Source organism: Vulpes lagopus, chromosome X, assembly GCF_018345385.1.
Source record: "Vulpes lagopus strain Blue_001 chromosome X, ASM1834538v1, whole genome shotgun sequence".
Classification (NCBI taxonomy): domain Eukaryota; kingdom Metazoa; phylum Chordata; class Mammalia; order Carnivora; family Canidae; genus Vulpes; species Vulpes lagopus.
Window position 1 is genome coordinate 33,986,301 of NC_054848.1, and position 71,367 is coordinate 34,057,667.

General features: G+C 49.0%; 2 long non-coding RNA genes and 1 pseudogene across 2 annotated transcripts; 2 read left to right on the forward strand and 1 right to left on the reverse strand.

Moving 5' to 3' along the window:
* LOC121482478 overlaps positions 1 to 953 on the forward strand; it is a 4,459-nt pseudogene extending 3,506 nt beyond the window's left edge.
* Positions 954 to 11,013: 10,060 nt separating this feature from the next.
* On the reverse strand, positions 11,014 to 31,337 carry LOC121482225. The gene is made up of 3 exons (XR_005985571.1): positions 30,738 to 31,337; positions 29,053 to 29,207; positions 11,014 to 11,232 (listed from the first exon to the last, which is right to left on the reverse strand). It is a non-coding gene; the product is annotated as an uncharacterized LOC121482225 (long non-coding RNA).
* On the forward strand, positions 30,590 to 41,858 carry LOC121482226. Its single transcript, XR_005985572.1, has 3 exons — positions 30,590 to 30,724; positions 31,231 to 31,344; positions 39,039 to 41,858. It is a non-coding gene; the product is annotated as an uncharacterized LOC121482226 (long non-coding RNA).
* The last annotated feature ends 29,509 nt before the right edge of the window (positions 41,859 to 71,367 follow it).

The following is a 71,367-nucleotide window of genomic DNA, read 5'->3' on the forward strand; positions in this document are numbered from 1 at the left end:
CCGTCGCTGCTGAGGGCTTCACAGACCTCGACCTGGACACACTGGTGGCATGCTCGGGTCGGACAGACACCCTGAGTATTCCGAGGTACGCTTGTTCAGTTGTTCCGCACCCTGGGCCACTGGGCCGAGGCTGAGCGTCAGCAACAGCAGCCACAGGTGATGCAAGAGAACAAGTGTGAGGTCCTGGGCAAGGCGCTCGCCCTCATCTGCTTCCCACTGATGACCATCTGGGAGTCTGCTGTGGAGCCGGTGCAGGAGGGCCTCCTTGTGGACCGCCAGGTGGGCAGCCTCTTCCTGCACTTGACCGCCTCCTTTAAGTCACGTGTGGACTTCATCCACCAGCGGTGCTCCTGCCTCCACAGGAACAGCTTCCAGCAGGGGTACGGAGGCACCAGCAACTGCCTCAAGGTCTCCATCAACACAAGCATTTTCATGGTTGGCTTTGGGCTCTATGGCTCCAGCCACGGGCCCACTGATGACCATGTGAACATCCAGATCATCCACTTCGGCAGGAACACAGGGCCAGAATGATAGGGGCTTCAGCTGTGACGACTCCACCAACACCTTCCTGGGTCATGTTCAAAGAGCCCATGGATGCGCTGCCCAATATTATCTACACAGCGTATGCTGTGCTGAAGGGCCTGGACTTTCATTAGGCACCAAAGGTCTGCCCAAGGTGACCCATGAGTCAGCCACGACAGAAGGCCTAAACGTGTTTTATCTTCTGCTATGTGGCCAGGAACAACCGCGGGTGGGTGGAGGACAGCCACATCTCTACACCTAGGCCCCCCAGGCCCCCAGCATGTCCACGGAGGATGGCCAGGACCCTGAAGTCACCTGATGCAAGAAGGCCACCACGCATTTCATGCCAAGGCCTGGTGGCCCCTGATGCTGTCTGTCTGCCCCCTGCCACATTTCTGGGCATCAGGAGAGGGTCTTCACATTCCTGGTAAGGAGCCAAGAGGTGGCTGGTGGGGGCAAGGGCTATGTGAGGTAATTCCTTGGGACTTGGGGTATAGGGCTGGCCTGGTCCCTCCCTGAACTGAGGGTCCATAGGGTCCCTGGGTGTGGTTTCCTGCCCACCGTCTCCGAATCTTGGGATTCCTGACCAGCTGCCTGACCATTGGATTTGAATAGGTTTCCGTCTCATGTTTGCTTTGTTTAACAGCATGTGGCACTGCATCTTGGATTTCCATTTGTTGTAGGAGTATGGAGGGGGTACTTCTAGTGCATTTGGTTGAGGTCTTGTGTTCTTTTTTTCCAATGAGTACACTGGGGATGTTTAGGCCATCCTTAGCCTGGCCACCAGCACACTGGTCTGACCTCTGGAGAGTAGGACTCATGGAGGGGACTCCAGTCCCCTCGAAGTCCCGAAGGCTGGCTTCCTGCCATGCCCAGGCCCACCCAGTGGGCCTAGGGAAGGGCCATACTTGTCTAGCCTCTCTGAATGGGCCCTCTCCAACCCCTGCAGCTGAGTGCATGGACCTCAAACCCTATGTTCCTGGGAGGCACAATGTTGTGAGCCAGCCTTGGTGGCCATGTCTCTGGCTAGCCCTCCTGTACACACTGTGGCCCTGCCCCACCTGGCCTCTGAGTGAATGCCTTGCTAGGAGGTGCTGGAGGGCACCACCCTTTCCCCAACTTCCAAGTATGTCCCCACTCCCAAACTCTGTGTACTTTTCCCCCAGTGATTCCTTCTGGAACCTGTGTCCTCCCCAAAGCCATGAAAGGTGCGCCTTCCTCACACCCTACCCCCAAATAGTCTTTTAAAATAAAGAAAAGAAATGTACCTGCAAACAAACAAACAACAAAGACAACCCAATGAACAGCTTAGGCTTTATAGAGATAAGTATCATCCTCATTTACACAAAACAATTAACAAAGATCTGCTTTGACATTGAATAAAGGCAGACAGTAATGGGGGAAAAGTGGGTAGTATAGTAGCAAATGTTTTGCTCTAAGAGTCCAGAGGCCTCTATCAAGTGGGGCCAGGCGATCATAACCTGTGTCATTTTGAGGGAGTCATTCACTCCCTCTACATCCCGGCTTCCTTCTCTGCCAAATGAGGGGATTGTGCACAATTTCTTCTCTGTGTTTACTTCCAGCTTTTGCATTCTGTGACCTTACTGTTCGATAATCACTATAAATATCGATAGTCTCAAAGTGGTGCAACTTTTTCTGAGTCACTGAATTCTTTTGATCTGGCTATGCATCTGCAAGAGCTCATCCATTGCCTGCAGACAGCTACCAGCAGAAAGCTTCTCACTTGGTTACAACCAGTAAGATAAACCTGTCCCCCAGAAAGTACACTAAGACCCTACACGTTCACAGTTTTTTTTTTAAAGATTTATTTATTTATTCATGAGAGACACAGAGAGAGGCAGATACATAGAGGGAGAAGCAGGCTCCTCACAGGGAGCCTGATGCGGGACTCAATCCCGGATCCCAGCCTCACGACCTGAGCCGAAGGCAGGCAGCCAACCGGTGAGCCACCCAGGCGCCCCACATTCATGGTTTTGATAGAGAACCCACTTCATGGGCCAGCTAGAAGGGAGGGGAAAGAATCTGAGGGCATCTTTGGGCTCATCCGGGCTTTGCAGAAAGACCAGAGCAAAAGGTGGGTGGGGAGGTGGGATGGGGGGTGAAATTACGATTGCGGTGCAAGCTGGGCAGGAGTCAGACTCTGCGGTGGGGTGATTTTTCCTGGCTGCCCCAACCCCTGTGAAGTGAAGGGAGCGTTGGCCGGATCACTGGTCCTCACCCCTGTTCTTTCTACAGATAAGAAACTGACCTGTGCTTCTGTCTTTACAGCCTCTGATATCACAGCGTCCCAGATTCGGCAAATTGTGAAGTGTCACTGCCGGTCTTTGTTGCATCCATTATGTATTATCTTTGAACATTACTCCGAGTGTGTAGACCTTCCTGTGACTATGCTCCGCATTTTCTTCTGGGCAGAGTTGGCAGAGGCGCTGTGCGGTCGCAGACACAGACGCACGGGCACGCTCACACGGCGCAGCCGGAGCGAGGGGCAGCGGTTCAGTGGGCCCAGGTAAGCAAGGAGCTGCCAGGTGCTCCCGGGAGCGTGGCTCCCTGCTAATGGGCAGGGTCCGAAGCCCGGGCTGCTTGCCGCCAGTCCCCTTGTAGCTTCGCGTCGTTCTCTGCCCATTAAGTGAAACTAGAGCAAGCCATTTGAGTGGTTGCGGCCACATCTGGCTGAAGTGCCCAGCTGTTGCTCTTTCCTCTCCTCGCTTTTCAGTCCCGGTGATGTGGACTCATTACAGCTGTGATCGTTGCTGATGACATTAATGCAGTGTGCCGCTTCTGCATCGCACGTGCCATCTGCTCCCATCAGCCCTGTGGGGTAAGTGGGAGGTAATTGTTTCCCATCGGTAGTCCATTTTCTCAGATAAAGGATGCGAGATTCAAAAATAAACATCCACTCTGAGTCATGGTGACGAGGCCAGTGTGGATCCGGGGGCAGCCATCCCATCTACCTCGAGTAGTGGGTGAGCCTGCTTTCCCGGTAATTCAAGTCGAAGGGCAATTTGATTCATTAACAGTGGCTCCAGGAGAGGAGGAGGTGCAGGGAGAGAGAGTGGAGAGGCAAAAAAAAAAAAAAAAATCCCCGAGAGTTCTTATAAACCAGCAGGGTCAGTGCAGAGAGGAGAGGAGGGCTGGCGGGAGAAATTGGTGATTTATCAGCTAGGGCTCGCTAGTGGATGAGAATGGGAGATAAGAGCCCTGGAGCTGCAGCGCGGGCTCTGGATGCCGGGCCTCCGCTTCAGCTTTGGCTTCTCCACCGGGGACTGCGGGTTCCAGACCAGAGTGGGGGACACAGAGGGCCCAGAGTGCCGGGCAGGGCTCAGAGGGGTGGGCAAGCAGAGAGGCGGGACGTGGCAAGGCCAATAGAGGATCCAAAGGCCACCTCGCAGGAATTACGATGGGGAACAAATGTGGCTTAGCTACAGCTTTCCAGACTCCCAGGGTAGGGCTAGGTTCGTTCGTTCTTTCTTTTTCTTTCTTTCTTTCTTTCTTTCTTTCTTTCTTTCTTTCTTCCTTTCTTTCTTTCCTTCCTTCCTTCCTTCAAGGAAATTGCATCCTGCAGTTCACTCTTAACATGTTAAGAACTGTCACATGACATCCTCGACTTGACTTTAGCCTCCCTACATATTTATTTATTCAGTTATTTATTCCTCCCTCAGTTATTTATTCAGAAAATCTGTACTGAGCTCCCGGGACATCTCTACAATGGGGTGATTGTACCAGTGTCCCCTGACCGGCAATGACACTCAAGTGAGAGCATGTGTGGCCCTGGGCCAGAGGCAGTAAAGGCCCTCAGGAAGCATGGCAGCTGGAATGAAGAGCATCCCTCCTTTTGCACACACCGGACTGAGGTGTGTGCACACCCTCACATACCTTGAGGCCTCCTTGTGCCTCTTCCCTCTCCCCCCACCTGCCTGCCTCTCCGGCATCTCCTGGCTCGGGTGCTGACTCCATAGCTCTTATGTCCCAGCTCTGGCCCCCACTTTCTTGTGGGAGCTGCCCCATCCCGTGGCAGATGGGGTGGGGGCATGCCTTCCCTCCCAGGGCCCCCGGGAGCAGCCAAGCCCATGGAGGGGTCGCACTGGGGCTCCTTCCGGCCAACTGTGCGCTCCGAGGGAACGGGAGATTCCTTTACACCAGGCTTGCTCCAATCGCAGCCAGTCCCGCTAATTGATTCATGTTATTTTATTTTCTGTACCGGTGGTTAGGGCCTCCAGCAATTTTATGCAAATTTATGAACCTTATGCAAATGAGGGCATCCCTAGACTAATTGCACACAGAATGGAAGCTTTGTGGGTACCTCCCCCATTCAAGTATGCCCTGACTCCTTCTCATCCCTTAAATTACTCCCAAACTCCCCCATGCCCCCAAGCCCCCAAGATCAGCAGCCTCCTCCCCCCCCCACAGCTACCAGCCTTTCCACCTGAGGGCTTCTCAGTGGCCATTTTGCAATGTCTGAGGGACCCCATCAGCTCTGCGTGCTGGGGCTGGTGGCTGCTGGGGTCCCAGCAGACCCTAGCCCTGGGGGACACTCTTTTCAGCTTGTTTTTATTTTATGCCATTTGAATCCCACTCAGCTTTCTTCCAATCCTCCCAGGACAGGTAAGACCAGCCTACTGCCGCCTAAAATCTGCCAAAGGCTCATGGAACTGGCTGGATTGGCTCCTTTGGGTGACAGCAGGGCTGGGTGTGGCCCTCCTATTTCCAGGGGCCCCTGTCCCCAGTCTTAGGCTCGTCCTTGGTCCGAGCATGCTGACAACTAATCCTCAGGGAGGTGCCATCTTAGGTGGGGTTCCCTAGGAGCAACACCTGAGATGGGAATTCAGAAGCAAGTGATTTGTCGAGGGAGGCAGGGCTCCCGGGAGAAGCCCACGAGGGAAGCAGGAAAGCAGGATAGGGTAAGGGAAAAGCTGAGCAGGTATGGGTTCCGCTGGAGTCTTGACTCAGCAGGGAACTGTGGAGTTACCCACTCTGAGGCAAGAGGGTGGGTTTGTGTATCCGCCCCCACTTTGCGCCCCTAGACAGGCACTGCCTGCCAATAGCCCTAGGAGACAGGGCTGGTCATCCGCCCAGCATTGGGAGTGAGAAGGCTCCCTTCCCAGTGGGTGTCAGCCAACACCTAGCAGCTGGGGGATGGGTGGCCAGCCCAGGTAGGGGACCAACAGCATTTCCTACTGGCACTAAGTGAAACGCCGGATCACAACCACTGAGACCAAGGCCTTTACATTTCTTTTATTTGTTTGTTTAACCTAATTTAATTTTAACATCCCTGTAAAGCAAACATTGAAATCATACCCACTTTATAAATACGCTAGTGCTCAGGGCAGGTTGCCACCTGCTCTGACATCATATCACCAGTGAAACCTCCTGGACAGAGGAGAGATTTAAATTTGGACTGACTTCCTTGGGAGCCTGTCCCGCCTGGCAATGGGCCAGGACTTTTGTCTCCAGCCACTTAGATGTCCAAGGTCAGGATGCGCCACTTCAGGACTCTAATTTACCTAGCTTTTCTCAAGAGCCTTCTTTCCCTTATTCTCTGTTTTGTATGGCTTCTTTTGACAAATGCTTTCAGAGAACGTGTGTGCATGTGCATGTGTGTGCGTGTGTCTGTGCACGTGCACACGTGCCGGGATGCAGGCACTGGAGTCATAGAGGACAGGAAGCAGAGCCAAAGCTTTCCTGTCTTCTTAACCCTTTGTTCCTGCAGCTTCCTCTCCCTGCCTCCATCCTGTTCCCCGCTTTAGTCCCATTTTGGCCTCCTCTCCCCACCTTCACCTCCGCTTCCCTTCCCCTCCCTTCCCTTCTCTCTCACCTGCACCTCGGTTTTCTTCCCTTGCCTCTGTCTCTGCCCCATCACCGGCCCTCTCCCTTATCTCCTCCCCCTTCCTACTCCCTTCCTTCCTTGCCACCCGCCCTTGCCCTCAACCTGAGCCCCCAGACAAGCCGAGGTCTGTCCTTGGCTGGGGCAGTGCCTCCTCCCTGGCCGTCTGGCGTGGGGGAAGCAGGAAGGCTGCGGGAAGGACTCCGGGTTGCAGAAGCCCCAGCCGACCTGCAGGTGGTACCTGGATCCACCTCCAGCAGTGTGTTGGTCTCACTCAGGGGAAGGTGCAGAGGAGGAGCTGGGTGGAAGAGAAGGGGGGCTGGACGGGATCAATTTATCTTGACTCAGGGAGCAGCCCGGTAGCCGGGCAGCCCTGGCCAGAGAACGGCTAAACAAGGAACGCACTGAGCGGATCCTCCTCGGAATCGTGTGGCTGCAAGAAGATAAAAGTAAACTATGATGACAGTCGTCATGCATCAGCCCCATACTCGCTGCCCTTTGGCTCTTTGTATGGACCAAAAGGTCATGGTTGACCTGCTTTTCCCCTGAGAGGTGCTCTCCATGCAGACCAACTGGCCAAGGAGCATAAACATTATCAGAGCCAACATTTGCAGGAGCTCTTACCGTGTGTGGTGTCGTGCTAAATTGCCCCATTTGACAGACGAGGAAACAGAGGCACAGTGCAGTTAAGTCACACAGCTGGTAAGCTGCAGAGCCAGGGTTCAAACGCGGGAAGTCTGGCTCCAGGGTCTGGGCTGTTAACCACTATACCGACAGCTTTGTAAACCTCACTAGTGTTTTTGCTATTCAGGATGCCCCGGAGGCTCAGAGAATGGAAGAGAGAACAATCCAGAACTCCTTTCTCCAGACAGCAGCCAGGAAGGCAGTCCCATTTCTCTGGGGCAGGTGGCCACAAAGCTGGAAGTTTCTTTCTACCCTTACCCAGCACCCATGGGCGGTATGTCTGCAGGTTCCTGTGTCTCTGGTCCTGTCTGGTGATTCTGACCCAAACTCAAACCATGGGAAATCTATCTCCTCAAGAGCAGGAAAAAAAAATCTGCATTTCTTCTCCTCTGGGGGTTTGCCCTGGGAGCCACCCCGGGCCAATGCATGTGCCTTATACACTGCCCTCGCCAGCTATTCCATCCCAGCAGGTGGTACTCGCCACTTGTTGCACTAGTGCCTAGGGGACTGGACAACCGGAATGAGTCACAAAGGGCACAGCTTTGCTAAAAAAGGAAAAAAGCATATCACCAGGTGCCCTAAGTAGTCCACTATGAATGGGGCTAAGAATTGACACCTTCCAAAATCCCTTATAATTTAGGTATCTATGCTGAGGGCGGTCATTTGTTGAGGCCCTTCCTCCATTCCAGGCTCTTTACAAATGTCTTTGCACGTCTACAAACCAAGCATCGTTACCCCCTACTTCAGAGATAAGAAAACTGAGATTTGCAGAGGGTGAGTACCCTCCTGGCCCCGGGGTCCTGCAGCAGGTCCTGCACCTGATCCCCACTCCTGTGCCTTCCCCACGTGGTGCCCCCCTGCTGGGGTCGGACAGAGGAGGGCTGTGAGGTCTGCCTGCCAATGCTCCCCACTCCACTTTGCCCTCAGCCCTCCTCCCCACCCTCCCCCCTCCTTCTCCTGTTCCTTCTCTTTCCTTTCTTTTTCCCATTTCCCACTTGCAGGCCTACCAGCCTCCCCATCTCAAGTCCGAAAGGAGAGCAACTGGGGCGGCAGAAGGCATGGCTCCCTTCCTTTCCCTGCACGGTCATCTCTGGTCCCGACTCCCGACTCAATTACAGTTACTCCGGTTGTAAAATAATTAATATCTAAAGCTAAAATCTATCACTAGGCTGAGGACAGGGCCAGACGTGCCTGTGAGCGTGTGTGTGAGTGCGTGCGCATGCCTGTGCCAGGGAGGTGCTTGTGGGAGTGTGAAGGAGAGTGCATCTGGGGGTGGGAGTGGGGGTGGGGGTGGTGCCCCCACATTCAGCAGTGTCTGTAATGGGGAGCCGAGTTGCTTTTAGCAGAGCAGGAAAGGAGGTTTCGAGCGAGTTCAGTGGGCCCTCGGTTGTCCCGGCAGCTGGAGCCAGACAGCTGGGCAGCCGAGGGCTGGGTGCACCCCAGCTTCACAGGCCCCACCCTGCAGCTGCCTGCAGACCTGAGAAGCAAGAATCTGGGTGGCCTTCCCGGTGGAGGTGTATCGTGTCCACCTGGAGTGTCAGGAGGGGTCTGGCTGACAAAGAAGCCTGGGACTGGGGAACCTCATGGCCCTTCTGGGTAGCAGGAGGGAGAGGGAAGCCATTGTGACCAAGGAATCGTGAGGGAGGGCAGACTTCCCCACCGCTCTCCAGGGCAGCCGCCTCCGATTGGTGAGACCTCAGGAAAGAAGGAGGGCAGGGCCCGGGAGGGGTGTTAGGGAGACAAGAAGGGCCAGTTACATCGGAAATGAAGGCTTTGGCTAGGACCTCCCAGCCGGTCGCCTCAGCACAAAGCTGAGGGAGAAAGGAGGGCCGGCTGTCATGTCCTGGGAAGACCCAGATTGCATAAGTGCTTAGTGCCGAAGGCCTGGGGAGCCCTCTCTGTGTGGTCCAGTGCCCCACCCCCACACCCCTGTCCCTGCCAAACAGGCCGGACCTCACGGCCTTCTCATTATGAGGGCTGCCATTGACTGTGAAGGCAAGGGGGAGGGGTTCTCCTCTCTCTCTCTCTCTCTCTCTCTCTCTCTCTCTCTGTCTCACTGGGGTGCTGAGAAACCAGGGCCAGGGGCACATCAGGCTCTTTGAGAGCCCAGGTCAGTGCTAAGAACAAATGGCTTCTGATGGGTAACTGGCCAGCAAGCAGCAGCAAACCGACTCTCTCAGATGCAGTCTTGGGGATTGCAGGCACTTGCTGGCAGGGAGGCGTAGACTGAGGCCTAATTCCAGCGGCCGTGTCCCTCAATGTCCTCATCTGTGCTCTACTGTGGCCCAAGCACTGGAGTTATTAGGGCAAGTATAATAATAAGGTGACTAGGCAGCCTCCGCACGTCCTGTTGCCAGGAAAACAAAAGTCCCATCTGTGTGTGAGATTTCCAATCATTCCCTGGGAATTGGAGCCGCTCTGGAGCTCCTCACATAGGGGTAGGGTGGGAGGGGGGGAGTCCTGGCGGAAGTTCCAGCCGAGACTTCGTTCTGCTCACTTCTGACCTGTGTAGGCATGCTTTGCTAGAAGGAAAACTTTTGCTGCCCTGTTCAGAATGTTCTTTCAGGTAGATCCTCCCCAATCCCCATTTACAGGAACAATTAGGGGTGAGTCTTAGAGTCCAATGGTTCCTGCATCTTACCCCCCTCAGCTGGCACAGTGTCCCTCCTACAAGGCCAGAGTCAGCCTCACCAGGGCCCGCCTCCTGGAGGGCCCTTCGGACTCCAGCTTCTGAGCAGATTTATAATGAGATTCAAACGAGATTGAGGTTATCCAGGGTGAATGAGCCTGCTCCTTGCCCCTCGTTTCTCTGGAGAGAGCTGCGGACTGTAGATCTCAAGCTTCTTCCAGAATTGTCTCTGAAAGTGGAGTTTGGTAGGATGGAGTGGATATAGGCCAGGGTAGGGGGGCAGTGGGATTTACCCTTGCTGTCCACGTAAGCCCCAGGTTTGCTGTTGCTCAGAGAGATGAGAATAAGGACAATGAGCTTCAGAAGCTGATCTGAGCACCTATGTGCCCTTTCGATCTTCAGGAGGCTTCTGGAGAGGGATCACCACTGCTGTGCACAGGAGCATACCCGGGGTACAAACCCCAGGCCCGTTCCAGCCACGTTTGGGGAACTGAACTCAGCACAGTGGAAGGATAAGCTTCATTGCCTCTTCTGGCTTGAGAATCTGGGTTAGTTTTCAGCTACCTCTTTTCTTTTGCCACCCGGAGCATTAGCACATCTCCAGGCACTCCTAAGCAATAGAATGCAGTCCAGTGGGTGGGGGGCAGCCACTCAGAACTGCCCTAGCCAGGACTAAAAGCCTCGTGGCTTCTGCCCTGTGGCTGGCCACACTTCCTGCGTAGCCGGGCAGGCCAGGCCAGGCAGCCAGACTCAGACTTGGGCTGACCTGCTTGCAGCACTCCAGAACTCTGGCCCCCAGTCTGCGGGATTCCGGCGAGGTGCCATTTCCATATTCTCTGGCAATAACTAATTAGCGATTATAAAGCTCTTTGAAATATGAAGTGCTGCATGATAATATCTGTAATGAGCCTGATTCTTTCCCTCTTCCGTGGGGGGGGGGGTGGAGTGGGGGGAGTAGGTTTTACACCCATTAAGGGGGAGTTGTGCTGCAAAGCAGCTTCCCCGAGGGGCATCAGAGTCCGGGGCTGAGGGAGGGGTACGAGGAAGGGGCATGAGAAAGCAGCCCACTTTGACGCCTGCCCTTCTCGAATATTCTACCCCTGCCCCCATCAGCTGCTTACCAGCTTCTCACTTACCCTCCCCTGGGTGGGAGCAGGAGGGGGTACCGAGGATGATGGATGGAAAGGGGAGAAGAGAAAGGTGGAGTTAGGGTGAGCAGAAAGAGCGGGGCTCGTGGTCTCCTTAATGTGATTTAGAATTTCATATTAATATATCACCTCAGAAAAAAATTAATGAGAAACGTGAAGAAAATAGGATAATGAATATGATAATATATGGGGAGTGCTTTGGGCTTCTTGGAACAAAGGTGCAAGGAATTATTGCTGTGATTTTCTCACGGTGCATATATATTTTTATTAAACTCTAAAAAAAATGCCAGTAGATTCACTTCTTTGCAAGGTATTAACGCCCCGCAGAGGAGTCGTTCTTCAATTAGTTTCCTGAGCCTCGGCCCACCTCTTGGCTGTTTTTTCGTCACTCTTCTGGAGACTTCCAGCTTAAGGGACAGAGGGAGTAGATTAGAACGCTCCTCGGCTTGGCCCAGAGTGTCTAGCGCACACGTGCCCGGGGAGAGGGCCTTCTGAGCAACCCGGGGCTCAGGAGGGACGGCAGGGAGTTGCATGCAGACCAGGACTAGAAGTCAGGGCCTGGCCAGATGACCACTCGAGGTGGCCAGCAGGAAAGGACAGCGTACTCAGGTTCATTCTTCTGGCCTGTCTCCCCAGCCAAGGGTCTACTCAGGCCAGACTCTTGCTGATGATTTAAACATAATTGAATGTAAATTCCCAGTTGGAAGGGAACTTTGTGGGGCTGTCTTGCCAAGGGGCCGCAGAGGCCAGAAGGAAGCCGAGAACCACATTTCTTTCTATTTCTCACTCCCTGGTACCAGTAGTCCTCAGACCATGATCTCTGGACAACAGCATAGTGTCACTGGGATTGTGTTGGACATGCACATCCCCATGGCCCCATCCCAAACCCACTGAATCAGAAACTGTGGGGATGGGGCCAAGCAATCTGTTTTAACAGGTCCTCTTACCCGCTCAAGTTGGAGGACCCTTGTGCTGGAATGAGTATTCCACAGGAAGCTACGGATTAACCTGTCCCGGGGACACAAAGGTGGGGTGGGGGTGGGGCTACCCTTGGCAGAAACACAGGGACTAAAGTACAAAAGCTAAGTAGGTGATGGGAAGGTCTGGGATACTGGGTGTCACCGGCTGGGTGTTCCAGAAAGCAGGCTTTGGGATGGAGTTTAGCATGTGGAAGGTTTACTAGGCCCGGCTCTCAGCAGCTGAGCTGTCTCTGAAGGGCCTGAGAGCTGAGAGCAGAAGGAGGAGGGACAGTCTAGGGATAGCACTCTCTGCAGCTGGGCTGTGGGTCCCTCCCCAAAAAGGGATCTGCAAGCACTACCACCTTGGACTATACCATTTTAGTTGCCATAGTTAAACAGGGAATGAGAGTGAACCCCCATCCTCACTCCCACCCCACATGAGGGCACAGATCTCTCTCTCTCGCTTCTGTCTGCCCACTTCACATACCTTGTACCAGGCCAGTGTCCAACAGAGAAGCTGCTGAGGAATGTGAGGGCTTGGGTCCCGCTCCTACTTCTGCCCCTCATCAGCTGGCTGACCTTGGCCAAATTTCTCTCTGCCTCCCTGAGCCCATTTCTCAGTAGGAATTGCTATCAGCCTTCGATGTAGCTGTTCATAAAGGACCTGGGAACCTGAAGATGCTTTCATTCATTCAGTAAATATCTGTTGAGAGCCAGCTATATGTTAGGCTAGGAACACCCTTCCTGCCTTCATGACCATGAGAGGCTAATGATGGGGGAGGTCAGAAGTCCAGTAAACACACAAAGAATTAACTAAGAATTGTGATGTTACAAAGGAACAAAAGAGGAGATCAAAGAAGATACAAAGGGACAAAATTTGGATGGGAGTGGTCTCCCTCCAGGTGTGACATTAAGCTGAGGAATGAAGGATGCAGAATCTTCCTGAGGTGGAGTTGGGGGAACGGGGAGGGCATTCTGAGCAAAAGAAACAGCAGATGCAAAAGGCCTGAGGCAAGAAAGGGCTTGGCTCCTTAAGGATCCATGGTGAGGTTGGTGGGAGTTGGGTGCAGCGCCCTGAGGGACGTGCTAAGCAGTTTGGATTCTGTGCACAGTGAAGTCAGAAGCCACTGGAAAGTTTTAAGTAGGACAGTGACAGAGATTACTCTGGCTGTGGGTCGTTGGGGGCAACAGTGAGTAGTACTAGGGACTGTGGCTCTGTCCTGGTGAGAGATGATGGTGGCTGGGATCAACCGGGGGTATCACGAGGGGGACAGCTGAGGACAGATTCCAGACTTTGCAGCAGAGCTGATAGGACTTGATAGCTGGTTGGAAGTAAGCAGCTTTGGTTCCTTGTTACTGGCTTGAACAACTCAGTAGAGGGAGGTGCAGTTCAGGAAAGTGGCCGCGGGATGCTAGCGGAAGAACAGAGAGGAGCAGTGCTGGGTAAAGCTCAGTTCCCCGACCTGTTGGCTAAATGCCTATTAAAGTGAACCAGGGAGGTCCTGACCCATCTTAGGGTCCATTGTGAAGAATCCAGGAAGCAAAGAATTGGAATTGGAGGGATCTCCCTAAGGCACAGGGAGAAGAAAAAGGATAAGGAGGAGGAGGAGGAAAAGAAGAATGAAGCAAGGCAGATGGTGTAGCAAATCAACAAGAGCTGATATCCATCTAGTACTTGACATGGGCCACATGCTATTCTAAGCATTTTATGCGTATTATCTTATTTATTCCCGCAGGTGTTCTACAGAGCACCGAAAATTGTTACCCTTCTTTCACATACAAGCAAGAGCTGGACCAGAGAGGTTACATAACTTGTGCTGGGTCACACGTCCGGGAAGGGGTGCGGCAGCCTGGCTTTGACTCAGGCAGCACAGATCTGGAGCCCAAGCCCCCACACATGATGCCTCCATGCCTGTCATAACGGCAGCTGATGGTAAACAGCCATCTACCAGGAGAGCGGTATCACGCACCCTTCTCGTAAGCCTCATTTCACCAGCGTGGAACCTGATGCCTCAGAGGTTCAACAACTTGCCCAAGGTCACTCAACTAGAAAACAGCTGAACCGGAGTTCAAACACAAGTCTGTCTGGCTGCAGGGGCCCTGCTGTAACCACCACACTGCACCTTTCCCCCAGAGACATTCAGTCTGTCTTCAAGAATGCAGAGATAAAATCAGGTTGCTCTGTTTTATCCCAGTGGCCAGATTTTATGCCTATGTTAGTGACAGCGACGTACCAAATATCTCCCCTGTCATCATATTCCTCGCTAGGGTCTCAGATTCTCCTTGGAGCTCCAGTGTTCATTCCTTGTATATCTCTCCATTCCTCGGTGTGGCCAGCCCTGAGCCAGCATTTCTTTGAGACTCAGCCATGTGCATAGTTCTGCTCTAGGTTCTTTGGTTCAAAGTGAATGTAACACTGTGTCCCCGACCTTGGGAGTTTTGCAGTCTAGCTGGGAGAAAATTAAGGATGATGTACATTGCTCTTTCTGGTAGCCCAAGCACATTCCCATGTTTTTACCAGGGACCCTTCCCAGGCTTAGTGTGGTCCTTTCACAGATGAAGGCAATTCTACCAACAGCCACGTGAGCTTGGAAGAGGATCCTAAGGCCCAGAAAGGATCACAGTCTGGCTGACACCTTAACTGTAGCCTTACAGAATTCAACAGAGGCCCCACTTGAGCTGTCCTCAGACTTCCGCCCCACAGAAATGGTGGGGACTGGCATGGTGGCAAACCACTATGAGTGTGGTCATTTGTTATGCGGCACAGGAAACCCATTCTGATGCCCACCTCACACTCTTCCTCCATAGCGTGACCTTGGTATTCATCCCTTCAAGAGGTGGAGTTTAATTCTCCTGAGCTGGAGTCCAGATGGGCTCATGACTTCTTTGACCATAGAAGACAGTGGAAGTGACACAGATTTCCAAGGCTGTGTCGTGAAAGGCCACACAGCTTTCACCATGCCCCTGGATCACTTGCACTTGCAGCCCTGACCTGCTATGTAATTGGCCTGATGACTCCGAGGCTGCCATGCTGGGGGACTCTGTATGGGCTGTCCCACCGGCTGTCCAAATCTTCAGGTGAGCCCAGCCCAGACTCTAGACGTGTGACAGAGCAAACCTGCAGATGATCCCACCCTCCAGCCACTGAGTCACTCCCAGACTGCTAGCTCTTTCCAGTGGATTTTCTAAATATCATGGGAGAGAGACAAGCCATCCCCACTGTGTCCTAAACAAATTCCTGGCACACAGAATACATGAACATAATAAAATGGTTTCTGTTTTACATTACTAAATTTGGGAAAGTTTGTTATGTAGCAATAGTAATCAGAAAACATGGCCAAACTCCAAATCCAGGGGGTGAGGAAATAAACTCTGCCTACTGCAATGTGAAATCCTGCAGATTCACACAGTGAAGGGCACAAATGTATGATTTTAGTCGAGCAAGGACCAGAAGATTGGGAACAATACCACAGTCTACCATAAAGCTTTCGATCTGGTTATGTTAAGGATATAACATAAGGCCCAGATAGGGCTGTTGTTTTACCCATAATCACACAGCCTCAGCGTCAACACTTGAGACTCAGCCCTGGCGGGCACCCAGGATTGTCCCTCTCTGTGCATTTGCAGCACCCCGAGCCGGAACTTGTTGAACAAACTTGACCTGAGAATGACCTTCCCAGTGAAAGAGGAACCCAATGAATGCAGACCCTGAACTATTTCCTTAGCTTTTAAAGGCCCCGGGCTGGTACCTGTTGTAAATGGCTGCACAGTATCGATGTTTATTGGACTTGGTATCCTATGAGTCTGTTTTGTGGCTGCGCCCCCATGATGGGTCACCAATTTTTTTTTAAAGATTATAAATGTAACATGCAAAAATCATATTTGTTACATTTATACATATTTATATCATGCATTTGCAGTATAGAGAGGCACTCAGAGGATATATTATTTATAAGCATTGCTGCGCGGCTCAGGTTGGTTAGAGAGGCTCAGAGTGAGAGTGTGTTTGTAAAGTGCTCCGGGGTCCTCTGGGATGAGGGCAGCTATGTAAGCGCGAGTCATTATCATTAAACTAAACTGCCTTCCTCCGATTACTGACAGCACCGAAGAGCTTCTCCCGCCTCCCCTGCCCCTGCGCACGGCCTGGTAATGCTGGGATAATATAAAGATAATATTACCGTAATAAGTGCTTTGCAGCATTTATGCCTTTATTAGCAGAAGCCATATTGTAAGGAAGGGAGAGGCCCGCAGAAGTGCCAAGGGGTTGGTGCCCAGGGTGGAACACTCAGGGGGGACGAGCAGAAGTCTGGGTCCAAGCTAAATGTGGGGGCAATGTAGCATGAGGCCAAATTCTCCCTCCCCAGCCCCTCCTGCAGTGCTTATTTCCAATTTCAGTTGGTTTCCGAAAATGCTATTGAGTCCAGCTGGGTCTGGGGTTGGGTGGGGTGTAATTGATAATGGGCACAGGGTGGGGGGTAGCAGCTCCTGGAGCCGTAGATCCAGGGGTGCCCCACCGCATTTTAGGTGGCCTCCAAACCCAGGGGAGGCCCCAGATTGACTGCAGAGGCCTTCACTTTGATTGGCATGTAACAGAGACGGCCGCAAAAGCCATGGGCTTCCCTGAATGGCTTCGTTGGTTGCCCCCATGAAACTATGAGAGAACGTACAAAGAAGAAGGAGCTTCAAAATAGTTCTTATATTTTACAGAGGGTCCCTTTCCCCTCAGTGTGCCAGGTGCGTCAGACTCAGTTTAGGTTGTGTTGCATGTATCCTTCTGCATACACTTGCCGCGGGGAGGTACGAGTCATTTGTGGAAACTTATATCTCAAGGCCTTTAGACGTCCCATTGTTACGTCCACAGCCTCAATTGACCCTTCTCAAACAGCTCCGTGAAGCTCTTCTTATCTGTCAGCTCCATTTTATTAGACATGGACACTGAGGTCCAGGAGCATAGTGGACCCCCAGAGAGTGGACCAAGGTGGTATGTCGGGAAGAATCAGAACCGAAATTCAGGCCCTTAGGCCCCAGGTCAGGGACCCATTCCTGCACTATGCCTGTCCCGCCCGGGATGGATTCGTACAATGGAAAGGACCCCACCTTCCAGCCTTGCTTGGGAGGAGACAAAATCAGAAGGGAGAAAGCCAATGCGCTGGACATCTATTGCTGTGTAACAAAACATCCCGAACCTAGCGGTGTAACCCAGCTTCGATCGATCGTTGTGGGGTGATGGGGCTCAGCAAGGCAGCTCCTCACTGGGACTGCTCCTGTGGTTTCAGTCACATGGCCGGAGGTGGGGACATCTCAAAGCCTTCTTCTCTCTGGTGCGTGGGCTGGGAGGACTCCCAACAACTCGGGGCAGCACAGCTGGGCTCCGGGTCTCTCTGTGTGGGCTGCCCATGTCGTCTGTCCAGCGTGGCAGCCTCGGAACAGCCGGATTGCTTCCATGGCAGCTTGGAGCTCCCGAGTGGCCGTCCTGTGAGCGAGGGCCAGATGGAAGGTGTATCGGCTTTTATCATCTTGCCTCGGAAATCACACAGCATCACTTTTTGTTATTCTTGTAATTATTTGCTCGAAGTGAGTCCCGAAAGCCAGCCCACATTTGCAGGGTGGAGGGCTGGGCTCCTACCTTGTCATGGGGGACCATCACAGAACACGATGGCATGTTTTGAAGGCACCATGGCTTTGCTCAGACCACTTCTCCTGGACAGCCCTTGCGGGAGCCCAAGTAGGCTCAGGCAGGGGCTAACCACCACTCCTGACCTTTCGTCCCCCCTGCCCCTTTAACCGGCTGAACTGCCCTCGAGCCTGCCGGCCTGGTGAGGTGCCTCAGGCACCGACTGATGGCACCATGCTCAGGTGCTAATGAGGCCAGAAGGCCGCAGGCAGACCAGGTGCCCAGGGGTGACCCATGTCCTGGGGAGGGAGTCACAGGTCCCCACCCCCCACCCCGCCCCAGTCAAAAGCCCCAGTAATAGGGCCTCCGCTGGAACTGCTGGCAAGGGTGGCAGCCCAAGTGACAGCCCCTGGGCCCGAGCTGCTGAGAAGGTGTGTTTGCCTTTTGGCTGAGACGCTTTAAAACCCCAGCGGCTTGGTTTCATTTTGAACCTGACAGATAAAAGACCGACTTTGACTGAGAATATTAACTTTCTGGCTCCCGCCCAAGAAAGCTGAACAGATGAGGAAATAATATAAAATAAAAGGCGTCTGCAAACACTGATTGTCGGCTGCTTTCCATAAAATACGCCCACTGTTATGTGTAACACTCTCGGAGCCTTTCATTGCTCGGCTCCCTCCCTCTCTTTCGCTCCTGGTGCCGAAGGAACTGCCTTCTCTTATTTAGAAAAAAAAGACAGACAGGAAGAGACGAAAGGGTGCGAGTGCTGAAAACCGCCCCCAGCTCCCCTCCAGGAGGGCTAAGCAGGTGCACCCACAGACTAAAGCTTCTTCTAGCTCCCCAGTGAGGATGGTGGGGGAGGCTCCCGGGGCCACCCCAGGGGAACCTGGCTCCGGAGTCCTGGGGAGAAGGCTGGCCCTCTGGGCCAGCTCCTCCCCTGTCCCCTGCTCGCAGCTGCCTTCAGATGCCAGAGGAACAATGGTGACGTCTCCTCCAGGCAGTGCAGAAGGGCCTGGAAAGGTCTCCCGCAGCCCCTGGCGACTGGCTCAGTGAGGCAGTGGGCGAGATAGGAGGGATGCTGGGAGCAGGGGCTGTTGGAAGTGCTCAGCTTGGGCCTCTCTACTCCCCACGGCCTCTGCTCTTCCTGGGGCTGCCCCTAAACGGGGGCAGGACTGAGGGGGTGGGGTACCACACTTGTCACGCCTTGGCTTGCACCCTAAGAAACACAAGGTGGCTCATCTATTAGTTGGCTCTGGCTGCTGTAACGATGGACCACAGAAGGTGGCCTCCACAACAGGAATGTCCCGCCTCGTGGTTCTGGAGGCTGGAAGTCGGAGATCAAAATGTCCCCAGGGTTGGTTCCTTCTGAGGGTGGGAGGGCCATGAGAGAGGGATCTGTTCCAGGCCTTTCCCCTTGGCCCTTAGATGGACGTCTTCTCCCTGTGTCCTCACACGATCTTCCCTCTGTGGATCTGTTGCCCAACTTCCTCTTCTTATAAGGACACCAGTCCTACAGGACTAGAACCCACCCAGACGACCTCACGTTAAGTTCATCACCTCAGTAAAGACTCTGTCTCCAAATGTCACATTCTGGGGTGCTGGGAATCAGGGCTCCAATGTATGAATTTGGAGGGGACACAGCTGAGCTCTTTAGCTTAAGAATTGAAATAACAGTAGGTGAATACCCCCAGCTATGTTTCCGAGCAGCAGCCTTGGGTGCTCCTGCTGTTGCGTCCTCCTTCCTTGCCTGGGCCACAGGAAGTCCTGAGCTTACGAGGAGGCAGTCAAGGGGCCTCCTTGAGAAGCAGAACACTTGAGGGCATGGACTCCCTGCCCCGCCACTCTGGCCACTGCACAGCTGGCCTGGTTCGTGACAGAAAGCCTCTGGGCTGTCTAGATAGACAAGATCAGTAAGGGACACTGGAGAAGCAGAAGGTGGCCACTGACCCCAAACACCTTCCATGCCTGGTCTGAGCAGGAGATAGAAACCGAAACTCTGCCACCAACATCATCTGGGATACTGGGCATGCTGCCATAGTGCTCTGTGCCTAATTTTCTTATCGAGAAAATGAAGAAAAAGAAATGTAACCATTTGCCATTGAGTGGGTCCAGTCTACCAAAGTCTGACTGAGCCCGTGATGTCAAGCCATCCAGCAGGCCGGCTGAGGAGGGCCACTTCTTGCACAGACCCCAGGAGAAAAGGTCAGAGGCTCCCAGGAAGTCAAAGCAGTGGCCCTCTGCTCACCTCACCCACAGTGGGCACGTCCTCTCAATTCTCTGGCACTGAGAGGTCTGAGGCAGTTACAAGACCTCTGAGTTGGCCTTCAAGCAAACAGAATACAGGGGAAATATAATTGTTCCTGGGGAAGTGTTTCTCAAACTCTTTTTTATTGCAACACTAAGAAATTCTTATAACCCCTAACACACACACACACACACACACACACACACACACACACACACACGGACATGCACATGCGCACATACCCTATACCTTCAAATTATGTTCAGAACTGTCCCAGCAGCCTCCCAGCTGGTCTTCCTGCTCTTTCCCATCCCCCCTGCTCAATAATTTCTCAACCCAGCAGGGAGACCGAGCCCTTAAAAGGCTAAGTCACATTACTCCCTTGGCTTAACACCCTCTCATGGTACATATCAGGGCAAAAACTCAAGTCTTCCCAGGGACCAACAAAGCCCTCTGTGTCTGGCCCCCATGACCTCTGTCCTCACCTCCTGTCCTTCCCCCCTGCTCCCTGTGTTCCAGCCACACAGCTCCTCCTTCCTCATCAGACAGGCCAGGGCCCTCTTGTCTCTACCTTAGTGCCAGCTTCTGAAAAGGCTGTGGGCGGTGGGAGGGGCTCCATACCTCTCTTTTCAGGAGCCCAGGGGAGAGTGAGAGTCCCTTCAGTACAAGGCTCCCTGTGCCCACCTCTACGCTGACCACAAGATGCCAAAAGGGGCCAGCACCCACTCCTTGCAACTTGATCAAAAATCAATTGGCCATGCTACCATGAGTTTATTTCCAGATGCTCTATTCTGTTTCACTGATCTATGTCTGTCCCTCTGCCAATACCACTGCATCATGATTATTGGAGCTATGGAGCAAGTCTGAGAATCGAGAACTATGATTTCTCTATTCTTCATTTTTTTTTCAAATTTGTTTTAGCTCTTCTAGTTCCTTTGTCTTTTTATATAAATTTTAGAGCCAGCTTGTTTATATGTATACAAATCCTCCTGGGGTTTTGATTGGTGCTGTATTAAATCTATAAATCATTTTAGTGAGGAATTGACATATTTATTATGGTGAACTTTAACAATGCATGACCATGGTACATCACTCCATTTCTCCAACTCCTTTAGATCTCTTTGATTTCCTTCATCACTACTTGGTATTTTTCAGCAAATAGGTCCTGTACATGTCTTGTAATATTTATGCCTAAATAGCTCATTCTTTTGGAGTGATTATAAATTGTATTCCTTTTTAAAATTGTGGTTTACAGTGGAACCACAGACTTATAGTTTCATTTCGTATGTCGAACTGATATCTGCAACCTTTCTAAACTTATAGTTCCAGGAGATTTTGCTTTATTTTGTAGATTCCTTGGGATTTTCTGTGTAGACAATCACATTGCCTGCAAATAGAGAGGATTGTATTTTTTCCTTTCCAATATATATGCTTTTATTTCTTCTTCTTGCCTTATTGCACTGCCTAATCCACTGGTGTTGAACTGGTGGAGTAATTATGGACATCCTTGCCTTGTTTCTGATCACAGGGAGAAAGAATTCTGTTTTGCATCGTTAAGTATGATATTAACTGCAGGGTTTTTGTAGATGCCCCTCTGTCAGGTCAAGGAAAAGTCCTTCTAATTCTAGTTTGCTGAGAGTTTTTATTACAAATGGATATTGAATTTTATCAAGTGCTTTTTCTGCATCAGTTGATAGGATCTTTGGATTTTTCTTCTTTGGACTTGTCAACATTGTGAATTATATTTATCCATGTTTGAATATTGCGTTTCTGAGGAAAATCCCATTTGGTTGTGTTATGGTTTTATGTATTGATGGATTCAATTTGCTAATATTTCCTTAAGGATTTGTATGTCCATGTTCATGAGAGATATTAGGGTCTAGTTCTTTATTCTTGTGCTCTCTTTGTCTGGCTTTAGAATCAGAGGATCATGTAAAGTGAGTTGGGGAGCATGCCATGCTCTGCTATTCTTAGGAAGATGTTTTATAGAATTGATGTTATTTCTTCTTTAAATGTTTGGTAGAATTTACCACCTGGGCCTAGAGATTTATTTTTTGGAAGGTTTTTAACTACATCTTTAATTTCTTTAATGGCTAAAGGATGATTGAGGTTCTCTATTTCATCTTGGGTGAGTTTTGCTAGTTTATGATTTGCAAGAAATTGGTCCATTCCTTCTCATATGCATAGAGTTGTTCATATTATTCTCTTATCCTTTTAATGTTTCCAGGGTCTGTAATTATATTCTCTCCCTCCTTCCTCATATTGGTAATTGATGTTTTCTCTCTCTTTTTGTCAGCCTTGCTAGAGATTTACCAATTGTATCAATCTTTTCAAAGAACTAGTTCTTGGTTTCATTGATTTTGCCTATTGCTTATTTGTTTTCTGTTTCATTGATCTCTGTTCTTTATTATTTCCTTCCTTATGCTTGATTTGGATTGATGCTGTTCTACTTTTTCTAATTTCTTAAAATGAAAGCCACTGGTTATTGTTTGAGAGTTTTCTTTTTCTAATGTAAGCATTGAATGCTATAAATTTCCCTCTGGGCACAGCTATGGATACATCACACAAATTTTAATATGTTGCATTTTTATTTTTGTGCAGTTCAAAATATATTTGTTACTCTGGATATTTCCTCTTTGATTCAAGGATTATTTAGAAGTATGTGACTAACTTTCCCAGTATTTGGAGCTTTCCCTGTTACTTTTGTATTATTGATTTTTATTTTAATCCCATTATGGTCTGAGAACATACTTTGTATAATTTCAATTCTTTTAAATTTGTTCGGGTTTGTAAAATATTGTCTATCTTACTGAATGTTGCACGTTCACTTGGAAAAACTGTGCTCTCCTGTTGTTGGGTAGAGTATTCTATAACTGTCAATTAGATCCAGTTGGTTGGCATCATTGTTCAGTTTTATATGCTTGCTGATTTTCTGCCTACGAGTTCTGTCTAATACTGTGAGGCAGGTGTTGAAAAGTTTCTGCCTATAATTGTGGATTTGTCTCTTTCTCTTTTCAGTTCTGTCAGTTTTTGCTTCGTGTGGTAGAAAGTCTTTTGTTAGGTGCATGCATTTTTAGCACTGTTATGTCTTATTGGTGAATTGATCCTTTCATCGTTATGTAATGTCCCTTTTGATCCTTGGTAATTTTCTTAGCTCTGAGATTTCTTTGTCTGCTATTAATAGAGCCACTCTAGTTTTCTTTTGATAGGTATTTGCATGGTGCATCTTTTTTTTGTCCTTTCACTTTTAACCTACCTGTATCATTACATTTGATATGAGTTTCTTGTAGATAGCACATATTTGGGTCATGTTTTTCTTTTATCAATCCATTCAGATCATTTTTCATTTAACTGATGTGTTTAGGCCATTTATATTAATGTAATTATTGATGTTTGGATTAATTCTATCATTTTATTATTCAGTTTCTCTTTCTTCTGGTTTTTGTTCTTCTATTTCCCTTTTCTTGCCCAATTTTGGGTTATTTGAACATTTTTTCTAAGTACAGCTTATATTTTGAGAAATTTACAGAAACGTTGCAGTGATAATACAGAGTTCTCATATAGCCCTCACCTAGTTTTCTCTAATGTTAACAGTTTACATTACTATGATATGTTTGTCAAAATTATGAACCCAGTAATTGCTACATAATTATTAATTGAACTCCAGACTTTATTTGTATTTCATTTTATTTATATTTCTACTCATCTCATTTTCCTGTTCTGAGATTTAGTCCAAGGTACCATAGTATATTCACTCATAGTGTTATTTGAACATATTCGACTTTAGTTTATCTAGTGTGATTTATACTATGTCTCATATGGTTATTTTAGTGGTTGCTCTAGGTATTAGAAAATATATACTTAACGTTCCATCATCAACTTAGAATCAATATTTTGCGACTTCAATTGGAACATACACAATCTACCATTATTTATGGTCCTGTAACCTTCCCCTTTTGTATTATATTTTTCTTATGTATTGCATCTACATGTACTAAGCCCTCTAGAAGATGCTGTTATTTTTGCTTTCAATGGCCAAATGTATTTTAAATATCTCAAAATTGAAGAATGATCTATTACATTTACTCAGATGTTTACCATTTCTGTTGCTCTCCCCATATTTCTGATATTCCAAGTTTCCTTCTGTTATTATTTTCCTCCTGTTTGAATAACTTTAGCAGTTCTTTCCAAGCTGATCTGCTGGTGAAAAATTCTCTTAATTTGCCATCATCTGAGTATACCTTTATTTCACTTTCATTTATTCATGAAATTTATTTTTTACTCAATTTAAAATTTTGTGGACAGTTCTATTTTAACATTTTAAAAATACTGTGCTGGGGGCTTCTGGGTGGCTCAGTTGGTTAAATGTCTCAGGTCATAATCTCAGGCTGGTGAGATGGAGCCCTGCATTAAGCACTATGCTCAGCACAGAGTCTGCTTGAGATTCTCTCTCTCCATCTCCCCCTGCCCCTCCCCCTGCTCTCTCTCTCTCTCTCTCTCTCTCTCTCAAATAAGTAAATAGATCTTTAAAAATGCAGTACCACTTCCTTTTGGACTCCATGATTTCTGTCAACTGTTTGCAGTCACTGAAATTGTTGTTTCCCTGTAGGTAATGCATTGTTTTTCCTCTGGCAGCTTTCAAGAATTTTTATTCTTTTGTAGTTTTCACCAATTTGTGATGTGTCTGGTCATGGCTTTCTTTGAGTTTATCCTATTTGGTGTTCACTAAGCTTCTTGAAGACATAGGTTTATGTCCTATGGCCAAACTTGGGAAGCTTTTGGCTATGATTTCTTCAAATATTTTTTTGGCATTGTACTCTTTTTCCTCTCCTCTTGGTCTCATAAACATAAATGTTAGACCACACTGGTCCCTGAGGCTCTATTCATTTTTTTTTCAGTATTTTTTCTGTCTGTTACTCAGACTGGATAGTTTCTATTGATCTATCTTCATATTCAGACTCTTCCCCCACTCTACCTCTACTCTAGCCTATTCTTAGTAGAACAGCCCAAATGATCCACCGAAAACCCAAGTTGGAGCAAGTCCCTCCTCTGCTCAGAACCCTCTGTCTCACTCAGGATCAAGGTCTGAGTCTTACCATGGCCCACAGGGACATAGACCATCTGGCCTTACTACCTCACCAGTACCATCTTGCTCTAGTGCCCCTTGCTCATTTGGTTTTAGCCACATTGGCCTCTTTGCTGTTCCTCTAATACTTCAGTCTGTTCCTGCTTTACAGCTGTTGTACTGGCTGGTCTTGCTTCCTGAGGCTGTCTTCCTACCTCTTCATAGAGCTGACTTCCTCACCTCTGTAAGTCTTCACTCAACTGTCTTCTTTTCAGTGAGGCCTTCCATGACCACCCTATCTAAAATGGCAGCCCCACTTTTGCCTTTCCTTGCTTTAGTTTTTCCCTATCACATTATTTAACACAATATGTAATTTATTTATTCATTAATCGTCCAGAATGTGAACTCCAAGAGGGCAGGGTCTTTTGGTCTTGTTTCCTCCCATGTGCCCACGGCCTGACACACATATTAGATATTTGATAAATAAATGTTGAAAGAATGAACAAAAGTACTAGCTGGGTCTGCTTCCACTGTAGCCTATAGAAGGCAGAGAAGTTTTTGCTTCTTACTGAGTATTTCCAAGTATGGACATTGAAAAGTTCCTGAATATTTGCACGAGCAGATTCAGTGTCATTGATGGCGTAGGATCTTTTAAAAGAAATCAATGGTTTAGGCACCTGCTGTTACCACATCCTCCTAGAACTGAGTATCAGAAATGCCAAGAGCGTGAGGTTCTGCACAGATTGACTCGTCGCAAGGTGTTGGAAACAGGTACCGAATTAGAAACTGAGAGCTTTGTACTTGGATTGATTCACAGGTTTCATCTTTTCAACTTCCCAAGTGCCGTTGCTGCTGCTAGTTTCTGAAATATCTTGTGAACCGTCGGCCTAGCTTCTGCTGGTGTGCACACGTGCGCCCACGGGCATGCTACCATGGGCCCCTACACCGGGTGCTGTTCCGGCACGACCCATTCCCCATCCCAGCCGAAGTCTGGAGTGCTCAGATGATTGTCCAAAGAGGCTTTTTGCTGGGACAGAGTTTCTCAAGCTCCCTGGTTCCCAAGGAAATGAGGTGTGTCTGATGGTGTCCCCAGTCCCCTCCCACATCTATCAGCACAAGGGTATATGGCAGATAATAGGATTTCACTGTATTGTGGTGGCTTAAACAGGCATGAGAAGATGGTGATTTCAAACCTGTGTAAGTTGTAGATACCCAAGTGACTGTGACTTCTCCTCCGTGTGATTGTCAAGGGAGGTGAAAGTTCCAAGGGACCCTTAGGCTTACACCTGGCCCTCCCCCGCTTCCTTCCCTTCCACAGCATGAGATCGGGCTTATACCCCTTTTAGAACTTCCCCCCTTTCCATCATGTCCTGCATCCCTTGGAATCCAGCTCCTCATGGGCTTTCAAGTTCTATGAAGGAAACCACCTGCTGGACTTTTTGCACAGAATGGTTATTTGAGGTGCTTTGTTTCTTGTGTGTCTATGTTAGGTGAACTGCAGATATTCTTTTAAAAAAAGATTTATTTATTTGTTTGTTTGTTTATTCACTTACTTACTTCTTTATTTTAGAGAGAGGGAGCATGAGTGGGAGAAACAGAGGGAGAGATAATCTCAAGCAGACTGCATGCTGAGCACAGAGCCCGACATAGGGCTCGGTCTCACGACCCTAGGATCATGACCTGAGCTGAAACCAGGAGTCAGATGCTTAGCCAACCGAGCCACCCAGGCTCCCCTGAGCTACACATTCTTGTAGGAGTAGAACCTAGGACAAATGAGAGCCTTCTCCTGTAAAATATACCTAGGCTCACAGATATGTGTCGTTTTATGGATGCCAGACACTCCAGAGAGCCCAGGGCAAGAATACCACACTTACCATGTCAGCGACTTATTGATTTTTGTCAGCTTTGCAGATGTATAATTAACATACCAAATGCACCTATTCTAACTTTATGTTCTGAAGAGTTTTGACAAATGCATACAGCTATGTAACCACTACTCCAACATGATAAAGAAAATTTCCATCTCGCTAGAAAATTCCCTGTGCTTCTTTCCAGTCAAAACATCTTCCCATCAAGATAACCACTATTACAACCTCTATCACCATAGAGTTTTGCCTCTTCTAGGACTTTGTGTAAATAGAATTCTAAAATACGCGCTCTTCTATATCTGGCTTCTTTCGCTCATCAGGTTTTTGAGATTCATCCATGTTGTTGCCCATATCTATAGCTTGTTCCTTTTAATTGCGGAAAGATATAAATATACCACAATTGGTTTATTGATTCACCTGTTGATGGACATTTGGGTTATTTCTGTTCAGCTGCTCTGAACATTCAAATACCAGTCTTTGGACTCTTTCCTCTTGGGTAAATAAATACCCAGGCATGGAATTATAGGCATATGTTTAACTTTTTAAGAAATTACCCAACTTGGCCAAAGGTTGCTTTTTTTAAAAAAACCATTTTATATCCCCATTAGCAGTGTAGAAGAGTTCCAGCTGCTTTTTGTATGTCAAAAGAAGGTTCTAGGGAAAAGGCAATGATTAGTCTCTTGGGGCCAAATGCAGTGGTGGAATTTTAGGTATTAGAGGGGAGCATTTCAAGTTTGGGGAATGTCTCAGAGCCCCACCGCTCACATTATTGTCTTCCAGTTGGTATCTTGCTTCCTGCAGGAATGTACGGCCTGGTACACTTGTGCACAACAAGAAGGGAGCCAGGGAAAAAGGAAGTGGCTGGGAGATCAAGTAGGGCAGGGCAGGATGGAAAGAGCTCTGGACTGGTCATAATGGAAAGACCTAAGTTCAAATCCAGTTCTGCCATGGACCTGCTGGTGATTTGACCCTTACCCTATGTTTTTTAGTGTTCTCTTCTGGGGAATGGCAATCATAGGAACCACCCTACCTCGTTCACAGGGTTACATGGAGGCTGAACCGGGACAGAGGGGCTATGTGTGCAAGGACTTTACTAAACGGCAGGGATTGTGGTAGCGTTGACGGCAGCAGGACAACAGCCGGGAATCTCAGAATTCTGGAGCCCTGGAGTTCGGGCAGAGAGAAAGAGATGCAGGACGTGGCTGTATGCAGCACCACTGCCTGGGCAGGGCCAAAGTCTTATGTAGAAGAATGTCCTGCCCTGCTCCCCACCTAAAGCCTTGGAAGGGGACAAGGCATTAACACAGGCAGTAGAAACTGGGAGACCTGGGTCCGAGCCTCTGCTGTGTTAACAGCTAGCAGGGGGATCCCTGGGTGGCGCAGCGGTTTGGCGCCTGCCTTTGGCCCAGGGCGCGATCCTGGAGACCCAGGATTGAATCCCACATCAGGCTCCCGGTGCCTGGAGCCTGCTTCCCCCTCTGCCTGTGTCTCTGCCTCTCTCTCTCTCTCTCTGTGACTATCATAAATAAATAAAAATTAAAAAAAAAACAGCTAGCAGGGTAAATCCTTTTAACCTAGCTGCACTTGAATTTCCTCACTGGCAAAATGGAGGTGATAATGCCTTCCCTGTGACACCTCTCCAGAAGCTGAAAGAACCCTGGGAGGTAGAAGTTGTCATGTGGACAGGGGATGGCTGGGGCCAGGGCTGGAGCTGTCAAAGGAGCAGAGAGAGAGACCCACAGTCAAATCCTGCTGAAGCCCCCATCCCTTTGCTTAGCACCTCAAGTCTCAGGCCCCTATGTTAGGACAGCGCTAGGATTCCATGAGTCAAAAGCTGTGGATCAAGTGCCAGGCCTGGGCTTGAGCCGAGTGAAGTTTCCCAGTAAATGAGGCAGTAGCAGCAGAGTAAGGTAAAAACTACATCTGCCACCACCACTCGCTAGCCACGGGAGCTGGAGATTGCCTACCTCAGGCGAGATCCCGGGGAAACACTCTGAGATGGAGATGGAGATGTGAGTGCAAGAGGTTTGTTGAGGGGTGCCCTCGGGGAGGTAAAGGAGGCAGAACTGGGCCAAGGGAGACCTCAGGGCATGCCCCCACTCCAGGGTGGGGGTGGGGGGTTGGAAGAGCCGGGGTGGCCCTGCAGAGTTGTCCTGAAGAATTGAGGCAAGAGGGGCTCTATCCTCCCGTATAACCCTGCCCTTGAATGTGGGCTGCATGCTAGGAAGAGAACATGACCTTGGGTCAGTTTCTGGAAGGGAAGGGTGTTAAATAACGTACGCCTTCAATATATGCAATTTCTATTTTTAAAAAAACTTTACTATGAACTCTGCTTTGCACACTCCCAGCAGCAGGGGAAATGAGAGCCCCCATCCTGAAGGGACAGCTGGGCAGTACACCACAGCATCCACAATGCCTCTCGGTGCCTCAGTTTCCTTATCTGTAAAATGGGGATAATACTAGTAATAGTGCCTACCTCGCAGGGTTAACATGTGGATTAAAGGAGTCAATATGTGCGAAGTCCTTAAAATGGTGGCCGGTACAGGTTATTCGTAGTCCCAGCATCGTAGACAACATTCCATAAATCCTTCTTTATCAAGTGAATGCATAGATGGATAAGCTCTTCCAACCCTGTCCATAATAAAAGACAAACGTCATGTCTGCCCTTTTGGGAGGAAGCAAGCCAGTAGCCAGGTGACAGTGCATTTGGCTGGAAAATCGAGGGTTCGGTATATTTTAAACCACGGGACCCGTGCTCACAGGAAATGTGAAATCTCCCTTTCGAAACCTTTGCCGCCCCTGAGGGTCTGGCATCTCCTGTGTGGGCACTGCCAGAGACCTTTACCCTCAGTGTGCTGAGCTGCGGTATGGGGATTTGACAGCTGAAGACAGCTCAGCAGGGTGCAGGAAAGCAGACAGTTAATGTGCTTTGACAATACAAAGGGTTATATAAACGACCCAGTTTCTGTAATTTTGCTGTAACTGTCATGGGAATTGCTATAGACAGATACGGAGAAGGCCCTGTTTATGCACTTAAACTTTAAAAGGTTTAACCACTAAACACACAGTTTCTTTCTCTTCCCCTCCCCTCCTGACAATCCTGCATTTAAATGGTACCGAGCCGGGGTGCGGGGAGCAGGGGCGGGGGGATGACGGTTGAAATACTGGGCTGCCTTTATCTGCCCAGGTCCTGGACCAGAGCCCCGCTTTCTGACTCCTGGGCCAACCGCCTGCCCCAGCCAGCCTCCTGGGGGAGATTTCCTTACCTGCTCCCGGCAACCAGATGCAGAGAGGGGGAGGGATGGCAGGAACTGAATTGCACCCGCTCTGAGCTCCCGGCTTTTGCCCAATTTAAATCTGGTTCCCGTCCCAGTGTTCAAAGCACGTCTCTGTTTGATTCTTGCCATCTCATCTTAGAAGACTTTTCCCGAGGTGGGGGTGGGGATAGTTCTAAAGCCAGAGAGGCAGGAGGCGGGAGGGTTTATACAGGCAGATACCACAGGCTTCCAAGCTAAGTGCCTTAGCAGGGAGAGCTCCTGGCTGCTGCTGACATTTCTCAGACAGGAGATCAATAAGTGGGTAGAGCTTGAAAAGCAAATCATGCTTCTACCTGCCCTGGGGAACCCTCAGCAACTGTCATGGCAGAGGAGGCATCCCAGAGGAGGCCAGGAAAGACAGGGGGACGCACACAGCCTTGATACAGCCGAGATGGGGGGCAGGGACATTGGGACTGCCCAAGGAGATGAAAGGGGCAAATGCTACGACCACCCCCCTACCTTCCCACGCACCCCCTCTTGCTTCACAGATCTTGCTGAGTGTGTGAAGATTCCTGACTTCTGCCTCCCAGGGACAACCAGACCCTCGGAGGTGGGTTGTGCAGCTGATGTGGCTTTTCCAGGCCCAATGAGCCTGGCCTGAGCACGGACGGCTGTACCGGGCGGGAGACCCCGTATGCGCAGTTGGGTCCCTCGGAGAGACCGAAGCCTAATTCCCTGCCCCGTCGGCACCCGCGAGGACTTTAAAGATTGCTCCACGCAACGTGCAAAGAAACTTTCTATAGCACATTTGAGCTTTCTCAAGAGCCCGGCGTGCCTTTGTAGGTGTGTACGTGTCCGCGGGAGCATGCGTGCACACGGGAAGCCCTGGCAGTAAGTATCAAACCTGGTTCTGATCCGGTCAGCCTGGTCCACTCCAATGCTTTCAACAATCCGTTTGGACAATTGAGTCTTTTTTCTCTTTAGATAGTTACTCTTTCCATTCCGCTCTTCCTCCCTTGATCCTCTCCAGCATGGCCTCTGGGTAAGCGGTGGGAGTGCCTCATCCTTCAGGCCAGTGTGGCTGGGCGTCCCTCTGGTGTCACCGGTCCCCTCTCTGGGCCCTTCTTGTCTCCACAGCAGTAGATACTCCTAGCGGTGGCCAGTGCCGAAGTCAGTAGTTAAGGGATCTTGCAGTGCCCTCTCCCAGGGTTCTGTGATCCTCCCTGCTGACTCGGGCTGCTGCTGAAGACTGCCCCCCCCCCCCCCACCGAGGCATGGCCATGAACCCTGTTTGGTCTCCCATTCAGGTGGCTCAATCATTGTCTCGACTCTCAGATCATTTACACTCCAGGGTGAGCTCTTCGGCTAGTGTCTTGCTAACATCTGTGTTCACCCAGGGCCTGTAGCTGTCTCTGGGATCTCTCATGTGCCAAAGAGGGCTGAGGAAATGTCGGGAATGCTAACTCAGGCTTGCTCTCTACTGACACAGTGGCTGCCCTATGTTACTGCAGGTGAGTTGTGCTGGGGAAGGGGGTGTCTTCCTGGAGTCCTGGTAGGAGAGTGGACAGACGCACTTCTGCTATTGGCCTTGGCCTCTGCCCCCATCAGACAACTCCCTACTTGGAAACTCTGGTCTAGATAGAGTCAGAAGGAGGCTTTTCTCGCCTGGTTGGGACTTCACCTGTGTCATATTCTGTGCCTTTCTGACCTCACTCTAGCTTCCCCCATGGTTTAGCCTTAGTGGCAGAGGATGAGCAGAAAGAGAAATGGCTTCTTCTCTTACACTGGGTTTTCTCCAATGCAGGGCATGACATGAGGCTTGGGTGAAGGTAGTTTGCCTGAGAGGTGATCATAGCAACTAGGAGCAAAGGAAAAGAGAGAGCGAGACAGGGAAGAAAGAAATGTGGATCTAAGGAAGGATAGCAGGGGCAGATCTTCTAGGAAGTGTAGAGAATGCCTTGCAGAATTGTCCACAGGAAGGATAGGAGCCTGGGGCCTTTATCCACCAGCTGCCATCTGACCTTGCTTGAGGATTGCCCCTTCGGGGTGCTAACTCCAACCCACTTCTGGGCTATACACACACACACATATGTAAACTAGGCACGTTCCCACATGGGTGGAGAAGGCCAGGGGCAGAAAGAAGATAGAGACTCTCAGTTTGATGTGAGTCTGCCCACCGAAGCTGCTACTGAAATTCGAGGTGGACCCAGGGCATGATGGCAGTCACTGAAACGCTCTCGTATGCTTCCCCCATGGCAGTTCCATCTCAGAGGATTTATTTTTAAAGATTTTATTTATTTATTCATGAGAGACACAGAGAGAGAGTGGCAGAGACACAGGCAGAGGGAGAAGAAGGCTCCATGCAGAGAGCCTGACGTGGGACTTGATCCCGGGTCTCCAGGATCACGCCCTGGGCTGAAGGCGGTGCTAAACCACTGAGCCACCAGGGCTGCCCTCGGAGGAATTTTTAAAACATATTACAGTAGGCTTAAAGATCTTCCAGTCTAATCTCCGTGTTTCAGAGGGGCCCCTAAGATATTGTGATTTAGGGGCACCTGGTTGGTTCAGTCGGGAGAGCGTCCTCTTGATCTTGGGGTCATGAGTTCGAGCCCCATGTTGGGGATAGAAATCGTTTTAAAATAAATTAAAAAAAAAAAAAAAAAGGAACTTACCGAAGGTCAAAACGGTCTACCACTGAGCCAGAACTAGAATTTGGGTGCCAGAAATTCATGTCAGAGCTCTTCTACTGTATCACACAGATCCATTCAACTGATGATTATATGTTTATTGACTGCATATGGTGCTCATAGCATTGCAAAGTATGAGATACAATTCCTGCTTTCAAGGAATTTGCAGTCTTGGTGATGAGAGAATTTGGATGTTTAGTCATCACATGTGCTTGCTAGAAAAAGGACGGGCTTAAGTACCCTATTCAATCAGACAGTACTCCAGAAACATAAGGAAGAGACAAAAAGGGCCCAGCAGATAGAGTGCCCATGGCAAATATTCACTCAGCAAACTTTGAGTATCCCTCCCAGCTAAGATATGGAAGGAAGACATTAAGACAGCCCCGCCTGTTCCTCATCTCCTGGCATTCATGCCCTTGTGAAATCCTTTCCCTCCTGAGTGTGGGCTAGACCTAATAACTCACTTCTAGCAGACAGAATGTGGCAGAAATGAAGGGATGTCACTTCCAAGATTAGGTTATGAAAAGACTGGCTCCTGTTCTGGGTGCTTTCTCTCACTCACTCTCGTATTGCTGGCTCTAGGGGGGGTAGTTAGCTGCCATGTCACGAGGCAACCCTCAAATGAGACGCATGGCCATGAGCTTGGAAGCAGATCTTCTGAGGCCTGCCTGAAGCCATGGCAATGGGCTTTGGAGCAGATTGTCCCTCAGTTGAGCCTCGAGATGGGACTGCAACCTTGGTAATGTCTTGATTGCAGCCTTACGAGAGACGTTGAGCTGGAGAACCCAGCTAAACCATGCCCAGATTCCTGACCCTTGGAGATCGATAATATTATTTTCTTGGCTTTTTAGTTTATAAGGTTTGAGTAACTAGTTACATGGCAATAGCTAACTGATACAGAATGCATTCCATCAGAAGTTGTCAGTGAGGGGCACCTGGGGGGCTCAGTGGTTGAGTCTGCCTTTGACTCAGGTCATGATCCCAGGGTCCTGGGATCAAGTTCCGCATTAGGCTCCCCACAGGGATCCTGGTTCTCCTTCTTCCCCTGCCTATGTCTCTGCCTCTCTCTGTGTCGGTCATGAATAATAATTTTTAAAAAATAGAAAACCGACTTCACCCTGCCAAGATAGCACCCTGCTGTGCTGTCTTCTTGCAGAAGACTGTTGGGAGGACTGAAGTCACTCTTCCAGTGGTGGGCAAGGGCACACTCATGTGCACTGCTGAGGTCCCGCACCTGTCCTCCCACTTCCCCATCCTTTGCACATACATGTATGCGTGCTTGCATGTGTGCCCATGTGTGCGTGCACACGTTCCCTGGAGTGTTGAGCAGAATCACTCCTAGGTCTGCTTTCTCGGGCCAACGAGAGCTCAGCCTGCTAAGAAGTCACCGTAGCCAGGGAGCAGCACCAATCAGCTAGTTCCTTGCTTTGTGTCATTTGCATGGCACTGCCTCATTACAGTATTGGTGAAGGTGTGGGTTTTTACTTTATTAATCTCAGTGTGTAAACATTTTCCTGTGCTTTGCATTTCCATTAGCCCAGAGGAGAAATGGGTAGAAATAACAACCTCTGTGCAGTTCAAGCCTCAAACAGAAGATGTGACTCAGGTCTGGGATCTGAGAAGGAGGCACCGCTCTTGGCAACAGGATTTGCATGTGGAATGCCAATCTGACGTGGCAGGCCCATTTTTTCCTTTGCTTTCTTTTCCTTTCCATTTCTGCCCCCTTCACAAAGTGAAGCACAGTGGGTGCAAAGGGGCTGAGACCCCGGTACCTTTGTGATAGTGGGAAGCCTATCATTCCAGTGAGGATGGATTAGCTAATGGCTATTAAATGCTTTGAAATGAATTGTCTCCTGTACCCAAATACTCAATCTGATTATAGCCCTGGGTCTGATATAACAGGAGGGAAATGCAGTTCCTGGCTGACCTCAAAGTGGGCCTTTGTGTGGGGGGGGTCAGGGGGAGAAATCTGTGATTGTTGCTTCCATGCTAATCAAAGGATGACACATGGACAAGGGGAAATGATGCTAGGGCCCTGGCCAATGGCAAGGGATGGGCAGGGAGAGGGGCATAGAGAGAAGGAGACACGGGGCAAGTCTCACAAGAAGAAGGAGGCACGGGGTAGGGGTGGGGAACAGAGGGAGAGGCAGAGAATTCTATTTCTTACCAGGATCAAAGAGAGTTCTAGCCTACCCTTATATTTCTGTGAAACGTGCTGAAAACGAATGACATCTTAGGAAAGATAAGGTTTACTCTCCCCACTGCCACACACCCACCCACCAAAAGCTTCTGTTCCAAGTTAAGGTGTCAGAAATTATTTTACCTGCCTCTGCTTTCCCTGTTTGCTTATTTGGTCAGTGAGTTGCTTGATTGGCTGCATTTTGTTATTTTAGTTTAAAGTTCAACCAAATACGACTCTTGTATTTTGCCAAGGTGGCTTTTTTTTCTTTGCCTGACATGTGGCCCGATCACCTGTCCCAGCTGTGGGGAGATGCAAGCTGCTTGGACCCTCTTGGATTCTGTTCCTGTCTTTGCCTTGGAAAGACCTGCGCTCGGGCCATCATTCCAGCTGCCCTTGGTTGGAGGCAGCCGGGGCTTGCTAGTACCCATTGGTCATGCTGAGCCTGCAGAGTTGGATTCCCTTCTTTATCTTTGGGGAAGAGGATATGAGGCAGTTCAGAGATGGCAAAGATAAGAGAGGGTTCCTGTCAGGGAAAATCTGACAAAGAGAAGGTGCGAGTACTCCTGAGTTTGTGAGTTATCACCTGGGGTGGGGGTGGGGGGGTAGGCGGCTGTCAATGCCCAGGCCAGCAGATGCTCACCCAGAATGAGCTGTAGGATTGATCATCCATCCAACCATCCATTCATTCACTCATCCATTCACCCTGCATTCATGAATTATAATCTCTATTCATTCTGCGTTTATTATATGTCCATTCTTTCAACAAAAATGTACTATCTTCTATGTATCAGGTTGCTATTCTAGTTCCTGAGCCTACAGTGATAAGACAGAGATGCTCCTTAAGGAATCCGGCACCCACCCAAATAACCGTCTTACGAATTAAACACAATACTTGTCTTCCAAGAGGTACCAGTGAGGTTTGCTGGGTACCCCGGGAAGAGGGGTGACATCAAGCTGGAGTGGGTTGAGAAACTTTTGCCAAGGAGACAGCACTTGAGTTAGGCCCAGAGGGATGGAAGAGCTTTTCCCACGTGGCCAGCCACGGGGGATAGGCAAGAGATAGGACTGTCGGCAGGCCTGGCCTAAGGAAGGGGGCCAGACATTGGATGAGTGCCAGGGAGGGCAGGCCACTCAGGATGACTAGAGCACAGGCCAAGCGAGGAGGGGCGGAGGGGGGGGCAGAAGTGTCCCCAAAGTCCATGGTCAAGACATGGCCGTTGGAGGGAAGCAGGAGGTTAGGCTGAGTGGATGGTGGGCAGGTGGCCTAGAGTCTTTCCCCACCAGCAATTCAGCCCAGATGAGTTTGTCACGTTCCCTAATTTTTATCAAAGAATCATGTATCCTAGTCCAAGCTTGTGGAGCGAAATGATTAAGAGTGTTGGGCCTGGGTTTTGGATTTCATGGACCAATACGATGTTTTAAAAATCAAAGGGACTGCCATAATGATGTCAACTTTTGATTTTGGCAAGGAAAAAATGTCCTCAAAATTTGCCAATTTACTATCACCATCTGTGGCGAAGGCTGCTAATTGCCTACTGAGTATCCATTCCCCCCTTCCTCCTGATAAACAGAATGCTGTTTTATTTGGGGTGGCAATATGGCCAAATCAAAACCACATTTTCCAGCCGCTGTTGGTCACTGGGCAGAGCATCTGGGACAGCTCTTAAAGGGGGCCGACTAGTCTGCATGTCTTTCCCCCTCCCTGCTTAAAATTACCCTGGGACCACAGGGCACCAGCATCATGCTGCATATGGGGCTCACTCTGCAGCCTTGCGTCTCCCCGAAGAAGCAAGGAGGAACATTATCTGCCTGGTGCTTAGAACCCTCTGAATCTCTCTCGGCGATTCTTGTTCCCTCCATGATTGTCCTCACCCTGTTTGACCCTCGTAGGTATGTGAAGGGTGTGAGCATGCTGGCAGCCGACCTCTGGCCCTCTTGTCTTTTTTCTCTGAGACTCCTCTTTCCATCATGAGGGCTTTCATCTGCCCCTCCTTTCTGGTAGTAACTGCTCTTGAACCATGCATGACCTTCTCATTTCATAGATGGCACTATCCCCACTGTAATGTGCGGCCAAGACAGCATAAAGTGTTCTAGGTATTTCGAAACAGGGGATCCCTAATACGAAGAATTGGTTACAAAAACGTTGGATGGGCAGAGCGGCCACGTGGTGGGCACCAGGACCCTTCACCCAGAACCCCTTCCAGGAAGGACTGGCCCTAGCTGCTGGGAGTGCTGTGGGTGCTGGGCGCAAATAAGCTGTAGCTGTCAGCTCTCTTCAGGGTTGGCCTCAGTGGCAGAAAGCACTTGCCCAAGGCCATGCACCTCCCACCCTGGGCAGATGACTCTGATGGGCCCTGTCTACTCCAGATCTCCCTGTGGAGCTGGCCAAGGCTTCGTCAGATGAGCCTCACAGTTTTGACTTCTCCCTCTACCCAATCCTGCTGCCTCCTGCTCCATCCCACAGATGGCAATCCTTAATAAATATCCTGAGTGCCAGACTCTGTGTCAGCATCAGCTTCCAGAAAACCTGACCTGTGACCTGAGACTGGATCACAGAGATGAATAACTAACTGCAGAAAGTCACAGACACCCCTAGACTAAGCAACAGAGGCCAGGAGGCCTGGCATCAGAATCCAAGGGCCTGCTCACCGCTGTGAAGGCTGGAGCTTTTGCTGGAACAGAGCCATGGTGGAAATTCCAGAGCCCCCCCATGAGCCCCCCAGCCCGAAATCGCTACAGCCTCTGGAGCCCTGAGCCCCCTACTGCTGATAGAGACCCGAGCTGCCCACTGCTGATAGAGACGCCACTTTAAAGAGAAAAAAGAGAAATGCCTCCTGTCCCCTCTACGCCTTCCCAGTCACCAACCATTTCTTTCCATTAGAAGAGCCAGCCTGGCAGCCAGCTGGCAAAGGCATCTGGGACATTGTGTCTTGCAGGCTTTCAGCCCCGAGTGACACAGAGCTGAGCACAGAAGGGCAGGAAGGGAGCTGAGAGAAAAGAGGCCCATGACTGGCAGTAAACCCCCATCTTAAGAGGGACTAAAGGGGAAGGGAGAGGGAGGAGCTTTCAAATGAGACCCCAGGCCTGGCTGACACCCTGAATGCAGCCGCCACCAAACACTCTGAAGCAGGGGATGCAGGCTCCTGACCTCCAGACGGTGGGAGATAACACATGCGTGTTGCTTTAAGCTGTTCATTTGTTTGATAATTTGTTACACAGCTATAGATGACAGATACAGGGCAGGGTGCTGACAGTGTGGGGCAAGAGGAAAGCTTCTTAGAGAACATTTGGAGTAAACAGTAATGTGTCATTTTCTTTTCTGTTAAGATGGCCTTACTAGTCGTTCCCATCTTATGGTGCGATTATGTAGATAAAAATGAGATAATAGCTGTTCAGATTTCTCCTGAAATTCAAAAGAACTCTTCAAATATGATACATGATCACGTAATTATGAAAATCATCATCATGCTAATAGCATTATGCTAATCATCGAAAACCTTGCAAAGCCCGGGATCTACCACCGTGAAGTCACCAAATCAGGGCTCTCGGAAGGATTTGGGGAAGGTAGTGAAGTTTGAATTGTGTAGGCGGCAACTAACTTAAATCTTGGTTTTTCACTTCCTACTTCCTTCCTCTGGAGTTGGAGAAACTTCCGCTGTACCTCGAGGAGAAGAAATGCATTTGGTCTTGTGATAAGATTTCAGCTTAGCTTGCCTACTTGCATTTGAGTTCAAAGTTTCTTCAGATATATTATCATTTAAACTGGAGGGAAACAATATTCCTAAACTGGAGCACAGGCCATGACCTTGCCTACATGATGGGCAGCTAATCCACTTAGAACCAGTGACTCACTTTGTTTAATTTATAAGACCCCACGAAAAGACAGGCCTCCATAGATTAATATTTCAGCTGTCTCCCCCTTGCATTTCATCCTCTGGATGTGGCAGCAACAATCACATGAATCATTCCTGAACTGAGTCGATATCAAACATCCAGAGCTTCGTCTGCATTCAATGAAGGTTCAGCTCATTCAAGGGAAGTTCCTATAGGATTTCAAATACATGGATGATTTACCTTGGACACCTTTTACCCCAACCTGGCTGTGGTGGATAGAAAAAAAAAAGACAAAGCTTGAAATTCTTTAATGCTCCTTTTATTCAGACATGGGAGTCTGGGTCCCCTCCCCTGGAATCTGGGCAGGCTTGGGACCACCTTGACCAATAGAGTACAGTGGAAGTATGTTGTGTATGTGACTCCTGACTTCTTGATCAAAAAAATGCTGTGCAGCTTTCTCTATGTCTCTTGTAATGCTTATTCTCTGAATATTCTCCCTTAGGATGCTTCTTTTCAGAACCTGGTTATCATGCTGAGAGACGTCCAAGCCATAAGAAATACCCTATGTACATTTGCTTATTTATTTATTTGATCAACCATCCCAAGAGACACCTAGCCTTTGAATCACCTCAGCCTAGGCATGGAGCATATAAATGAAGAAGCCACTAGATGATTCTAGACCCCAGCCATGGATTCACCTAGCCATTCAAGTCTTCTTGGGGCGCGTGGTGGAACAGAGACATTGAAGAGAGCACAAACAAGCCATCGCTGCTGTGCCCTATTTGAAACCCTGACCCACAGAAGTCATGAGCACAAGAAAATGGTGGTTGCTTATGTCACCAAGTTTGCGGTGGTTTAATATGCAGCAGTTAATGATTGGAACACTGGCAGATGAGGGTAATGTTTGTTTCTTTTCCCAGGTCCATGAGAAATTATTTGGTTCAAGAAGATAAATTTCTTCAAAACCAGCAAACTATTCTGTATTTCTGGCTAAAGTAACGAAACAAACCCCTCTGTGGGAGCTCTAGATTGTTCTTCCCTGTGTGTTGACTTTTTGATGCAAAGACCGTTCTCAGTGTCAAATTTCCTTTCTCCCTCCTGTTTTTGGAGGTTTTTGATGATTCGTGCACAAGTTCATTTTTTTATCCAATAAATATTTATGCAGTCCCTTCTACGTATCAGGTCCTCTTCTAGATGCTCAGGATATGATTATGAGAAAAGCCTACATGATCTCAGCCTTTGTGGAGATGGAGTCTAGTGTGTGGGTCTTAATCTTTTTCATGTCACAGGCCCCTTTGACACCTAGTGAGGTCTTTGGACCATTTTTCAGATGGTGCTTTTACACACACAAAATAATATGCTCATAAAAGAAATGAGTTATATTGCAGTAGTTACCAAAATATTTTTAAAACACATTTGTGCCATTATATATGTGTTTCATTAAATAACAAGATCCAGTGGTGAGTCCAATAAATTTTGAGGTAGTGCTGAGTCAATATAATATATTGAGATACTTGCAAAGATTGTATTTGTGATTTCCATTGGTGACAAAGTCACAGGTACAGTCAATACTGCTATGGTTTATTGCCTACATACCAAACAGAAGGAAAAGCTAAATTTTAATAAGATTTAGTGAAAAGAAATATGTGATTTCTTTCTTTCCCAAATTAATGGATCTTCTGGATTCTGTAATCCATGGATCCCGGGTTAAGAACACTTGGTTTGGGGCACCAACAGGCATCAACCAAATAACAGCACCTACTCTGAAGCCTCCTACATGAATATATTAGTTTCCTGAGACTGTTGTAATGAATCGCCACACACTTGGTGGCTGAAAAAAGGAAATTTATTCTCTCTCAGCTCTGGAGTCCAAAAGGCCAAATTTAATATCACCGGACCATGTTCCCTTGGAAAGTCTACAGGAAAATCCATTCCTTGTCTCTTCCAGCTTCTGATGGCTATTGGCATTCCTTGACCTGTAGCTGCATCATTCCATCCATCCTGCTCTGTCTTCACGTGGTCTTCTTCTCTGTATGTGTATAGGATTTCCCTCTGGACCTTTCTTATAAAGATAATACTCATGACTGCATTTAGGGTCCCCTTGGAAAACCCAAGATGATCCCCCCATCTCAAGAGCCTTCATTAATCACATCTGCAAAATCTTTGCCATGTAAGGTAACATTTATAGGCTTCAGAGATTGGGATGTTTATATATTTGGAGGGGCCATTTTTCACTACCACAGTTGAGCAGGTGTCTTGATTCAAGCTAGGACTGGTGATGTGCCAGGGATGGCTTTCCAGCTGGGGGTGGTGATGTGCCAGGGATGGTTTCCTCAAGGAAGAGACTTTGGACTGGTAAGTGATGGAAGAGTAAGAGTAACTAGATGGGAGGGGTGGGCAAGGCAGGTTAAGATTGATTTAGATTGGGGATGCCTGGGTGGCTCAGCGGTTTAGCACCTGCCTTCGGCCCAGGGCATGATCCTGGAGTCCTGGGATCGAGTCCCACGTCAGGCTCCTTGCATGGAGCCTGCTTCTCCCTCCGCCTGTGTCTCTGCCTCTCTCTCTCTGTGTGTGTCTCTCATGAATGAATAAAGAAAATCTTAAAAAAAAAAAAAAAGATTGATTTAGATAGGGAAGACTAAATCAGGCAGAAATCCAGAAGCTTGGAAGGTCTTTGCCACAGTATGGGCATGAAAGATGGATGATGTGTCAAGGGCCCAGAGGGACCCCAGGTGGAGAGCTCAGAGATTCCCAGGAGGGGTCAGTGGGGGCCAAATTACGAAGTGTCCAATCAGATTTAGTTATAAGGATCTCCCTTGTGGCAGTGAGAAGACATTGGAGGGTGCTATAGGCTGAATGTTATGTTCTCCCCAAACTCATATGGAATTCTTAGCCCCACAGTGATGGCATTAGGAAGTGAGGCCTTTGGCAGGTGACTGGGTCATGAGGGTGAGCCCTCATGAATGGGATTAGTGCCCTTGTAGAAGAGGCCTGAGAGAGTTCCCTCGCCCCTTCTACCATGTGAGGACACAACAGAAAGGCAGCTGTCTATGAACCAGGCCCCAGCAGACACCAGATCTGCCAGTGACCTGACCTTGGACTTCCCAGCCTCCAGAACTGTGAGAAATAAATGTCTGCTGTCCATAAGCCCCCTAGTCTACTGGTCTGTGGTATTTCATTATAGCAGCCCAAATGGATGAAACCAGGGGCTGTCATATGCTCACAGCTGGGAATCTGAAAGATCACTCTGGGTTAAGTGAGAAGAATGGATTGTGGAGTGGAGGGTTGCAGGGATGAGTGGTCATGGGAACAGGTTGGAGGGTGTGGCAAGGTCCCAGCTAGAGACGACAGACACTTCATCTAGGGTGGAGGTGATGGAGGTGGGAAGATGTAAGAATGGCTTAAATCAGTGGACATTTCAGAAAATCTAGTGGCTCAAGACAACAACAGTACAGGGTTGGTTGACCATAGACAAACATGACTGATGTAAATTGTCAGCGTGTGTAAAGTATGAGTTTTAATTTATAGATGAGCATGCAAGAAGTGAAATGGGCCTCTTTTTGACTAAGCTGAACTTTATCTGTTCTGAGCTGGTGGGAAATTCAGTCTCAACTTTCTAGGAACCTACATGCCCCCTTCCCAAGGCTGTATGAAAGGTTTGGGTCCTGGGACGCCAGGGTGGCTCAACGGTTAAGCATCTGCCTTCGGCCCAGGGTGTGATCCTGGAGTCCCAGGATCGAGTCCCACATCGGGCTCCCTGCATGGAGCCTGCTTCTCCCTCTGCCTGTGTCTCTGCCTCTGCCTCTGCCTCTCTGTGTCTCTCATGAATAAATAAATAAATAAAAATATTTTTTTAAAAAAAAGGTTTGGGTGCTTGACACAGATGACATATGAGGAGGGCCCCTGGGGCATGTTCAGTGCTCAGTGATATCTATATCTTCATGTTCGGTAAACTGTTTCCCTGCGACTCCAAAGCAAACTGTGCCAAACTGCACAGCTCTTAGGTTCTTTTCGGTAAGCAGAGGTAGCCCCCGGAAACTCTGAAATGGGGAAACATTATCTACTCTTCCTATCACCTTGCCAACAGAATGCAAGTCTTTGAACAAATTCGCCACTTGCGTGGAAATTTATTAACTTCTTTTTTCTTTTTTTAAAGGCAAACACAGTTCACACAACCCATAGCTTGGAAACCCAGAGTCTCTGTCCTTTCAGGTGCCCCACACCCCACTTTGCTTGAAAGATGGACTCAAGGCCCATCTAAAAGCTCCAGAGGCAGGACTCTCAAATCACGTGGTTGAATTTCTCCTGTTCAAAGCTGGGTACAAGATCACTTAGAGCTTGAGTCTAGAGCTGCCTATGCTTGTGGCCCACAGGGCTCACTAGCTCCTGACGGCCTGTACGTGCCGCTGATGGGGTTCTCCCATAAGCCGGAGACAGTTTGGTTCTTTTGTAAGCCAGGTAGTCCACTTAGGAGGTGAAGAATGGATAAGGGAGCCTCAGGAAGAAAGGCCCGCCGGTTGAGGGGATATTGGCAAGCCAGTTACACTGTAGGTGGCCAGAGTTTAAATCTGTAGGACAAATACTGGGAACCAGTGTGGAACACAGGCATGAGAATTATCCTATCTGAAGGGCAAGGGCTTGGAGAATTTATGTACCAACTCTGGTTAATTACTGAATGAGGGCTACTCTAGAGGAATTAATTTCCAGGCACTTTTGGCCAGCCACACAGGCAGCAGAGTGGGCTCCAGCGACAAGAGAAAGCCCACAGGCCAGGCCAGGCAGCTGCTGGCACTTGGCATTGCCTGGTATGCCCAGAGTGTGAGGTTGAGGAGAGGTGGGTCACATGCCATCAGCATCTGATGCAGGTGGGAAGGGAGCCCATTTCTGGCATTCCTCCTGCGAGCTAACGAGCCACTACTCCACCAATGAAAACCGATTTCTGATATGCTGTACTAATTAAGAAAGTCTCACGTGCTGATTGAAACACAACGGATGCTGTGTTGGGAGGATCCACCTCTGGAAGGCGGCCTTTCTGCTCGAAGTCAGCTGAGCACTCCTGGAGTGGGGCATCTCCAATATGCAACTGATGGTCCCTAGGGCCGAAATTGAAACTATCCCATACATAAAACTACATGGACTATGCTGAAATCGCCTAGAGTGAATTACAGAAATCCTCATCCTTGCCACCCTGGGGCCCTTCCATAGAAAGACCTGACCCAACTCAGCGGCTGTGTCTAGAAATAGAACTCAGCATCCCTGTCACTTGCAGGACCTACAAAAACTCAGTGCTTTTCCCCAAAAGAGTCTGAAATAGTGTCTACCTCTCCTCCCTCTTCAGGGGGCTTTCTCCCTCTTAGAATCCTTGAACTTCAAACATCCTCCTCCGTTTTCTCCCCTCCCCCGACACACACAGGTGCACAGATGCACACTTCATCAAGGCAATTCTTTTCAGTGGCTCCAAAACAACCGACTGGAGTTGCACTTCCCATCCCTTGGTCCTGGAAGTGGCAACCCCCATGGTCAGCATTCCTGCCCCGAGCCCAGGTGGCAACCGAGTGCCCGGCTCATTTTCCTGTGGGTAGGGGAGAAGGAGAAATACCTAAAACCACAAGGTTGGACTGCAAATTACTCCCTTCATAAAGTATCCTTCCACGTTGGTGTCAGACTTACACTCCGCGCTTTTGTTTAAAAAACAAGTATGTGATTTAAAAATTGGGAGATTGATGCTCCCATGGCACAGTTACCAATCTGTCCCATGCCTCCCGCGTTTCAGAGTCTGTGAGCTGATCAGTCTTGAGATTGTGTCATTGAATTCGCGAGAATCTTATGTGAGGCACGATTATCCCCTTTTTACAGAGAAGGAAACTGATTTTCACAAGGAATCTTTAAAAAAAAAATCCCCACCATTTTTTATCCTGACCAAAAAAATGTTAATTTGCAAGAAAATTTAAAAGCTCAAAGAAGGAAATAGAAATGCTCGTAATCCCTCAACCCATAGATTACAATTTATAACATTTTGATTGTACCCTTCCTGTCTCTCTCTCTCTCTTCTTTTTTTTTTTTTGATGTCTATTTGCACATACGTTTTGAAAACCCCAAATTGGACTCTTAGAGTAGCGATCATTTTTATTTCTCCTCCGCAAACGCTGAAGGACGATTTTCTGACATGGGTTTTCTCAAGCTGGAAACGAAACTTGCACCAGGGTGATCCACAAGCATGTAGCCTTCAAATCATTCATGGTGTGAAGAGATTGTGCTGAGAGTGGGGCGGGGGCTGGGGGGGCTGGGGGGCGGCTTCTTTGCGCAATTTTTGTGGGTTCTTTGTGAGACTCTTGGCCTGCCGCTTACAAAACCTTTGCTGGCTTTGGGAAATAGCCCTTCTCCCTTGGCCCCGCGATCTTCCATCTGATTGAACATCTGCAATTTCGATTGTGTTACTTTAAAATTTGAGGCCATTCTCATTGGTCATCTGGGACCATAACAAAAATCTACACATTTTATTCCTCCGCTTTTCTACTTTCTCCAATGCGGGGTAGTTTGAGACCTCTAATTAAGTAGCAAACAACAGTTTTAGAGTGGCTCTCAAAGGCTAAAAGGAAAGAAAAGAGAAACCCTCCTTGAGTCTCCTCGCCAAACTCCTCACAAGCCCACGATTGTCTGGGGTCTGGGTCCCAGCTGAGCGAGCACATTCCCTGCCTGGGGCAAAGACAGGGCTTGGCTTCTTCCCAGCGCTCTTCATTGTGATGGGAGGCTGAGAGCCGCCACCACCGTTGCAGTGGGAGGAATGGGAGGACTGGGAACCCCATGCAGTGGGGAGTGGGTGGCCTCACCCCTGGCAACCAGGCTCTCTCTGGCTGCAGTTCCTTTCAGGGACACTGACAGCCCCCCTCCCATGCCTGCCGCCTTGGTGCGGACCATAATAACCCAGCCTGTGAATGTTTTCAGACCACAGACTGCGGCTGACCTATTTCTGAGTCCTCGGCCCCTAGCAGCGCTCAATGTATGCTTAGTGAACGAATGAATGAACGAACGATCTGATGTCTGTGATACCAAGGCGTTTCCCGGATGCAGCAGTCCCTTTGACCTTCCAGGGGCCAAATGTATGCGATGCATCTCAGGATATCCACCCCTGTGGAAATAGGGGTCCCAAAGCCAGATTTGAACAAACCCCTTCCCCTGAGGCCAGACCTAACCAACCGGGACTGGAAGCCTTCCTCCTGCTTCACTTCTTTCTTCTACTCCCCCCGGGTCAGGTCTGGCCTAGCCAGCCTCACAAGAGGAGCTCAGACCTGGCCTCTGCTCGCTTGTCAACCTCACCGGCACCCCACCTTTCCTGTCACCATGGGACCTAACCAATCTTACAGCAAAACACTTCCATCGAATGCAGTTGTATGCAAAGACCCAAAGAGTCACACTGTTGAAAGCTGTTGCTCTGGATGAGGGTGAACGTGACCCACATATCCTCCTGTGCTAAACTGACTGTCGTGTGGAAGCATGGGCTCTATGGGACACGCTTTGAAAGCCACTGACCAAGACTTCTAGAACAGCCTTCTACCTGGCCTCGCTGCCTCAGCTCGATAAAATGAACATCTGATCATGCCACTCTTCTGCTCCACTCTTCATGTACTACTTCCTGTCGTGGATGGGACAGCACCATGAGTCCTGGATGGCATGTGAGTCCTTCTGGATGTGGCCCCAGCCTGCATTTTAGACCTGTCCCTTGCCGTGTTACCCATTGCTCCCTGGGTTCCAACCTCTCTAAACCTCTCTCTCCCCTCTTAACACCCCAAGACTTTTCACCACCTGGTACCTTTGCATATGACATGTCCTCACCCTAGGATGTTGTTCATTTCTATTTTTGCCATTCAAATTGTACAGATTCTTTAGGCTCTTTCTCATGTGCTCTTTCTTCCATTTAGCCTTGTCTGAGGACAACTTGTGTTTCTTCTCTGTTAGACTGTGAGCTTCTTGGGGGCAGAGACTGCGTGTTATTTAATGGCTGTACTCCAAAGGGCCTAGCACAGTGCTTGAGCCAAGAGCAAATGATCAATAAATGCTGGTTGAATAAATGAATGGATCGCCACATGCAAGGATACACAGTTGTTGGCAGAAGCCTTCAAAGATGGATTCCCAGAGAAGCTGAATTCTGTGGCACTGGAAGGATCGGCATAAGTGGGAACTAGTAGGATTTTAATATTCTGCTGACTTTTGCTGATGGAAATCAGGATTATTGCCCCAGCTGGCCTTCAGCAAGGAAGCGTAGATAGGAACCGAGGTAGGAGTCCCCAAGGCATTTATTTACCTGAGTAGATCATGGGTGGAAATTTCCAGAGTCAGTGCCATCTCCATTAAGCCATAGTCACTTCTCTACCTTGCCCATCCAACCCCTGTCCATTTTACACAGTTCTCACCCTTGGGGACTGCATCTCCTGGTGCCCTTGCTGGATGAGTTCTTGTTCGATCCTGACAATGGGAAGCCCTGGCAGGAGATCTGGAGCATGCAGGAAGAGAAAGCTCTGATTTCACATCTTTGGCAGGGGCTGCATTGTTCAACTACATCTCTGTGATGGGTAGAAAAATGACCCCCAAAGCTGTCTGTGTGCTAAGCCCCAGATCTTGTGACTGTATTAATTTACAATAACTCAAAAAAGGGTCCTTGCAGGTATGACAAAGTTAAGGATCTCAAGATGGGGATTATACTGGATAATCCAGGTGGGCCCAACATAACCACAAGGGTGCTTGTAAGAGGGAGGCAGGAAGCTCCGAGTCAGTAGTGGATGTGAGAACAGAAGCAGCGTCTACAGGGATGCAGTGATGGGGCCATGATCCAGGGCAGGCGGGCCGCCTTTAGATAAGCTGCAAAAGGGAAACAGATTCTCCCTGGAGCCTCTTGAGGAAACACAGCCCTGCTGACACCTTGATTTTAGCCTCGTGAGACTCATTTCAGACTCCAGAACTGTAATATAGTGAATTGGTGTTGTTTTAAGTCACTACATTGTGAGAATTTGTTGCAGTGGCAGCAGGAAAAAATACAAGCTCCTGGTGGTTCACTCCTCTGTGGTTCCGAGTCCTACCGGTTCAGAGGACTCTGATTATTTCCCTCGGACTTGTTTTCCCGATTCCTGCTGTGAGTGAGTCTTGGAGGTGTCTCTACATTCCTTCTTGGCTCCCACAGCCCCTCCCACATCTCCGTGAGTTTTCCTTTCATTGAGTCGCTAGAACCCTCTGCTCTGGATTCTCCTTCCTCCTAGGGCTGTGCCTCACCCTCCACCAGCGAGAAGCACACGCGAGGATTTCTCCGGCCACAGCCAGGGCTCTCTCTGGGCTGACCGGTCTATGCAGTGCGGCCCCAGCACCTACTCCGTGGAGTCTGACTTTCCCAGAGGCAAAATGTCTACTGGCCTTTTTTTACAAAGAAGTCTTTCAGGATTTCAAGTCATCAAGATAGCCCCTCCAGGGGCACGCCTGGGTTATGCGTCCATCCGACTCTTGATTTCGGCTCAGGTCATGAGCTCAGGGTCGTGGGACGGAGCGCCAAGTCGGGCTCCATGCTCAGTGGGGAGTTGGCTTGAGGATTTCTCTCTCCTTCTCCCTCTGCCCCTCCTCCTGCCCTCTCTCAAAAATGAGTAAATAATTTAAAAAAAAAAGAGCCCCTCTAGCAGTGAAACATGGAAATAAATCCTGCTCTTTTTCTAGATAAGGATTTTGAACCTGGGTGGTCCCTGAATGGACTTAGGGGTGAGCTCTGTGAATTGCCTGAAATTGCAAAACTTTTGTGCAGCTTTGTGCCTGTGTAGATGGGTAAGAGCCCGAAGGGCCTAGAGCTTTTCCTAACTGGCTTCTCAAGGGAGCTCTGCTCAGCTGCTGGGGTTCCTTCCATGTCTCAGATGGAGCAGGTATGCTCTGTGCCCTGGGCCACCCCCCTGGCTGCCTGTGATCCCTGGGAGGCCGCAGGGGGCAGCTCCTGTGAACGCAGGCCGCCTTTCACCTTAGACCTCTCTGCTTCTTCTACTTCGGAGTTATCTCTGAAGTGATGGAAACCTGCAGGAATCACCTAGAAGGGCCAGGCAGTGAACACCTTTGGGGTAACCCTCCCCCCGTGAGGGCAGCAGCCAGTGGATAAATGCCCAGTCCCCAAGCTGTCCCCTGGACTCTTCCAGGAGGCACTCTACAGGGTTCCCAGAAGTGCCCCCACAACAGAATTCCCGATGGTGATCCCACCTCGACGATACACACTTCCTGTTGCTTCACTTCTGCTTCCTGAGATCACCTCGGAAATAAACAACCTGCACCCCCATCTCGGGCTCTGCTTTCTGGCAAAACAGATCAGGACACTGGGAGAGTTTGACAGAGACCCAAATTCAGCCCCCGCCTACCGAGCACCGCCTCCGCCGCACAGTGATTCGAAGCCCTGGGGCTCCCCAGAGCCCCATTAAGCTTCCCTGTCTCACCCTGGAGGCCACAGAGTCCATAGCTGAAAGCCGTTCTCTTGGGAAGAGTGAACCATTTTTTTTCTCTTTATCTTCTAGGACCCAAGACGGCCAGCCCCACCTCTCATTTGTCGTTTATGTCTCCCAGAGCCCGTCTCCGGCACCCGAACCCCTGCTCACCAGCAGAAGTCCCAGGAATGGAGAAGTCCAGCTCCATGCTCCAGGGGAGGAATCCCCCTGGGGCCTTGCTAGGCTTTCACCGCCTGCTGGTCATCCCTTCGGCCAGACGCTCCAGCACCTGCTGTCAGCGCCAGAACACCCCAACCGGATGTAGCAAATGTCATGGATGGGAATACAGTGGCAGAAAGAATATAAGGAAGGGCATGTTCCATTTTTTTAAAAAAATATTTATTCATGACAGACACACACAGAGAGAGAGAGAGAGAGAGAGAGAGAGAGGCAGAGACACAGGCAGAGGGAGAAGCAGGCTCCATGCGGGGAGCGTGATGTGGGACTCGATCCCGAGTCTCCAGGATCACATCCTGGGCTGAAGGCAGTCGCTCAATGGCTGAGCCACCCGGGCTGCCCAGGTTCCATTTTTCAATCTGCCTGGGTGGAGGGGGAGTGCGGCCAGGATTGCCACTGTATCAGTTACCTATTCCTACATAACAAATTCCCCTTAACCTGGATGCTTGAAGTAATAGCCATTTATTATTATCTCATGGTTTCCTTGGGTTAAGAGTCTGCCACGACATGACTGAGTCTTCTGCTCAGGATCTCACGAGACTGTAATCCAAGTGTTGACCAAGGCCAAGGTCAGCACCTGAGGCTCACGGTCTTCTTCCAGGCTCCTGTGGCCGTGGGACACACCTAGTTCCTTGCACCTATAGAACTTGGCTCCTACTCCCAACTCTGGGAAATGAACTAGGGGTGGTGGAAGGGGAGGTGGGCGGGGAGTGGGGGTGACTGGGTGACGGGCACTGAGGAGGGCACTTGATAGGATGAGCACTGGGTGTTATTCTATATGTTGGCAATTGAACACCAATAAAAAACAATTTTATAAAAAAAAAAAAAAAAAAAGAACTTGGCTCCTGATAGCTTGCTCCTTCGAGGCCAGCAGCAGAATCTCTGACTCCTAAAGGGATCACCTGATTAGGCCAGGCCCACCTGCACTCCAAGAGAGGGCGTGGGTCATTGGGGATCCTCCCAGGATTCCGCCTCACAACCACCCCCACTGGCCACCTTTGACAACTACAGGCTGAGAGAGGGGGTCACAGAGCGAGGAAGAGGCTGATCTGACTTCAGTTGTTTTTTTCTTCTTGCCATTCTCTATGAGTAATGCCTTCTCTAATGTGAAGACATTTTTCATTTTTAAATTAGCCATCAAGTGAGAGAGAAAAAGCCCAAAGAGCTTTGAGGAGACCATTATAAGTTCTTTGGTGAGATTAGGGGGAACGTCCTCTTTACCTTTGCCATTACCAGGTCCTTAAGTCCGAAACTGGTGACACGCGGGCAAGTTGAGATGGAGGAAGTGAAACAGACAGAACTGTATAATTTTTGTTGTTGTCTTCTTTTGCCATAAAAATCAAACAATCCCGTCTGTTTCAGCTCCTCCATCCCTAATGAAGCCTTGACTGTTCCAGAAGCCTCCTGGCCCTCAACTTCCCCGCGTATCCCCTGTACTCCTCTACTTCCTGTGCAGCAGTCTGAGCTAGGTGATCACACCCTTGCCCCAGGGCAGGGGTGGGTGCCTCATTGTCACCCTCCCAGGCTCCTCTGCTGCTTCAGATCCCTAACCACAGCTCTGCAGTGGTTCCATTGCTATAGTAATTTCCTAGAGTTGCCAGAACAAGATACTGTAAACTGGGTGGCTGAAAATGATAAAAATCGATTGACTCACAGTCCTGGAGGCTAGCCATCCAAAGCCGAGGTGTTAGCAGTGCTGTACTCCCTCCAGAGGCTCTGGGAGGGGGCGGGATGCTTCCTTACCCTTTCCAGCTTCTGGTGGTCCCAGGCCTTCCTTGGCTGCGAGGTGCCTCCCTTCAGTCTCTGCCTTGATCTTCACATGGCTGTCTGCCCTCTGTGCCTGTGTGCCTCTGCGTCTTCACACAGCCTTCTCTGCATGCCTGTCCAGATATCCCCTTTTTACAAGGACACCAGGTGATTTGGAGTAAGGCCTGCCCTAATGGCCTCAACCTAATCACCTGGAAAGAGCCCATTTCTAAATAAGGCCACATTTTCAGGTCCTGGTGACTTAGGATTTCAGAGTATCTTTTTCCAGGAAGGAGGGGAGGGAAATACATTCCATCCCATGAAAGTCATACTGATAGGAATCTAGGCATCCCACCCATTGGTGGCTGTCCTCACAGGGTATCTGGGCAGCAGGAGAATGCAGGTGCAGGGAACCACTCAGTGTGCCTCTGGACAGACACCTGGCTGGCTGCGGAGACAGCCAGGGCCTCAGTCTGGTGAAGACTGGGAAGTCGCCAGGCTAGAGCACAGTGTGACTGATGGAACATTCCCACTCTCAGGAGGATGGGGTTTGGAGCCAGCAGGGACCGTTAGTGTCCTTTTGGCAGTGGCCTTGCCCTGGCTTACACCCAGGCATTGTACCCACCCAAACTTACCCATCCTTCAGACCTCAGTTTCAGCTATTCTTCTCCAGCAAGCCCAACCACCCTGATTGCCAAGGCTGGCCCGGACCCCCTGACACCTGCTCTCTCAGCTCCCGTTCTCCACTGCAGCCTTATGGGCTACGATGCCACCAAGTGTGTCAATGGGATTCATGTCTGTCTCCCTCCCTATACTGGAAGCTCCACGAGTTCTGGGACTATGACCATTTAGCTGGGTACCCCCCTCCCCGCCAGCCCAGCACCCAAACAACGAGAAGGCATTCAATCAGCATTTGTTTTATGAATAAATAAATGGATAAATAAATGAGTGAATGCCTATAGAACTGTTTTGCTTCCCAGACAAGTGGATGGATGGCAGAGAGATGAGAACAGTTGGAGAACTATATAGCCCTGATATTTGTGATGGCTGCATCTTTTATGAATCCCCAAGTCTCTGAAAAGAGAAATGTTTATATAGGCTTTCTCCAAAATTACATTCTCACGGAAGCCAAGCGACTCCCTCACACCAGTCTCAAAGTATGTGTAATTTAAATATGTACTTTAGCAAAAGGGCAAAGTGATGTTATAGACCTTCATGGCTGCTAGGGGAAAAAAAAACCCCGAGAGCTCCATTTGTCAGACAGGGAGATGATCAGGATCCATTGGGGTTCGGCACAGAGGACCATGGGGCCCCACTACTCAGAGCATGATCCTCAGATCAGCAGCAGCAGAGGTAGCTGGTCAGAGAAGCCAACTCTCAGGCCCTCCTTCCTCCAACATAAGCAGGACCTCTGTGTTCATAGGCGCTTCAGGGAGTGTATAAGCAGAGTGACATTTGGGAAGCACAATATAGAGAGGTCCTCTCCTTGTGGCTTGGGCCACTGACAGCATGGCTATGGCATGCCAAGACAGGGTATCCAAAGAGAGGGTGTCCAGAGAGCAAACATTCCAAGGCATCCAGGCAGATGCTACAAGATTTCTTCTGACCTAGCCTCAGATGGTACATGGTGTCACTCCCACTACATTCTCTTGGTTACAAACATGTCACTAAGTTCAGCCCAGATGTAAGAGGAAGGAAGTCAAATTCTACTTCTCAATGGGAAAAGTGCCAAGAAATGTGTGGCCGTGTTGAATCTGCCACATGCCTCTTCCCTCCAGGAGACAGAAGTTGGCATCTGCAGAGATATTAACAGGCATGTGATGCAGGCACCTAAGACTGAGAGGTGTATCAGCCAAAGTTCTCCAGAGAAACAGAACCAATAAGGAATGGGCTCCTGTGACTACCAGGGCTGAAAAGCCCCAAGATAGGCAGTTGGCAAGCTGGGGGCCTAGGAGGTTCAATGATTTGGTTTCATCTGGGTCCAAAGGCCTGAGAACCAGGAGAGCCAGTGGTACAGTTCCACTCTTAAAAAGCCAGCAGGCCCAGGACCCGGGAAGAGCCGATGTTTCAGCTCCAGCATGAAGGCAGGGAAAAACACCAATGTCTAGTTCAAGTAGTTGGGCAGGAGGAATTCCTGGTTACCCAGTCTTGTGTGCTACACAGACCTTCAACTGATTAGGCAAGGCCCACATTTGGAGAGCAGTCTGCTTTACTGTCTACCGATTCAAATGTTTGTTGCATCCAGAAACACTGTCCCCTCCCTGCCAAACACACTCAGAATAGTGTTTGACCAAAGACCTGTGCGCCCCCTGATTCGGTTCGGTTGACACGTAAAATCAATCACCACAGGAGGTAAAAGGAGTTGAACTGAGTTCCTCCTTCTCACTCTTAGTTGGATCTTAAGCACATTTTTTGGCTGAGTTGGTGTCCTCATCTTTGAAATAAGGATACAGTCCTATAAATGGGGAAGAGTCTGACATATCATAAAGAGTATATATCAATGTCAGTTGCTGTTATTAATAGTAACAATTATGACAATCATGGGCTGGGCAGTTATGTTTGCCTACTACCGGGCAATCTCTAAAGATGCTACCATAAGCCTAAAGAGTGGATTGGAGTATCAAGACGCATGGGGATTAAGGGGGAGATGTTTCTGGGGACAGAGACTTTTCTGTGGGTGATGACTTGGTCAACACCGGGATTTGTGGTTGACCTAGTCTTCTATAATCTGGAGTTCCTGGGAGTAAGAATGGCATCACGGGCCCAGCCAGGAAGAGCAGAGGGCCTCTGGCTCTACTCCCACTTGCTCTGTAGGGACGAGGAACCCCTCAGACTCCTCCCAAATGGTTCTGAGGCTTCCTGCTGTATTGAGCAGACTCCTGCTTTTGGTGGCCTGTGGCATCACCACCACTCCCCTCCCTTGCAGCTGCTGTGGCAGGCTCTCATCTCTGCTGAAGCCAAAATGTCCCCTTCACCCTCAGTGCTCTTTAAAGGCTCTGTCGCCACTGCCCAGCCCTGCTGGAGATGCTCCGGCTGCTGCTGACAATCACCAGTGTTTGATTGGGGTCCCAAAACCCTATACCAGATGGCTGGTGTCTGGGTAGAAGAACCATCTCCCGTGGGCCACGAAAGGGCCGGTAAAAGAATCACCAGGCTCTCCCCACATGTTCAGCGTGCCACCAAGGGCAGAGAATTTCCATGCCCTTTTATTACATATCTTTCCTCCCCCTTGCCGCAGGGCTTAGGAGCACGATAGTCTTAGTGGAGGTTCGCAGTGCTGGCTGGCTCTGACCCATTGTCCAAGAATCAGGGCAGTGTGGTAAGAGACCAAGAGTGCAGGCTCTAGAATTAGTCAACTGGGACTGAAATCCTTGACTCTACCCTTCTTGGCTTTGTGACTTTGGTCAGTAACTTAACCTCTCTGAGCCTTGGGTTTTTCTATCTGCAGATAAGGGATATGGGCAGCACCTGCTTCACGGGACTGTTGTGAACTTTAAATGAGATAATCTGTGGAAGGCACTTAGCTGAGTTCTCTCCCAGGGGTCTCTTGGATCGCGAGTGCTAACAGATCGATGGCAGCCCCCTGCCACTCCTTATACATCTGATTGGACAAGTTTGAATCCTAGCATGACCATAGCTTAAGCTCCACCTGGGACATTACTAAGTCAGAATCACTGTTCTTGGATCCAACCAGGAGTCACAAACTATTTCTCATAGTGCTCACTTTGGCAGCACATATACTGAAAATTGGAACAATTTATTTCTCATAGCATGGGTGCTAATACTAATAATGAGAAGAGCTAGCACTTATTGAGGGCTTGCTATATGCCAGGTACCAGGCATGTAATAAACTTTTAACCTGTTTAATCCTCATGACAACCCCATGAGATAGGTGCTATTCTTATGCCCACTTGACTGATGGGAACACTGAAGCAAACAGAAACTACGTAACTAGCCCAAGAGTACACAGCTTGCAAACAGTGGCTCTGGGGCTCAAGTACAACCTTCTGACTCCTGATCCTCTACTCTCTTGCCAAATATAAATAAAACGTTATCCCCTCATGAATGGATTGATGAAATTTGGATGCTAAAAATCATCAAGTATCTTTGCTGTGTGACAACTACCCCAATGCCGAAGGGCTTCAAACCATGATTTATTATTTCTCTCAATTGAGTGGATTGGCTGCAGATTCTTCTGCTTTTCTTGCCTGGGCTCTCACACAGGCTGCATTCAGCTGCAGGGTTGGCTGACAGTTGGGCTCAGGGGGCAGAGCTGGGACAGCTGAGCATCCTTTTCCATGTGGCCCTTTATCCTACATGGTCGGTGGTGTCAGGGCATGGGTGTCTCAGGGTTCCAAGTGAGTGGAGGTGGAAGCTGCTGGGCCTCTGGGGGCCTGGCTTCAGAACTTGTACAACATCACTTCTGCTACATTCTTTTGGTCAAAGCAAATCATGAAGTCAGCTCAGATTCAAGGGAGGAGTTAAGAGACTCCCTTTCTTGAAGGGAGAATCTGCAAAATCACATTGAAAAGGAGTGTGCATATAGGAATACGAGAACTTCGTAGCCACTAAACTACCATAAACAGATAAAACCCTAATACTGGAGGGGCGCCTGGGTGGCTCAATCAGTTAAGCATCTGCCTTTGGCTCAGGTCATGATCCCAGGGTCCTGGGATTGAGCCTCATATTGGGCTCTCTGCTCAGTGGGGCCTCTGCTTCTCCCTCTGCCCCTCCCCTCACTTATGCTCTCTGTCTCTGCCTCTCTCTGTCTCTCTCTGTCTCTCAAATCAATAAATAAAATCTTTAAAAAACCACCCAACGGGATCCCTGGGTGGCGCAGCGGTTTGGCGCCTGCCTTTGGTCTAGGGCGCGATCCTGGAGACCCGGGATCAAATCCCACGTTGGGCTCCCGGTGCATGGAGCCTGCTTCTCCCTCTGCCTATGTCTCTGCCTCTCTCTCTCTCTGTGTGTGACTATCATAAATAAATAATTAAACAATTAAAAAAAAACATCCAACATTGGAGAATAGATAATGCATCTCTGTTAGTGGGGACTCTTGAGTATTACATATGACAGAAGTGGTCTCCCAGGAAAAAGGAAGGGAAAATTTATTGGGTCACATCCCCTTTAAATCCAAGGGTTAGTGTGGCCCTGGTCACCAGCCCTTGGTCTCTTGTTCCTTCCTTCTCTCAGGTGGGACCAGCTTCGTGTAGTGCTAAATTTGACACTAGCAGCTTCTTTTTACATTTCCACTAAAAAGAAACTTCTCTTCCAGATTTTTCCAGCGAACATCCCAAGATTGCATGTCATTGGTCTGGCTCTGGGCATGCATCCATCTCTGAATCTATCACTGAAGCCAGGAAGTTGGAATATGCTGACTGGCTGTCCTTGGGTCGAATGTCTGTGGGGTGGGGGAAGCCCAGGGGTGTGCTGGTAAATGTCTCGTGATAGGCTCAGGGGAGGAGGAGGGAGATGCTCATTTGTAGTGTTTGCCCAGTTCAGTGGTTTAAATACTCCCGCCATGGCTGATTTCATGATGGCTGCTGTCATGATGCCTGTTGAACACGGAGTAGGGAAGAGATGGGACAATCAGAGCTAGGAGAAGTGATCTCTAGCACACCGCCACATGGCCCTGCCCAAGTCACAGGACTGAGAGTCCGGGAAGGGTGGCATCCCAGAGGGAGATCAGGAAATGGAATCTAAATAGACAAAACAATGTATTTGCAACTTAATTCCTTTATTTTCTTTCCCCACAAATGCACAATATTTAAGGGACTGCTATGTTGCCTTGCTATTCTGGTCGTTTTTAATGATCCAACTCCAGAGGAGATTTGGAGATCATAAGATGTTCAATGTGATAAAATGTTGAAATGAACCATTTGCTCAGCATCTTCTCAGGCTAAATCAGTTCGTTTTCTACGTGGTAAGTGGCCAGCCTATTCGACCTTGTTCCTTCCCTAGACCAAGTATAGATTGGTCATTGGTCTTAAAAATCACAATTTAAGTCACAGCAAAGCTTTCCAAGAGCTTACTGCGTGCCTGGCACTGTCCTTAATGCCCTGCGTGGATGATCTCACTTGGTCCTCAAACTGACCTTCTGAGGTAGTTGTCCCCCATTTACCAGATGCAGAAACAGAGAGGACAGAGGTAGCTTGCTTACGGTCACACAGCTAGTCAGTGGAAAGTTAGGAATGAGCCTCATGCTGTAAGATTCTCCTGTCAGAGACTCAACTTCTACCTTCTTTTGCCTTCTCACTGGCTGAGATGGGGGGTGGGTATCTGACAGTCTAAAAAAGTCCTTTAGTGAGGAGTTTGCAAAGCAGAGGGGCCCTTCATAATGTGTCTGTGACACCAAGTCCCATGTTTGAATATGGGTTTTCATGAAAGAGAGGAGGACAAGCCTTTTGAAAGGACAGGCTCTAGGTAGCTTCTTCTGGGGGGGCAAATCCCAAAAGGGACACATATCGGCAGGTCATGGCTCAGGTTGCTTCTGCTCTCTCTAGGAATCCCTGGCTTGTGGTTGTTGGATGTGAGAGGTCTTCTGGCCTCCACCTCAGGCACTAAAACCTACCCCCAGCTCCTTTGGATCAGGAGCCCAGAACTAGCTGCCAGTAACCTCCAGTTCCGGAGAAGATCCAGATCTTCCTTAGAACCTTCTGGATCGTTGATGTGGAACCACCACTCACGGGCCAGTCAGAGGAGAGTGGAAGTGAAAGTCCCTGACGTGGAGGGCAGGCAGAGAGGGCCACTTTCCTGATGAATGTATGCCCAGGAATCCATCAGTATTAGGCTGGGTTGGGTGTCTCCTTCGAGCTGGAAATGATGCTTCATGGCTCTGGGACTGGGATTTTACAACGTGAACTTTCAGCGTTTCTGGGGCCTGAGAGAGAGGCCCAAGAGGGGAAGCTGCCAGAGGCAGTTAACATTTGGCCTTGGTTTGTTCCAGCTGTTTTGCGGCTGCCCCTCAGTCTGCTGTCATCGATCGCAGGGAGTCCCTGGACACCCAACTCCCAGCTGGAGGCAGGCCGTAGGTAGAAGAGGGCAAGAAAGAAAACAAGCATGAGGACCCTGTCTTCAGAAGACGGGGAAGGAGGGCACAGGGCAAGGACAGAGGTCTGCTCTTCGCCATGGCATCTCCAGGGAGGAGGGTCCTTGTGCTTAGAGACTTTGTGGCTCAGGGGAAAGAGAGAGGGAAGTCTTTTTTGCAGGAAGGGAGCTTCTGTGACTGACTATCCAAAGGGCGTACAGTGGTGTCTTGAGAGGAAGGCAGAAAGCATTGGAATGGCCTGTGGAGAGGGAGGCATGGAAGGTTCTGGGCCTGAGGAGGATGAAGGGGCCAGAGGACAGAATTGAGGACAGGTATCTGGGCATGGGGGAGCACTGAGGCTGGGCTGGATCAGGACTGCTCCAAGCTGGAGGCAAACAGAAACACAGAAGGTAGAGATCATGTAGACGTAAATGAGAGTAAGATCATTCTTTTCTGGGAGCTTGTAAATGAGCCTCCGTGTTTTTGAGGAGAGTCCATGTCATGCAGGTAATCTAGGAAATTGAAGAAATATAGAGAAGCCACTCAGAGGGAGGCACTGTCTGGGCTTCTACTGTACAGAAAGAGTCTAAGACGCTCCCTCGGATGCTTTTCCTGCACCCAGACAATGTTTTTCTTCTCCAGTAACAACAAGCCTCCAGCTGGGGAATGGGGAGGGGGTGATTTAAAAAAACCATTCCGGGAAATAAATCTTGTAATACTAACTGCTGAACAGCTGGCCCTTTAAAGCATAGAACAGCCATTTAGCCATTAATCCATCCCTTTAAAATGCAGAACCATCCCACCCCTAACACACACACACACATATACACACACGCACGCACACACGCGTGCATGCACACACATGCACACAAACATACACAAGTACGCACGCACATGTGCACACGTGTACATACATGCAAAGGGTAGTGTAATGTCATCTGGTGCTGCTCCAGCAGCTGCTGCTCTCATACTTTTCCTGCTCACACAAACAGCCCTGGCTCTAGTTGAGAGTTTAAACCAGCAACGCAAACCAGGGGAGGGAAAGGAAAGAGAAGCAATGAATTCTAAACCTTTTCACCAAGGTCCTCCCTATGCGCTCCCCAGGACTCTGGGTCTTGACACAGTCATACCTGGTGCCCCTCGCAGATCCTCCTGCCTGCCCTGGGCTTCTGGGTCTCCTGGAAACAGTCTGCAGGGGCAGCTGTCACCAGCAGGCCCTGCAGCCCAGCAGACACTCACCAGATCTGCCTCCCAGGCCCGACTCTGCTGTTTCTCCGGCTTATGCCCAGTGGTCACCTCCGGTGATCTATACCACATGCTGTCCTGATGGTGCCTGGTTGCCAGAGGACTTCGATGAGGCAGCTCTGTTTGTCCCTCCCTGCTTGCCATTTGAGAAACTCTTTACATCTGTGATTTGTGACCTTCCTGAGAGGGAAAGAAATAAAATTAAGCCTGATCACACAGGCACGCGCATGCACGCACGTGCATACACACGCACGCGCACGCACACACAGGTGTGACTGGCAGGTTTGGAAGAGAGGAGTGTGCACGTGTGTGTGTGATCGAGAGAGGGAGAAGAGGGGAATCAGATGAGTAACTGTTTCGGATGGGATGAATTGGTTAGCTGTCAGGTATAAGAAAATTAAAGCCATTAGCTATTTTCGATTTTTTTTTCTGTCACATCAAGATTAGTAAGCCAAATGCTCAAGGAGCACGTTTGGGGGAGTTTGGAGTGCTCCATGAAAGCTGCAAAGCTCCGCCGAGAGAGAGTGCCTGGAATTCTCTCCCGCCTGCCCTTTCAGTGGGTAATAATAACGGGAGAATTAGCAAGCACACAGATGCCGCGCGCGCTGGGGCACGGCGCTTAGCGTTGGAGAATAATGAATATATTCACAGCGGCTGTTTCAATGGTTGTTTCTTAAAATGATAAAGTTAATCTTGCTGGGCCCTCCTTTATTTTTTTAATTTTTTTTCCTCTATTTTTTAAACCCGAGTGTCACAAAAGGTGGAAGCTGAAATCCTCTCTGATTCTTTTATTCACAGTGCTTCCAATATGACATTTGGAAATCCAAACAAACAAACAAAAAACCCTTCCATGTCCCACAGGGAGCTCAGAGATGTGCAGTGCCCAGCATGTTCTCCCAGCATCGAGATGTCCAGTGATTGTGGCTGGTGGTCAGACAGGTAGACTGGGTCCTTGGGCAGTGGGCTGCAATTATTGTTATTTACTCAAAATCTGAGTAGGGTTTGATACTTTTTGTGGTGTGGTCACCCTAAGATGTTACGTTACCTCAGCAATAATAGTCATCATAGCTGTAATGGTATGTTGGGTGCTTGCTATGTGCATGTCAGTATAGTAGGTGATTTTCAGTTTTATTTATTTTATTTTATTTTATTTATTTTATTTTATTTTATTTTATTTTATTTTATTTTATTTTATTTTATTTTATTTTATTTTATTTTATTTTATTTTATTTATTTTATAGAAAGAGCCAGCAGAGCCAAGGGGCAGAGGGAGAGAATCTCCAGCAGACTCCACACCCAGCATGGCACCCCACACAGGGCTCAGTCTCAGGATCCTGAGATCGCGACCTGAGCCAAAATCAAGTCAGATGCTTAAAGGACTGAACCACCCAGGCACCCCTCAGATATTTTAAATCCTCACATAAACCTTGTCAGGCAGGTGTTCGGTTGACCTATATGAAATTGCCATTTCTGTAGCTCAAAATATCAAACACAGGCCAGTTCATGTGATTCAAATTAATGTTATTTCTCCATTTTGTAAATAAAATAATCTCAGAGATGTTAGGTAGTTGCCAAAAGGCCACGCAGCAAGTAAAGGGCAAATCTGGGGTTTATACCCAGGCCTGCAGAGCCCAAGGGTTCTCCTCGACTTCAGGTTCCATGCAGCTTGGATCAATGCACATTATTATTTCCAATTATATCCAAGGACAGCATGGCTTAGAAAAAGAAAATGACTAGGGTATACACCTAGGAAGAGGCAAGGTGAAACTCAAACCTTATGTCTTATGGGAACCCATTAATCTTTTCCATTTTGAGGTGAAAACCCAAGAATAAGACAAGCTCTAAGCAGAATTGCAATGACAGATGAGTTGGCACCTTCCCGCTTGGCGATCATTGACCCTCATTGGATCTCTTGCACCTTGTTCCCCCGTCTCCCCACTCACACTCCCTACTCCCACCCTCACCCAGGGGGACTATCCTGAGCTCCTCTTCCACATCTCACTCATAACATGTTCCCTTAAAAAGCTCCACTCCTTCCTGAACCCCCAAATCCTGAACCCCACTTCTTCTCGAACCCCCAAATGGAGTGATGGCATCTTCATGGAAGCAGTTTGGGACAGTGTCTTAGTTTGAGTTTCTCCAGAAGCAGAACCAGAGACAAAAATTTGAGTGCAAGGCATTTATTTGAAAATTAATCCTGGGAAGCTCTGAGAGAGAAATACAGAGGTGATACAGGGTGAGAGGGGGCACAGGTGGTCTCTGTGGACTTCCCACCGGAGCTCAGTCCAGCTTCAGACCTCTGGGAGACGGTGTAGAATGTGCTCCCAGAGTTACCCCAGCCAAGAGGGGAGAAAACTGGGGTACTTTATCCATCAGTCCATTGGTGGAGGGCTGCTTCCCAGCACAGAAACTCCAGCTTGCCTCGTTTGAGTCCTGGACATGCTGCCACAAATAGAATCCTTAACAGGTACTCACTATAAACACCCACGGAACACAGGAGTGAGCACCAAAGACATGAGGGCAGGGTGTCAACATCTGCTACAAGCTCCTGAACATTATCTGAACTGAAAGGAATGACTCTGTGACCATTAACTAAACTCAAGGACACCTCTAAGTGTTGGGACACCCTCAGGCATAAGCCCTGGTGCCATTCATCTGGTACAAAAAAAAAAAAAAAAAGTCACCTATTCCCAAGGTGAGCCCTAACTGACTTCCAGAATTTCTGTCTCCTTTTCTCAGAGCCCCCTACCCACAAATGTTCACCTTCTTAGTAATCCGTCTTCTCTCTGCTTTGGGAGAAACTATAAAAGCCATGATTTTTCAGCCCGTGGTCTCTCTTGAGGTCACCTTCACCCTTGTAAAATGGGGGATTCCTCGGGGAGATGGGGAGAAGGCACCTTGCAAGTTTCAGAACTTGATTGGTGGTGGGATTTCTTTTTCCCTCCCTCTTCCCATCTTTAATATGGCTCTCATTCTGACTTCATTGCAGAGCCGTGAAATCAAATTAGGAAATGGGAGGAGACGAGCAACCCCTTCAAGCACAATCAACTTCTGATGGCTTCCCCAAAGCTCTAATGAATCTGCGTAGACCTCCAGTAATAGAAGGTTGCTTTTTGCAGCACTTTGTTTTTCTCCCTTCTGAGAAAACAAGTTAAAACATAGGTGTTGCAGGTAGTTAACCCAACAAGGTGTCCGAGAGCCTGGGCTTTTTACCGCTGAGTGGGGAAGACTTGTGGGGAGGGCAAGGAGGTCGATCAGAAGGGAAGGCAGCGACAGCGACAACATCCAACCACAGTGGTGAGTCTGTTTTGTGTCTGCCAGCACCAGAGACACTGTAGGGAAATAAAGAGACCGAAAACCTAATCCCTGACCTTGAATGGCTGGCAGCCTGTTTGCTCAGTGCCTTGCTCTTTAAAGTGTGAGACAGAAGCATCAGCATCACCAGAGAGCTTGTTAGAAATGCAGAATCTCAGCCCCCCACCTCCCACCCAAGATTTACCAAATCTGAATCTGGATCTTAAGCTTCCCGATGGATTTGTATGCACAGTGAGGTTTGCAAAGAGTTGGCCCAAGAGATTCTAGGTGTGATCATGTCACATGTTGGTGCTCAGAACTTCATCCTGGACTCAACTTCCCATGCTCAGCCCTCATACTCTCTGTCATCCCTTGGAACCCTACTTTCTAGTCTCCTGATGACATCACATCCTTCCATCCATCCTCACGCTGCTTCCTCTGGCAGCAGTGCCTGAACCCACATCTCTGCCTATCAAGAATCCACATCACCCTCATGCCCAGGTGTCTCCTCTGTGAAGCCTGACGGACCCAGGCCCCTGATCAAAATGCGTCATTGCCATTCATTTGCTACTGCCTGGCTTTATTATTGTTAGATGTTTGTACATGGCATAGTGGTTAGAAGGATGAGCTTCAGAGCCTGAGCCTGAGTTTGGAAGCCAGTTCTACCAGTTTTGATCTGTCCGTGCAGATTAGATCACTGTTTTAAATTTAATTTTCCATACCCTCTTTCTATTGGAATTATGAACTCACAGCCTTTACTATGTGGCTTTGTAGTTTCTTTGACTTCCTTATCCATTGACATTAGTCTTGGCCATGTGACTTGAATTGGTTCGTGGATTATGGATGAATGTGACAGTATATGAGTTCAAGTCTAAACCTTCAAAAGCCTTAAATGGCATCATGTGTTTCTAGTTGGCCCTCTGTGCTTCTACCTTCTATGAGCAGAACATAGCCCAGGTTAGCTGTTGGGTCCAAAGAGGATGCGATACGCACAGAACAGACTTAAACTCAACCCGCGGCCAAGCCAAGATTAACCACATTTTGAAGCAGGACACCCTCCCAGATCCACAGGCCCATGCTCAATTTAAAAATCAGGCTTATTGCGGTATGCCACCGCGTTTTGTGGTGGTTGGTTGCATGTCATTATTCATGGCACCAGGTAACTGATAGAGTATTCCTCTCTAAACCCCGACTTTCCCACCTGTATCATGGGTGTATACGTATCTACCTCATCCTATTGCCGTGGTGATTAAAATGTGATTATGTACATAAACTGAGTTCACAGTAGTGCTTGATAAATGACAGGTAACTTGTTTTCTAACATTATTGTTATGTTTTCCCACCATACTGGACCCCTTTGTAAGTGGGATCTTTGTCTTATCCATCTTTTTACCCTTTCAAATGCCTATTGAGGTCCTAGAAGGCTCTCATTCAGTGAACAGAACCAAGCACTAATGCAAGAAGTTACTCTTTTCCTTGGGCAGTTTTTTCCCCCCCGTAAATCCTTACTCAGCCCACAGTGATGAGCCTGAACTTGTCACAGAGCAGATGAAAGCTCCAGAATTGGGGGTCTTCTGTTCAAAGCAATGGTTATAGCAGGCCTTGGGGTGTTCCGTTGAGTTTTGTGTGTAGTTAAGGAATCTAATAGTGTTTTGATTTGTTTCTCAATTAGAAATGCTACACTTAGAATTTCATGGAAAAGAAGCGTTTCGTCTTCAAAGGAAGTTGCGAGGACTGTGGAAACACCTGACCCCTTTGCTTTCCAACGTCAAGTATGAGCCTTAAGTGAATTCTTCATCCAGTCTGGAGTTTAACCTCTGAAAAGCCGGCAGTGGAGGTGGGAGGGAGCGCTGACTGGGGCAGGGCCAGGTGGCATCTGTCTCTTTAAGAAACAGAAATGAAATCTAATTAGCATAGACTGGCTGCAATTAACATAGAAGTCCCAGTTCTGGGAGTTGGAGGAAGGGAAAAGGATGGAGCTAAAACTTAATGGGGTTTTGTTAGACAAAATTAGCTTCCACAGAACAGCCATAAAAATATCTAAATTATGAGAGCCTCTTGCCATTTGCCATTAACACGAGGGGACATGCTAATATTTAGTGGCGCCATGTCCTGGAAATTAAGCGCGCGCTGGAGGAAGCCCCAGGGGCATCCCCGTGAGCTGTGAGGGCTTGTCCACTGACTCCACTGGTACCAAACCGCTTGACTAAATGCTCTATGGAAACTTCGACTCCACGACTCAGACGTGTCTCGGCCAGTGTCTCTGGAAATGGTTCCAGACCCATAGGACGACGCCTCCACGGGTGATCCGTGGAAAGCTGAAGTCTCCCTGGATAGCCTTTGGACGCGGGCGCTATTTTCCCCCAAGACATGCAGAACGCTTGATCGGTGGGCATTTGAACACATCCCCAGTTCTTTCTCTCTCCATCCTTATGCCCCCCCCAGAAGATCAGCCCACGGTTTGACTTCTTGCCTTCCCTTGAGGCAAAGGGTTAAGCCATAGTCTTATTTTCTTCTCCTAGAAGTCATCAATGATCAGCTGAACATCTGAAGAACTTTTTTCATGGTCCTCAGTCTCTTCGACCCCTGTTGCCTGAGACACAGTTGAGCCTTGGTTTCCATAGGACTTTTCTCGAAGGCTCTTTCACGCTGCTCTTTCTCCTTTAGTGATTCCCCTTTCCCCTTTCACACCTATAGGCATTGCCCATGCCTCCTGGCCTCTGTCCGGGGCTCTCCTCCTTCCATCCTCTTTGAAGATGAATTAGTCATTGTTTGCTGGTGTCCACCCTCACTCCAGGCACGTCACCCATGGCTGAAAGCCTGGGCCTCTTAGGCCTGTGTTTCAAACTTCCATCAGGACATGGACATTTGTGGAGTTCTTTCACTTCCAGTTCAGGGTGCTCAGACCCCATCCCACTCTCCCCTGTTTTATGGAGGTTCACGGCTTCCCTCCTACCCCTCATCTGCCTCTTCACGGCTCCGGAGACTACACTGTGTGTACTTAATCAGTCTTGTCTTCTTCCATGGCTGATTGGTAAGGACCCACGGACACCTGACCCAGGAGCTAACCTGTCGGGTGGCCCGTGGCCCTATCAGATCCTCACTCTCAAGAATCTGAACTCCATGAAGGACAAAAGCATCCCGAGATGGCACAGTGGGGGTGCAAATTCACAAAATCTTGCTGATGAGGCCTCCTAGCCTAGCTCTGTTCCTGCACTTTCTGAGGCTAGGGTGGTCGGCTCTCCCTTGTACACTGTAGGATACCCAGATTCTGATTCCTCCAGTACCTTACAATTTTAAGTGAGTTTAACTGTTTTTTTTTTTGAGGCCATGAAATTTCTTTTTTCTTAAAAATTAGAGTTCAATTTGCTAACATATAGCATAACACCCAGTGCTCATCCCGCCAAGTGCCCCCCTCAGAGGCCATGAAATTTCTGACGGAATCACACTTGAGTTGCCTGCCCATCCCCACTTTCCTTTCTTGGACATCATGGTTTTTTCCAGGCTTCAAAAGGATAAACTCTGGGGGCATCTTGGAAACCACCCTTTCCTACTCTAAAGCGTATCTGTCTTAACGTCCTCTGATTCCCTCATCTAAAATGCTCCCTTGCACAAGCCCTCATCCCCCGTGGGCTAGGCTTCTCCACTCTCAGCTGTACCCCTCTGACCTATCATTCACTGCTTAAAATGCGGCTCTTTACAAAGGACCCCTCTGCCAGGGAGCCTCCCAGGGCTCTTGATTTTCTTTTGCTCCTCCTCACGTTCAGGACTTTCATCTCTCTTGACCACCCAATTTATTTTTGGCCCTTCGAGATCATACCACCCTCCATAAAAACCTAGCTACTCCCCAGAGTATCAGCTGTCCTTACATAAAAAGTCATCCCCAAATTCAGTGGTTTAAAATACTACCTATCTTATTTAACTCTCAATGTTGTGTGTTGGCTAAGTACAGCTTCTTTGCTGAGCTGGCTTAGGCAGCCACGATCATCTGGTGGGGTGGGTGATCAAGAAGGCTCCCTCTCGGGGCACCTGGGTGGCTCAGCGGTTGAGCGTCTGACTTCAGGCCAGGTCATGATCCCAGGGTCCTGGGATCGAGTCCTGCATGGGGCTCCCCGGGGGGAACCTGCTTCTCCCTCTGCCTATGTCTCAGCCTCTCTCTCTGTGCCTCTCATGAATAAACAAATTAAATCTTAAAGAAAAAAAAAAAGAAGAAGGATCCCTCTCAGAGGTGGGGTGGTTGGCCGGCTGCTGGCCAGAGTGCCCCAGTTCTTCTCCCTGGGGCCCCTCGGCTAGGTTAGTTCAGGCTCATCCACACAATGGTCTCATGGTTCCAAGTGCAACAAGCGGATGAGCCCCAACGTGTAAATCCTTTGCGAACCCCTGCCTCTATCTCGACGGCGAATGCCCCGTTGGCTAATGCCAGTCACGTAGACAACCCGGATTCGAGGAGCAGCGAAGTAGACCCCATATCTTGAGGGGAGGAGCTGCCAATGTCACATTGCAAGGAAGTGAATTCAGAGAGGCGAATAATTGTAAGCATTTTTATAATCTACCACACTCAGCATGAAGTGGGAGTGGATCTCATTAGTATTCTCTCCTTGTCCATCCTGTCATGGGAATATCCTCACTCTCAGCTCTTTTCCCTTAATTCAGATTTCTCTTCCCAAATGTTAGGGCCACCATACCTCCTCTCTGAACTTTGCTCCCAGAGTCCCCAAATACCCAGCTCTGTGTCGTTTCTGATGTCTGCCCCTCCCTTCCTTCTTGTCATTTCCCGATGCTGTCTCGACCTCAAGTCTGTCTTCTGAATTGGAATGCAAATTACCCAAGGAATGCTTTTCATATTTTTGTTTATGAAATAGATATTTATGCTTTTCATATATCTTTACTTCCAGGCCTCGCGCAGCGTTCAACATCGGGGAGGCGCCAAGTAATACCTGTTGGTTATTTCCTATCAGGAAATAACTCAGAATTCTAAAAGCCATTTTTCTCTTAAATTCATTTGGGTTTAAAAAAACATAAATATATGCCCTCAGTACTGCTAAGGTGGTAGGGAAACTCGGATGGTGTAATAATTTCTGCTTTCTGACTAGGTAAAACTCACAGCTCCTGCTGAAATATTTCTCTTAAACTTGGGCTCAGTGAAACCTTGTGGGCTTCCTCAGACAGCTCTTTTTCAACCCCCTGACCACATGGACCACTCTTTTTTTATTTTAGGATTTTATTTTTGTTTATTTATTTGCCAGGGTGGGGAGGGCAGAGGGAGAGGGAGAGAGAATCTCAAGCAGACTCTGCTGAGCACGGAGCCCGACATGGCTTTCCATCTCACGACCCTGAGATCACGACCCGAGTTGAAATCAAGAGTCGGATACTTAACCGACTGTGCCACCCAGGTATCCCTCACACAATCTGCTCTTGAAGTCCATCAGCTGTCACTCGGTAGGCTCAACGCCATATTCCATGGCCGGAAATCAGTATTTCTCATTCGTGACATACCTTTCCAGAGAATTCCATGAACAATCCCAATCTTCCAGGTCTTGACAAGGACAGTTTTGAGGGCTGCAGTCTGGAAATACCCTTTTCCTGCTGGCTGCAATTTCGTCTGGCAGCCTGCTCAGACAGTTAGGGCTTCCTCCTCTTTGCTGCCAGGGACCCTCTGCAGTCAGGCTGGTGGGAAACTAGGCCTGCCTGAGGAAGGCCTCTGCTCCAGGCAGGCTTCTCTCTCACTGCTTCGATTCCCCTTGCCTTCCCAGACATGTTTACTGGGGGGCCCTGTTTTCCCAATTAGTTTGAAACTGGAATGTGTTCGTCCCCCGGGGTTGCCATGTCAGGCCAACACTCAGAAATACCTTCTGAAACCTGATAGGGGTCCCTTCTCTCGTTTCCCTTTCTGGGAATTTGAAGAGAAACCCAGGAAGCCCTGATCATATTTAGCCACTGATTCTGTTTATGCCAGTCTCAAAAATAAAACCAGTAACCAACCACCAAAACAAGGCTTATCTTCTAGACCCTTTGGGCCATATGGAGTTACTGGTCAAGTTCAAGGGTGCTCTGCTCCTTGTGATCCTGACAGGGAGTTTTTACACTGTTGGCTCTTTCTGATGATACAAGCCCGTGGAAGAATGGAGCAGAATGGATAAGGAAAGAGTGTGTGTGTATGTATGTAAAGAACAGCAGGTTCCCCAGCCTAAGAAATTTTTCAACTGTGGGACAAGATTTGCATGCCCTTCTGTGTTGCAGAGACTCAGTATGTTTGCAGCACGTCGTTGGGGTGCCTGCGTCTCAAATCACTGGCTGTGTGCAGCCTTGATGAGGCACCCGATTTACATATTCTCAATTTAATCTAAAGTAGGTACTAATTGATTACTGTTGAATGTCTGCACGCTCTGATTATCTGTTCAGATCCTGGAGGGGGGGTTGAGGGGGGGAATAGCAAGGGATCTTTCTTCTATGAGTAGGATTTTGTTTTCTCTGATCTGAGGAGCATTTATTTGCTCGGCCCGGAGGTCTGGCCACCCCCATCTCCAGCCTCTCTCCACCTTGACCCCCAATCGCTGAAAATAAATACCACCATCTCCAGGACTGGTTCTTCTTATGTTGTAGGATAGACTGTTCTCTGTTCAGTTATTTAACATTTATCAAACCAATGTTTTGGAAATGTCTCCCAAGTATATGTTATTGTCATCTGGGTAAAGGTGGGATCTCAAAGGGCCCGAGTTTATGGACGCTGGAGTCAGATAGCTGGGTTTAATCTAGGCTGTGTTGGTCACTAGCTGTGTGACTTCGGGCAAGTTGCTTAACTTCTCTGAGCCTCAGTTTAGCTGCTTATAAAAAGGGATTGAAAGGAGTCACCACTTCACAAGGTGGTCACAAAGAGGAGAGGAATGCATACACTCAAAGCACCAAGCATAGCATCGACCCATTATACGGTGCTGTTTTTTCACTGTTCAGTGGAACCTTTGCTGGAGACAGTAGGCAAAGATTTTGATTAAAGCTCCTTGGGAGAATTTTAGGATCTTCATTTGTCCTGGCCTAACCTGTCCTGTCCAACATCTCAGGTACAGACAATGACAGGGAATAGGTGTAAAAAAGCATAGAACTTGTTAAGTGGGATATTGCTAGCTGAGGGCCTTCTGAAAAGGCTTTTCTTGTCAGCTGGGGGTAAGGAGTAGGAAGGTGGAAGCAGAGGCTAAAGGTGGTGGGGTCAGTGGACATTCACTGGGTGCCTTCCATATGCCAGGCTCCGTATTGGTCCGGGTGACACAGACATGGAGGCTCTGGCCTCTTCTCTGAAGTTCTCTGCTGAGTGGCACTGCCCCGTCCACTCCAGTACAGCATGTTTCCTGTGTTACTGTTCCTCGGGATTTTATTTTTGGTTTCATCCCCATAGCTGAATCGCTGGTCTGCTTTTTTTCCCTTCTTTTTATCGATGTGTAACATGCATGCTGAAGGAGTACACAGGCCTTGAGCTTACAGCTCAGTGACTCATGGAGTCAACACACTGAGCAAACAGCACCCAGAACAAGAAACCGAACCTGATCAGCCCCCAGAAACTCCCACCTCATACACCCTTTTCATCACTATGCTCCCTCCACAGGTGACCATCTTCCTGACTCCTACCTTCCTGAGTCCTACCTTCAGGTTTCCCAGCCACCAAGAGAAGCTCAAGGAGCAGGGCTGAGAGATGTGACAAGATCAAGCATGACGGGAAATGTCTGGGCCACGGTGATATCAGTTTGGCCCCTGGTGTCTGTGTGGCTCTCCTTAGGACTGCTTTGACTCTTTCAGAAGGAAAGCCAGCCTCAGCTACTTCCTCCCAGAGCCAGCATCGGGCAGGGCCCAGCAGCCTTTCTGTTGCTCTAAGCAGGCCCCCATCCAGAAATGTGGCCCTGGCCTGTCCAGGGAAGGGCCAAGAATTCCCATCCTTGGCCAGCCTGCCTGCCTCCTGGGATCTCTTAGGAAGACAGCCATGTGAGCAGAAGAAGGCCCTCTGATGCCTTGAAGCACTGGCGATCAGGCAGGGAAAAGCTTAGGAGGGATGAGTGTAGCTAACACCCTCGAAATTTCCTCTCTGTCACCCAGAGAGTTGCCGGTCTTAAGAGAATGGGAAGCAGAAGAGAGAGCCTTTGCCAGGGCCATCCAGGACATCAAGGTGGCGGATTCTGATCGATCGGGAGGAGGGCACTGCCCTGAAAGAGGGGAGAGACAAGACCAGAGTGCTCGTTCATGTTATCTGTTGCTGTGTGGCAAACCTCCGCAAACCTAGCGAAATGAGACAACCACCGTTTTATCTGTTCAGGAAGGCTGCGAGTCAGAAATTCATATGGGGCCCAGCAGGGATGGCTTATCTCTGCCTCTGCTGGGCAAACTTGAAGCGAGAGTCTGAGATCATCCAGAAGCTTCTTCGGGACACGTGAAGGCATGTGGGCTAGGAGAATGTGAAGGCAGGGCTCAGCTGGAACAGTCAACGGGTAGCCCACATGCAGCCTGTTCGTGTGGCTTGGGCTTTTCCTAGCATAGAGGCTGACTTTCAAGATGCAACATCTCCAAAGAGAGTGTCCCAAGAGCCCCGAACAGAGGCTGCATTGCTCTCTCTGACCTAGCTCAGAAATCTCACGGCATCATTTCTTCCTCATGCCATGGTTACCAGCAAGACACCGAGCCTGGCTCACACTCAGGGTGAGGGGATTTCGATTCCCATCTCCCGATGAGGGAGTGAGAGGTCCCATCAGTGAACTGCTCATGGGATGGGAGCTTCCGGTGCAGCCACCTTAGGAGAATACTGTCTGCCACTGTAGCTAGCAGTGAGGACCTTGGAGACCCATCCGGTTTCATTTCCTGGC